Raw genomic sequence first — 72,089 nt, 5'->3', positions numbered from 1 at the left:
TCAAAAAAAATTGAAATAATATCAAGCGCTTCTCTGACCACAATGGAATACAACTAAAGATTAATAACAAGAGGACTTTTGGAAACTACACAAATGCATGGAAATTAAACATCATCCTGAATGGCCAGTGAGTGAGTCAATGAAGAAATTAAGAAGGAAATTGAAAAATTTCTTGAAACAAATGATAATGGAACCATAACATACCAAAACCTATGGAATACAGCAAAAGCAGCACTAAGAGAGGAGTTTATACTGTAACTGGCTCCATCAAAAAAGAGGAAAAACTTCTAATAAGCAGTCTGATGATGCATCTTAAAGAACTAAAAAACCAAGATCTAACCACACCCAAGATTAGTAGAAGAAAAGAAATAACAAAGATCAGAGCAGAAATCAACGAAACTGAAACGAAAAAACATTACAAATTAATAAAACAAAAAGTTGATTTTTTTGAAAAGTTAAACAAAATTGACAAACCTTTAGCCAGACTAAGAAAAAAATAAGACAAGATCCAAGTAAATAAAATTGGAAATTAAAAAGGAGACATTACAACCAATACTGCAGAAATTCAAAGGATCATTAGTGGCCACTGTGAGCAACTATATACCAATAAATTGGAAAATCTAGAAGAAATGGACAAATTCCTGTATACATACAACTTACCAAGATTAAACCAGGAAGAAATCCAAAACCTGAACAGACCAATAATAAGTAATGAGATCAAAGCCATAATTAAAAGTCTCCCAGTAAAGAAAAGCCCAGGACCTGATGGCTTCACTGCTGAATTCTACCAAACATTTAAAGAAGAACTAATATCAATCCTACTCAAACTATTTCAAAAAAATAGAGGAGGGAATACTTCCAAACTTATTTTATGAGACCAGTAATACCTTAATATCAAAACCAGACAAAGACACATCAAAAAAAAAAAAACTACATGTCCATATCTCTGATGAATATTATTGATGCAAAAATTATCAGCAAAATACAAGCAAATCTAATTCACCAATACATTAGAAAGATCCTTTATCATGACCAAGTGGGATTATCTCTGGGATGCAAGGATGGTTCAATATATACAAATTAATCAACATGATACATCATATCAGTAGAATGAAGGATAAAAACTATTTGATCATTCAATTGATGCTGAAAAGCATCTGATGAAATTCAACACCCCTTTATGATTAAAAAAAAACTCAAAATATGAGGATAAGCGGAACATACCTCAACATAATAAAAGCCATATGTGACAGATCCACAGCTAGTATCATACTGAATAGGGGAAAATGGAAAGTCTTTCCTCTAAGATCTAGAATGCAACAAGGATGCCCACTGTCACCACTGTTATTCAACCCAGTACTAGAAGTCCTAGCTAGACCAGTCAGACAAGAGAAAGATATAAAGGGCAACCAAACTGGAAATGAGGAAGTCAAATTATCCTTGCTTACAGATGATATGGTCTTACATTTGGAAAAACCTGAAGACTCCACAAGAAAACTACCAGAACTAATAAACAAATTCACTAAAGTTGCAGGATACAAAATCAACATACAAAAAATAGTAGCATTTCTATATGCCAATAGTGAACAATGTGAAAAGGAAATTTTAAAAAATAATTCCATTTATTGGGCCAGGCGCGGTGGGTCACGCCTGTAATCCCAGCACTTTGGGAGGCCGAGGCGGGTGGATCACGAGGTCAAGAGATCGAGACCATCCTGGTCAACATGGTGAAACCCTGTCTCTACTAAAAATACAAAAAATTAGCTGGGCATGGTGGCACATGCCTGTAATCCCAGCTACTCAGGAGGCTGAGGCAGGAGAATTGCCTGAACCCAGGAGGCGGAGGTTGCGGTGAGCCGAGATAGCGCCATTGCACTCCAGCCTGGGTAACAAGAGTGAAACTCCGTCTCAAAAAAAAAAAAAAAAAAAAAAAAAATTCCATTTATTATAGCCACACATAAAATTATATACCTAGGAATTAACTTAAAGAAGTGAAGCATCTCTATTATGAAAACTCTAGGACACTGATGAAAGAAATTGAAGAGGACACCAAAAAATGGAAAAATATTCCATGCTTATGAATTGGAAGAATCAATATTGTTAAAATGTCCATACTATCCAAAGCAACCTGCAGATTTAATGCAGTCCTTATCAAAATACCAATGACCTTCACAGAAATAGAAAAAATATCAGAAAAAAATTTCTGTCTATTCTTCACAAAAATAGAAAAAAATTACATAGAACCGCAAAAGATTCATGATAGCCAAAGCTAGCCTAAGCAAAAAAACAAAACTGAAGGAATCAGTTTTGACTTCAAATTATATTACAGAGCTATAGTCACCCCAACAACATGGTACTGGCATAAAAACTGACACGTAGATCAAGGGAACAGAATAGAAAACCCAGAAACAAATCCACACAGCTACAGTGAACTCATTTTTAACAAAGGTGACAAGAACATACACTGGGGAAAAGACAGTCTCTTCAATAAATGGTGCTGGGAAAACTGGATATCCATATGCAAAAAATGAAACTAGACCCCTGTCTCTTGCCATGTACAAAAATCAAATAGAAATTGACTAAAGACAAATCTAAGACCTTAAACTATGAAACTACTACAAGAAAATGTTGGGGAAAACCTCCAGGACCTCGGTCTGGGCAAAAAGTTCTTGAGCAATAACCTGAAAGCACAGGCAATGAGAGCAAAAATGGACAGATGGGATCACATCAAATTAACAAGCTTCTGGGCAGCAAGGAAGCAACTGACGAAGTGAAGAGACAACCCACGGAACGGGAGAAAGTATTTGCAAACGACGCATCTGACAAGGGCGTAAAAAGCAGAATATATAAAGAGCTCGAACAACTCTATAGGAAAAAATCTAATCTAATCAAAAATGGGCAAAAGATCTAAATAGACATTTCCCAAAAGAAGACATACAAATGGCAAACAGGCATATGAAAAGCTGCTGAACATCACTGATCATCAGAGAAATGCAAATCAAAACTATAATGATGCTGGACATGGTGGCTCACACCTGTAATCCCAGCACTTTGGGAGACCGAGGTGGACAGATCACCTGAGGTCAGGAGTTTGAGACCAGCCTGGCCAATATGGTGAAACTCTGTCTCTACTAAAAATACAAAAATTATCCGGGCATGGTGGTGGGTGCCTGTAATCCCAGCTACTCGGGAGGCTGAGGCAGGAGAATTGCTTGAGCCTGGGAGGCGGATGTTGCAGTGAGCAGAGATGGTGCCACTGCACTCCAGCCTGGTGACAGAGCCAGACTCCATCTCAAAAAAAAAAAAAAAAAAAAAGCTACAATGATATATCATCTCACCCCAGTTAAAATGGCTTTTATCCAAAAGACAGGCAATAACAGATACTGGCAAGGATGTGGAGGAAAGGAAACCCTTGTACATTGTTAGTGAGAATGTAAATTAGTACAACCACTATGCAGAACAGTTTAAAGATGCCTCATAAAACTAAAAATAGAGCTACCGTAAAATCCAGGAAATCCACTGCTAGGTATGTACCCAAAAGAAAGGAAATCAGTGTATTGAAATGATGTCTGCACTCCCATGTTTAATGCAGCACTATTCACAATAGCCAAGATTTGGAAGCAACTTAAGTGCCCATCAACAGACAAGTGGATAAACAAAATGTGGCACCTATACACAATGGAGTACTATTCAGCCATAAAAAGAACAAGATCGTCATTTGCAACAATATGGATGGAACTGGAGGTCATTATGTTAAGTGAAATAAGCCACAAAAAGACAAACCTCACATGTTCTCACTTATTTGTGGGAGCTAAAAATTAAAACAATTGAATTCACGGAGATAGAGTAGAAGGATGATTACCAGAAGTGAGGAAGGGTAGTTGGGGGTTGGAGGCAAGTGGTGAATGTTAATGGGTACAAAAAATAAAAAGAATGAATGAGACCTAGATGGAGTGTCTGTGCTTGGGCCAGAGGAGACACATCCCTCAGGGACAGCATGGAGGAGGTGGCTGATTAGTAAGAGAGCAGTAAGGGAATCCTCCAAGGTAGAGTTTGAGGCTGTAAACGCTGGCCAGCCAGTCCTCCTTGCCTTGAAGGGCAGGGCTCACTTTCTAGAGGACTGGTAAGCCTCTTATAGATGGCAATTATTCTCTCCATTGTGCTGAAGAAAAACCTGAGGCTCAGCGTGCACCAAGGTCATCGCGCCCACACGGAGTGGAACTGGGATCTGAGTCCTGGGTTTCCCCAGCTGCAAGCCTAAGCAGCTTCGCCAACACCATGGATGGTCAGGGAAGAGCCCAGCCATGCTGTGCAGACTGCAGCAGGGTGAGAGGAAAAAGGGAGGGGCCCTGCATGGGGCAGGCTGAGGCCAACTCTCATCAGGAGCCATGCTTGGCAAGGTCCCCACCCTGCACAGAGAACTGGACCAGTCCTGTTCAGTCACCTCGACTCCCTCCACAAGCAGGCGTGACTACATTCATCCAGAGACATGCTCCTCTGCACAAACCCCTGCTGCCAGCCTGCCTCACCCCTGCAGCCCTCCACACACCTTCTGCAGAAGAACACCCTCTCCAGATGGGGAACAGGTGCACTGGGAAAGATGCCCTGTGCCGGGCAGGTTATTGTGAGGGTGTGAACCCCAAAGCTTGGATTCTGCAGGCTTCAGGCAGTGTTTGGAGGCATAGCTGTCATTAAGGGCTGCCACAGTGGAAGGTCAGATTCACCCAAAGTTAGAAAGCTCCATGCCCGGAACATGCATGGGGTGGGCAGCAATAGTGGATGGGACAGTGAAGAATCTGCCAGTGGTGGCAACAGCCAATTCCCCACAGCCCCAGGTCTGCTTCAGGAACACCTTCCCAGCACAAAAGCCTCCTAAGAAGTGGATGTTAGAAGATGGTTCTGGGAGGGACAGGAAGGGAACTCAGAGGGCGTTACGATTCTAAGTTCCTCTAAATGGAGATGCGGGGAGTAAAGTGTGAAACTGTGCAGGCGTCCCCTGCCCACTGAGGGGTCCTGATGAGAAGGCAGAACCAAGCCTGCAGGGGCATCTGGGCCCAGCCAGGAGAGGAGGGTGGATGCCCAAAGGTGCTGTAGGCACTGGGAACATGGAGCTGCTGGATGAGGGAGACCAGCGGGGCACCAGGCTCTGACAAACCACCACCCTCCAAAGTCACCCCACCGAGTAAACAGAGATGAATCTTCCCCATAAAGAGGGACTCCAACTGATGCCATTACTAATCACTGGCAATAAAACTGCTAAATAAAGAACAGAGACGGAATGATAAATCTACAGGAGGGAGGCCCGACAGAACAATTACGCTTGAGAGGCAAACATGCGTTCACAGACATCACCGCCAGCCATGTATTATTAATAAAATAGTCATTGAGCTCAGTCAATAATAAAAGAAGAGGGGACCCCAGCCTCCCACACCCCAGTGGAGTCTTCCATCAACTCTCAATCCTAGCACTGAGCACTGATGAGAGCTCCTAGGTATGGGGAGGCGCTTCCCTGCCCTACTCCTGGGGTCACAGGCCGGACCCTGATGGTTCCCACTGCCAATCACACCAGGTCCAGGTCCTCCTTTCTTAGTTCTAATAGCATCCCCCACTACTGTCACATAACCAATTATCCTGAAACTTAGCAGCTTAAAACAACAAGCACTATTACCCTGCAGTTTCTCTGGGTGAGAATTGGGCATGGCCTGGCTGGGTGTCTCTGGCCCTCGGTGACTCATGAGGCTGCAGTCAAGCTGCTGACCTGGGCTGTGGTCTCCTCCGAAGACTGCTGGAGAGGTGCGCTCTTTCAAATTCCTGAAGATAGGCCTTTTCAGGATAGGAGAAACCTACCCAATGTGGACTGTATTTGGGGTTCCCACCTGCGCTCGAGCTCCATCTCCCTCGCCTCACTCAGGGCTCGTCCTAGAGCAGCCATCACTGTGTCTGCTTTCTTGGAGGGAGGAGCCCACCAGGAACTCTGGTCTTTGGCCCAGGCCCAGCATTGGGAAGCCAGCTCTGTACAAACATCTGGAGAAAGAGATCTGGACCATTAAGGAAAGTGAAAGTGGACATGCCAGTCATGTCCATGAGTCACTGATGGCCTTTTGAGTTGGAGCTCCAGAAAGCTCACGGAGCCAGGGGTATAGACAGCTGCAGGGGGCCTAAAGGTGGGCAGAGGTGTTCTGATAGCCTCCTAACTCTGCCCACAACTTCCCGAACTCTCACGCTTTCTCCCACATCTCATTCCTCCACTTACCCGCCCACCTCTGAGTTGGCCAGGGGAGGGCGGGCCTAAGGTCAAGTTTCCCTCCCCATGTTGGGACAGCTGGGGAACCCCCCAACAGACAGGCCAGAAGGCAGAACCCAGCTCCATTCTCGAGACACCAACAGGATGACCTGCCCAGTCTCCAGTTGGCCTCCAGCCTCCGTCCCCACACCCTCCCGCCCACTCCGCTGCAGTGACAGGCAGTGCAGAATTGGCCGGGAAGCAAAGCAGGAGGAAACTGCGGCAGGCATATGTGTTCCCTGTCCCTCTCTGAGACTCAGGACTGAGTGTGGTGGGATGCCTCTCCCCAGGCCAAGACTCCTGTTCAGCAGCCCCCTCACAGAGACAGGGCGCACCAGCTCAGGGACCCTCTCAGCCCTTGTCCACTTGGGCCCAGGGGTGCAGTGGCTCCCCACTGTTGCCAGCTTCACCTACACACCTGAAAACCCACCCTTCATGAAGCTCTTTGCAATCACCTGTGAGAGGGCACCTGCAGGACCCTGACTGGTGGAGACGAGGTGGACTCAGCCCAGAGCCGGGAGCTGGTGGAGACAGGGTAGGAATGAGAATGGGTCAAAGACAAGGAGAAAGGCTCCAGCGGCCATGAGACAAGCTGCCAGGCCCATCTGACGGCTGTGTGGACGTGTCCGGCTGCCTCAACGAGCTGAGGTGAGCATGGCGTCTCCTCCTGGGACCCCTCCTGGCTGCTTAGGTCTGGCTTTTTACGCACAGCTGCCAAGAGGTACAAACATGAGTGGCAGCAGTGTGCTACCAGCTCCCTGGGTGACCGCCCTGTCTCTAGATCAGTCTGGCCACTCACCTGCCTCAGCCAAGTACTCTCGGGACCACAGTTGATGTAATACTTTTTCTTTAAATCAACTTCCTTTTTTATTTCACCAGAATATTCTAAAAGGAACCTTTATCTTAATGTTTTGCTGTGCCAGTTGCCTGTTTCTTAATGCATGTTAACATGGATACACATCTACATAAAAACAGTGTTGATGCAGGAACTGTCCAAGTGTTTTTCATACCAGGAATGCAGTGCTCCCCACACTCTGCTCCCGCTCTGTGCCTAGGATAACCAGTCTTCTCACAGCCAGGGTGTGATTCCTCTAGCCACCTTGGGGCACGGGAAACGGGGTGCCTGTCTCCTTGTGTTGGCAGTCAGAATTCAAGCTGTCTGCCTTGGAGTAGGCAGGGCTTAGCGGTCCCTCAGCTTGGCAGTCCTGGGGAAGGAGCTTCTGATCCACTGGCAGCACTGCAGACAGCATGCCCACCTCCCCCCAGCAGGGCAGGGGTCCTCAGGACAGGTTGCCAATCCCTGAAGATCATGCCTTTGCTTTGGGACAAATGCCCAGGAAAGGAGGGAGCCTAGGCATCCACATCAGATGACTGAAACGAACATTCTGGCTCTGCCGATCACTAGCCATTTTGTCTCCAGTGAAGTGCCTTAAACTCTCTGAGCCTCCACTTCTTCCAGATGTAAAGTAAAAAAAACATAAAATAATGCCTTATAAATGTATGTGTGTATTAGTAATAATAGGTGAGAAGACTCTGGCAGAATGCTTGGCACATAGATAGTATCCATAAATAATCTTTATTTTCATAATCAAAGACAAAGTCAGCCCAGCAACCGTTGATATCCCAAAACTTCCTTGGTATTCCAAAACTTCTTTGCAGCCCCTATAGTAGAAAGCTCAGACCCCTATCCTGCTTCTCAAAGCCTCTAGCCTCTGGTCTTGGCCTGTGTTGCTGACCTCCCCCACCACCTCCTGGCCACCTTTGCTCTTCTCACATGGGAATACATTGACTCAACATAAATACATCAATTTTCCCACAAGACGGGTCTCCAAACAGTATACCTGAACCCCTAAGTCAAATTTCTGGTACCAAAGCTCAACTTCAGAGCATCAGCCTGTGTCAACATATTTTTATCAATACTGCAATGTTGGTGATCTATCGGACTATTGGCCCTTATTGTCTTTTAAAAAAGTGGGAAAGAAGACATTAAGTTGCTAACTAAAATTAAAGCAGAAAAAATCTAAATCATGAGGCAGACTGCTGCCATCAAGCCACTGCTTTCACTCTGATGTTCTCTGAACTAGTCCAGGCACTGGGTGTCCATCTATGCAAGGAACAAATCAGGAGAAGAGCAGTGGCCAGATGTCGAAAGGAAGCAGAGAGGAAGTTTCTAGAGGTTAAGTGCATGGATGGAGGGAATAGAGACACAGGGATTGAGAAAGAATTGCAAAAGAACATTCCAGAAGCAGAAGCATATGCCTCCAAAATATGTATTAAGAAGGAAAAAGCAAAGACCCAACAGTGTATTTGACATGCCACTACTCGTTTGAAAGGGAGATATGCATATACACTGTTTCTGGGTGGATACACGGAACCTGGTAGCAGAGGACATCTTTAGGGAGAGAGGCCAGAGGAGAGAAGGTCAGCAATGGGGAGAAAACATCCAACATAATGCACCAGTCTTCCTTGTTTTTTTTCTTACCATGTGAGTAGGTTGTAGCATATGGATCCAAAAGCAGAGACCATTCATGAGTCCATATGTTACATTGTGGCTTCCCACAGACTCCTCTGCCAAGACAAGCAGGCTGGCATTGCATCTCCTCTTGACAAATTGTTCCCAAAAGTTGATAAGACATCGCCAAAGTCAATTTTGCATTATCCTACCCAATCCTTTACGCCTTGAAAGAATCCCCATCAGCAAGGCTTTTTCCACAACAAAAGTAATTCCCTCCAATAAGCACATGAAAAGATGCTTAACACCACTAATCTTGAGGAAAATGTAAATCGACACCACGATGAGATGTCATCTCACTCCCATTAGAAGGGTCACTGTAAATAATAATAATAGTAAGTGGAATCCTTGTACACTGTTGGTAGGAATATAAAGTGATGGTGCCACTATGGAAAACAGTATGGTAGTCCCTCAGAAAATTAAAAACAGAACTACCACGTAATCCAGTAATTTCTCTTTGGAAAGTAGGAAATACACCAAGAGAATTGAAAGCAGGCTCTCAAAAACAACAACAGCCCAAAGGCAGAAGCAATCCTCCTTTGGTTGCTTATTTATTCATCCAAGTGTCCATGGGAGAACAAATGGTTAAGCTAAATGTAAAGAATGCATACAATGGAATACTACCCAGCCTTAGAAAGGAGGGAAATTCTGACACATGCTAAAACATGAATATCTTGAGGCCATGATGCTAAGTGAAATATGCCAATTAGAAAAAGGCAAATACCAAATGATTCCACTTAGATGAGGTACTTAGAGCAGTGGAACTCATGGAAACAGAAAGTAGTATAGTGGTTGCCAAGGGCTAAGGAGAGGAGGGATTGGGGAGTTATCATTTAATGGGTACAGAGTTTCAGTTTTGCAAGATGCAAGGTTCTGGGGATGAATGTTGGTCATGGTGGCATATCAATGTGAATGTACTTAATGCCACTGAACTGTATACTTAGAAATGGTCAAGATGGTAAATCTTATGTCATGCATATTTTGCCACAATACAATATATTTTTTTAATTTTTTTCTGTTTCATAAATATGACTATATGCTATCTGACAGAGCTATGTTCAGGTGTTTAAAAAGTATTTTAGAAGTTATGTTGTGTTGACTGAGTGTTTGTGTCCCCACCCCCAACCCACTGACTTCATATGTTGAAGCCCTAATCCCCCCATGTTGCTATATTAAGAGATGTGGCCTGAAGGAAGTAATTAAGATTAAATTACATTATAAGAGTGAGGCCCTGATCTAACAGGATTTGTGTCGTCCTTATAAGAAAAGATACCAGAGAGTTCTCTCTCTCCCCTCCCCGACCCCATGAGGAAAGGTTACTCAAGGACACCACAAGAAGGCTGCTGTCTGCAACCCTGGAAGAGAGCCCTCACCAGGAACCGACACTGCTGCCACCGTGATCTCAAACTTCTAGCCTCCAGAAGTGGGAGAAAATTAATTTCTGTTGCATAAGCACCATCTTGTCTGTGGTATTTTCTTATAGCAGCCCAAACTGGCTAATACATGTTGTGTGTAGTTAATGTTTACTCTCTGTACTTAATGTTTTAAACCACCATGAATAGCAATTATGTTTGACACTCTTCTTTAAAAAACATATATCCATGGTGTGATCTCATGTATATAACTGTCTCAATTGTTAAAAGTATAAGGATGGAAGACAGATGAGTACTGCCAGGGATTATAGTTGGGGAGGGTTTGATTACAAAAAAGTAGCCTGAGAGAGTCTCTTAAAGGTGATGAAACAGCTCTGCATCCTGATGGAAAATGTATATGTGATGACATTTCATGCAATCATTACCACTCCCCCAAAATTAGCATATGTAAAAATTTATGAAATCTAAATAAGGTCTGTAGAATAGTTAACAGTATTGTAGCAATGTCCATTTTCAGTTTTGATCATTGTACTATTGTTATGTCAGTGTTCTCTTTGGGAGTTGGGTGAAAAGGACATGAGAACTCTGTACTACTTTTGCAACTTGTAAGTGATTCTAAAATTATTTCGAATTAAAAAGACTTCTAAAATGTATCCACAGTTAAAGTAGTTTTTATCAAAAAAAACAAAACAAAACAAAAAAGCTGATGCTGGCATATGCGTGGAGAAAGGAGAACACCAAACACTGCTGGTGGGAACATAAACTAGTACTTCCACCAAGGAAAAGAGCATGGAGATTACTCAAAAAACTAAAAATAAAACGATTATATGATCCAGTCGTCTCACTACTAGGTATATATCCAAAAGAAAGGACATCAGTGTATTGAAAAAAGATGTCTGCACTCCCATGTTTATTGCAACACTATTCACAATAACCAAGATATGAAATCAACCTGCATATCAATCAACTGATGAATGAAGAAAACATTTTATATATATATACACACACATACACACACACACACAAAAGAAAATGCCATTCAGTCATAAAAAAGAATGAAATTTTATCGTTTCCAACAACATGGATGGAACTGGGAGACATTATGTTAGGTGAAACAAGTCAGACACAGAAAGACAAATACTGCATATTATCTCATACGTGGGATCTAAAAAAAATTGATTTGATGGAATGAGAGAGTACAATGAAGATTACCAGAGGCTTAGAAGGGTGGTGGGGATGGGGGGATTAAGAGGGATTGGTTAATGGGGAAAACAACACAGTGAGAAGGTAGGGGTAAGATCTAGTGTTCAGTAGCACAATAGGGCAACTATCATTAACAATAATTTTTGTATATTTCAAAATAACTTGAGGAATGGATCTGGAATGTTCTCAAACATGAATAAAGAATAGTTGATTTGAGGTAATAGATATTCCTGATTTGATCATTACACATTGTATTTTTGTGTCAAAATGTCACATTTACCCTATAAATATGTATCACTATTTCCTGACCTTTAAAAATTAAAACATGTATCCATTAGTTGGAGAATTTGTGATATTTTGTGGCTCCTTGGAGACAGAAGCCACTTTATAATGTATAAAACTATAATGTGTAAAAAAATTGCACCAGGTGCACTCCTGGTGAAAACAGGGGCATAAGATGCTCAGTGTCCCAGGGTCACTGGAACCATTGTCCAGGACAGCTCACAACCTCCTCTGCAGCAGTAAACCCTACTGAGTGCCCGCCACAGTGTCCCTCACTGTCTCATCCCACCTAATCCTCATTGCCCCCATTTTACAGATGAGGAAACTGAGGCTTGGAGAGGGCAGGGGACTTGCTAAGGTGGGTGGTGTGGGATCCTGCACTCAAGGCTGGGTCTGGTGACACCCCCGCTGGACTGCCTTTGCCCCACCACCACCTCTCAGGCTGCCACCTGCAGGCTGGGTTCTGGCAGCAGGTGTGAGGGGAGCCAATAGGGAGAGGGCACTAATTCAAGTCTGCAACAGAGCAGCTGTTCTCTGGGTCCCTGCGGCCTGAGGCCACACTGCTCTTATGTTCCCGAGTAGATAAAGTGCTCCACTTAGTTGAAACCCTCTCCCGGCTGCAGGGCCATTAGCTCCCTGACTCCTGAAAAAACCATTTGGCCAGCACTGACAGATGTGGCCATTACACAATCACTTAGCCCCCTCTCGCTGCCCCATCCAGACCTTGGGAGGGGGAGGGGCCTCAAGGCAGGCAAAGCCCTGGGGAGGGTCTATGCGATTCACTTCCTGGCGCTGCCTCCTCTCTGCTCTTAGGTTGCATTTTGCCAGGCCACATTGATGCAGCAGGAGGCGGCCTCAGACAGCCCGTGTGCTGCCAATGACCTTGTTCTCCTGAGAGTGGTTCAAAAACTGCCTTCACATGCATTGTTTCCTTGACTCCTCACAATAACCCTTGGTACTCAAAATTAGGATGATTCTTTCCATGATACAGATAAAGAAACAAGGCACAGAGAGGTTAAGTGGCTTGCCCACGGTCACGTAGCTAGGAGTTTCAGGCCTCTGATTCCCAGACCTGTGATGCTTCCTCCGCCCCAGGCAGCAGTAACCCTGATGGAGTGTTACCACGCCTGGGGAACTCCACCTCAGAGGAGGGTCTCCAGGGCCAAGGCTAGGGAAAGGGCTGCTCCTTTCTGCTGAGTGGAGGAATCAGGCCACCGGAGGCTGCAAGGAACGCCTGCCAGGCAGCCCTTGACCTGGCGGGCCCCCAGCTTGGGTAATTTTCTCCTGCTAGCCCCCTTTTCTCTCTAGACCCTGGTTCAAGATGGATGAGTGCCCTCTCCCATTCAACCCCCCCACTGCCAATGGCCCTGGAAGGGCTGGCAAACCTCCTCTCTCAACCACAGCAGAGGTCTCAAGATAGGGGTTGCTGCGGCATCTGGGGCACCCAGCTGAGCCAGGCCAGGGCCAGGCAGCCGCAGCTCCATCGTTGTCTGACAATGCACCCAGCAAGAGGGAGGGCATAGTGCCCAGGTCCTAAGGAGGTGTGCTAAAGGGCAATGGCCCATCCTGCACACAACCAAGCTCTGACAAGAAGCAGCTTCACCCAGCAGGGGCCCTGCCATCAGCTACGAGGCCTGAGAGCAGATGGCAGGCAGCGGCAGTAAGCACAGGCTGGGCTCCCAGGCCAGTCTCCTCGTTCCGTCCAGCAGGGTGCAGGAGAGGCCCTAGTTGTTCCCAGGGCACAGTCAATGCTGCTTTCCACCAAGATGCCTCGCTTTGTCCTGAGGTGGCTCAGAAAGAGGCAACTAAAAAGTCCATATCTGGACAGGGGCAGCAGCCTTCTCTAAAATGCTCTTCCTGGGGGTGGGGGATGGATTCTGGTTTATCCAAACCCATTACCCTTCCTCCTGCTATGGGACTGAGAGCCAGTGGGCCTGCCTCTGCCAGAACAGCTCAGGCTGGGAGGGTAGTCGGGGCTGCTGCTCTTGGCCATGAGAACTGCAGGCCCCAAGCACCTGCCGCCCCAAGCACCTGCCACCTCAGCACTGAGTGTGTCGTCCCGCTCAGACAGCTGGTGGTGGTGCTGGAGCCAAAGGGTTCCAAACTCAGAAGCCAGGGCTTTGTTGTCATTGGGAGGGTGATCTGGACACAGGTGGACAGCGGAGAAGTGCTCAAAGGGACACCTGGGTGTTCCACAACCCTAGGACCTTTGAGCTTCCTGGGTGCCACAGACACACCATCCGTTTCTATATGAGTTCGCAGGAGCTGCTGTAGAAGGTATTTGGCCAAGTCTTGATGAGAAAAACAGCCAGATGCAGAATTCTCTGAAGTAGGCTGACAGTATTCATGAGTGGAGTCCAGAATGAAGCCGTATTATCATTTTAAAAAAACAATAATATAAGCCCTTATAGTCTCTTAGGGGAACCTATCATCCTTGAGTTTAACTTGCCTCAGCAGGGACTGGGTTTTCCATATCTGTGCCCTTCTCTGCCTCTGGTACTGTCCTCCCAGGGGTATTGGGGGCATATTCTGCACGTCAGCCCAGATCCTCAGCCCAGAGACTCTGAGAGCCATGTCCCCTCCCCAGGGCAGGGCAGGGCAGGGCCAGGGTAGCCATGACTGACTACTCCTGATGAGAGCAGAGGTATCCACTGGCTCAAGTCCCCAAGGGGTGTGGCTGAGACTGGAAAGCCACGGTGAGCCCTCCCTGGCTGATGGCTGTGAGAGAGCAGAGGGGGCCGATCTGCAGGGAAAAAGGAGTAAGGTTCCTGACCAACTCCCACTTCTTGGTGTCTGTCTCACTGGGGTCCCAGGACTACAGTGTCAGCCATCCTGAGCTCCATGAGATCACTTGGTATCCTCCTCATAAAGGCACTTTTTGACATAAACTGGCTTCAGTGCTTCCCTGTACTTGCCATTAGAAGAACTCTAAGACATTCTCCCCCACCCCAGCCTCATGCCCACCCCTGCCTCTGGGTGCCGCAAATTCCCTTCCAAGCTCAAGTGCCAGGGCACACGCCTCCTCCTGGAAGTCAGCCCTCCTACAGCCTACACAATTTGCTCAGGAAAGAGCGTGGCAATCCCAACTCCCTCTGCAGGCTTAGGCGCAGCTGAGAGCTATTCCATCGTTTCCTTTTGAGAAAGTGAGGTTTTCACTCTTCAAGCCTTTGACGTGTGAGGCTTGGCGGAACAAGAGCTGGCCTTTATACTGCACTTCATCCATGCCAGGCACCATGTAGCTAGCCATTCATTTAATCTCCAAACAGCCAGCGCCAAGGTGACTCACCAGGAGTCACACAGCCCCTAGAGCCAGGATTCTGAACAAGCGAAACACACTCTTAACCAACTTCAACCAAGCTCTGAATTTGTAAAGGTTTCACTTGTTCTGGTGAAGCCAGAAAATTAAGAAGAAAGTTTCCTTTATGTGGACTGGCTGAGTCTCACAACAGGTAGTCCTGAGACTCAACCAGTTCACATAAGGGAAACTTTCTTGGTGTCCACATAAGGGAAACGTCTTCCCATCTTGCTAGAATATCCATCGGAGAGGCCTAGAAGCTCTGGGCACCATTGAGTTCAGGGACTGCTGCTGGGCCTGCTTTTAGACAGGCACACACCTGAAGGCCAGGTGCACTGGCCCAGAGGCAGATAAAATTGGGGCAGGCTGGACCCAGGGGAGGGAGATACTGAGGATTGACAGGGTCCTGGGGTGGTTTATCCTCCCCTCCCACAGACCCATTCAGGACAGAACTCGAAAGACAGTGAGCAAAGGTAAACAATGACTCACCATCTGTGAAACCTGCTGGGACCAACCGGTCCTCATATGCCTCCGTGGCCCTCCTGGCCTTGAAGACTGAGCCCAGTTGATCTCATCAAGTCATTTATTAACCACTCGCTGTGTGACAGCCAATGAGGCCGAGCTCTCCCTCTTCCTGTCGGAGGCTATCAACTATGTAGCTTTACAGAAGCTGGCCAACCTTACCATGCCTCGGTTTCCTTACCTGTGAGATGGGAATCGCAGGACCTGCCTTGTGGGTTGGCCATTAGGATTAAATGTGCTAACCTCTGTAAAGTTCCCAGGCAATGAGACAGTGGCAGAGTCAAAGGGAGGTCTTTCTAACAGCCGGAGAGGTCAGACACTGGGCATTCACTGAGGAATGGAGGAGGAGCCCCCAAGTCCTCCAGGTCCTATGCCAGGGCTGCCCACCCTGACTCCCTGCCACACCACAGTTGCTCCTTCTCCGGGCAGGCTGTCATCCCCAACAAGGCGGGGCTGCTGCCTCAGTCCAACTTCAGTGATTTCTAGACTCCTTTCCCATAACCTGGAGTGCATTAAGGAATACACTTCAGTGTGACTCAACTTATAAATGAATAATAATAATAATTAATTAATCAATCAATCTCTGGGGGCTCGAGCCTCTTTCCCACACTGAAGCCCTTTTACAGTCTTGTACAGTCACGTGATGAACTTCTGCAGACAGGGCAACCTACAGGGGCTCCAGCAAGAATGACCCTGCGAGGCAGTGTTCGTCAATGCCTTGGGGAGGCCTCTGACCTGCACAGGGGCCCCTGTCTTGTCCCAGAATCCACTAAAAGCTTCCTGAGCCAAGTCCTCGATGCCCTCCTCCTGGAAGTTTCCAGAAGGTTTCCATTTGCACATCGGCCAAAGTAGAAGGTTGGAGAGCGCAGACTCCACCCAGCCCTGCAGCCTCAGGACTGGGAGGAACAAAGAGAGGACCTGAGCTTTTAGGTCTTTCTTTTAACTCCTCTAAATTTATTTGGGTATTTAAACAAACAGAAACTACATCATGCATCATTACTTTTTGCCTTTGTACAACAAAACTAAGTACTCAATATCTCTGCAGAGGTTTGGTGCTCATTTTTCTTTCCTTTCTTTCAGTAACATCAGGCAGACTTTTCGATATGATCCAGTTTTGCACAGTCACTAGAGTGTCGCATCATGAATTATTAAATCAGTGCTTCGTGGTAATACATAATTTCTTATCAATTATTCATGCTAATGTGTGTGTAGTTTACTTAATTGTGTTATTGACGATCAAAAGTAATTTCCTGAAAGTCCTCAAGGACACAAAATTTAATCAGCGTAACTACTTTTCAGATGCAATGCTGTTAAGTATTCTTAATTTGCTCAACAGTTCACTTATTTATGTACCTTTCTGGAGGAAATACGAGTTTAATCAAACAATTAGATTGAAGAGTTAGTGTACATAAGGGCTTGAGCTTACATCCTTCAACCAAACATTCGTAATTACAGGGAAACGGAAGCAACTTTGCCACTTTTTGGCAAATCGTTTCATCTTTATACTCAACAAGCAAAATACAGCAGGAGGAAGGATTTGATTTTTTCTTTAAAGGAGACAGTGTGTTTTATCAAATGCTTCATGGTGATCATAGGCGAGGCACGATACACTCAGGAGTATTATTTGGGGGTCATGGGGTGAGGGAAGGTAAGAAGGGGACAGGAAATCTAAAGGTAGAACTTTTGATGATAATAACTGAAAACAAAATAACCATCATGAAGGCAATAACTGTCTACATGGAAACACTGTCAGCAAAAGCCACCAAAGACTGCAAGCTTTCAGGTGCTGGGCACCCCTGCCAGAAAGTGGCAGAGCTTATGCTATTGCACGTTCCCCTTGGATCTCCTCCAGGTCACCATCCACACCAGAGAAAACAGCCACACTAGACCAAAACAGAAATCGCAGTGAAATTTGGCCCTTTGGAACTAATGCTTTCCATACCGTGAGGATGCTGTCTTCCCCGTGCTCCATCTCTGCACATAGGCCGTTCATGTCTCCTTTCCTACATTCCCCCGCCACGTAAAAAAACACCACTGAAGAGCCTCCTCTACAAGCCAAGCATCTGGAGAAAGGTAGTTCATCTGTATGCATAATTATTTCAGAGGCGTTCCTGAAGGGCTTCTTCCCTCTCCAAGGGCCCTCAGGCCCTCCTGAACCAGAGACCAACCCACAGGTCTATTTGGGAGAGAGGACAGGCCTGCAGGTGAGTGCTTCAGGCACAGGGGCCACACCCACAGTGTCAAGACAGCAGCCTCCAATTCATGGAGTAGGTGGCCTGGGTGATGAGCCCGGCCCCCCTGGCCAGATGTGCCAGTGAGATCTCCTGGGTCAGAGCCACCTTGGGCCTCTAGGGCAGGCTATGTCCTGTTGGCCCCTCCCTACCCTACATCGTCTCACTTTCTAACCAAGCCCACAACCAATATTCTCCAACAAGAGAAAGGGCATTGCTGCTTGTCTTGGTCCAGGGGAGCAAGAGTCAGTTGGGGCCCCACCAGTTCCCCAGTTCTTAAACAATGTAAGGGGACAGGCCCTTTTCTTATCATGAAATTCAGCCCATGCCACAGTTTCTGGGGTTGACAGGACCTTCAAAGGCGGCCCAGGGAGGAAACAGGAAGGAAGATAGATAAGGAATCTACCTCCCTCCAAGACTCTGGGCCTGGATGGAAACCCCAGGGAGGCTCCTCATAGAGGGGGCTCTGCTGCCACCAAGTGCCATTGGGATCTGTTGCCAAAGAAGCCAGGGCAACACAGCCCCACTGGTGGGACTCTAGAGGGACCCTCCAGGTGCCAAGAGAGCTATGAGGCTCATTGCCCGTCCTGGGTCCATGCAGAGGCCCTGAGGCCAGAGGCTTCTCCTTGCTATTTGGAGAGTTTTCTGTAGGGGCTGAGGCTGGGAGAAGCAGGAAGCAGGGAGGGCACGCTGGGTGGGGCACTGTGGACCCTCATACACTCTTCTCTGCCTCGATCTGTTCCTTCGTGGGAGAGGTCTTGTCCTGGCTGCCATCTGGGGGCACCGGCTTGGCAGCAGGGCCAGGGCTGCTGCTGGTGGAAGGCAGGAGGTTGGCCGACTGCAGAACGGCTTCTGAGTGCTCGCGGGCCTTCATGCGCAGGGCGGCCACGCTGGCCGTGCGGTTACTCTGGCAGCCATAGGTGGGAAGGAAGGAGAGTCCCATGGGGTCTGGGACGCAGCAAGAGCACAGTGGGCCCCCTAGAAAAAGGAAAAACAACAGGCTGCCATCACTGTCCACTTTCCGCCTCTCAGGGCTGGGTGATATGGGGAACAGTCTGAGTTCTGAAGGACAGAAAGATTGATTCTCTCCAGTGCCAGATACTAAAGAGAGAAGGACAAGTGCTCAGAACCTCAAAGACACACAACTAAGGGGCCTAGTTAATAGTTCAAAGGATTGTCAGAGCATCAGAGACACCTGGCCAGTCCTGGCTCCCTTGCCAAGCAGCTGTGTGGCCTTAGGCCAATATCTTGACTTCTCTAAGCCTCAGTCTCTACATCTGTAAAATGAGGTAATACCTACATCATAGGATCATAAGGAGGGCCCCATGAAGTCATCCCACACTCCTAAACTGTGTCAAGACACCCCTAAGAACTCACTGGGGCACTGCAGGGATGCCTTAAATGGAGGGAAACCCAGCCAGCCACACGTGTCAGGTGCTGGGCCAGCTGCTGACTGCAGGCAGTTCCCAGCTTCACCACGATATCCTGCTGCATTCCTGTCAAGAATGTAATCGCTTTGTGAAGCTGGATTTTGCAAGCACCACACAAAATTCCACACTGGAATATAAAATATGTGGCAAAGTCTAATAAGATTCCAAGATTAGAGATGCTATACAAAGCTTATAAGGCACATAAGACCCTTAGAAAGGAATTTTAAAATGAAAGCAGTCAGATACAGTGGCTTACACCTATAATCGCTACAGTTTGGGAGACTGAGGTAGGAGGATCTCTTGAGCACAGGAGTTCAAGAACAGCGTGGGCAACATAGCAAGATCCTATCGCTACAAAATGAAAATAAAAAAATTAACCAGGCACAGTAGTATGTGCCAATAGTCCTAGCTACTCAGGATGCTGAGGCAGGAGGATCACTTGAGCCCAGGAGTTCAAGGGTGCAGTGAGCTGTGATTGCACCACTGCACTCCAGCATGGGCAACAGAGTAAGACCCTGACTCTAAAAAGTAATAATTTAAAAAAACATTATTTTGTAAGTATTACTTTTCAAATGGCTACTAAGTTGTCAGGGCATACTTAGTGAGCTGCTTGGACCTAACCACTGAATGAACAGAACTTTAACTGTTAAATATTGCCAATGGTCCAGGGGTGTCATGAACTGAGGTTTGAGAACCTCAGAGGGAATCAATTTGGAAATTGCTTAATATAGGTCCAAGACCAGGTCAGTCCTTCTCACCCAAGTATTGCCTCTTGACTGGTAATAATGGAAAACATGGAGATGGAATTTCTGAAGTGGTCCCAGCCAGGGCTGAGGTCCGTCCGCAGCAAGGTCAGCACCAAGGTCAGCACCCTTGAGTCCCAGCTCCCCTGCAGTCCTGGACAACTCCACGGGCTGCAAGTGAGATTTGAGCTGTTGTCCTGCCTTTCTGAGCATGCTCTGGAGTCTTTCCTCAAGTCATCAAGGGGCAGTAATTGTGAAACAAATGCCTGTGCTCACTGGGGTCTGGAAGGCCACCAAAGCCCAGTGCCACTTCTAGAGATCAGCCTCAGGGGCAGCTGCAGCTGCACCAGCTTTTCCAGCAGCTGGGATGTCCCCACCCTCCTTTCCTCAGACAGGCTTCCTAGTGCCAAAGCCAGGCACCTTCTGCTCCCCTCAGCCACATTCGAAAATCCTCCTCTTCCTTGCCAAGCCTGCTGAGAGGCAAAGGGAAGCTCACCTTTATCACTTGCTGCTCCTCTCCTCACATTATGGCCACCCTGAAGGTAGGCGTGGCTCATCTCCCTCTCCAGGTAAGGAAACTGAGGTTCCAAACTTGCACAGTTTATTGTAGAGATGGGGTCAGAACCTCCTGGTGGCCTTTCCCACTCCTGTGTTGTAATGGGAGGTTTAAATGCAGCTTCACCTTTTACCTAGAGTTTGACTGAGGGGCTGATCCAGTAGGCAGCAGATACCAAGACAAGTTTGAGGCAGCACACATGCAGAGTGTGCAAGGGAGCTCTGAGACTGGCCCCACTGCCCTGCAGGCCCACTGGCCTCTGGCCTGTCATGCATTTGGTCAAACCCCGGGACCTGGCTGCTCCACTTCTTCTAGGGGCTCTTATATAGGCATAGCCACACCCTGACACCAGTCACCGGGAGACTCTCATGAGGAATGGCAGTTTTTGCTGGGAACAATGCCTGCTATGAGCCTCAGGCCTTCCTGACAGTTAGGACCCACCCCCATGGGGCCTTGTCTCGCTTCCAAGTCTCCCTGCCCCAGGGTGCTTGCTGGTGAGGAGCACCTAAGGTATGAAGACACCAAGTTCTTAAGAATGGTGGTCCCCCTTGGAGCAGGTATGCTATAGATTTGTATTTTCCTTTCTGTGTCTATATAGAATTTTCCTTGTTTTTCTACAATGAAAACCAATTTCTTTTAAACTTAGAAACATAATGTTAATTTTAAATGAATTTTAAAAAGAAGGAAGGCCGAAGACAGACCCAGCAGGCACATCTGAGAGCAAAGATTGGCTGGGGCTACAGGCTCTTGGGGACCTGGAAGGGGCCACCGTCCTCAGGCTTAGCCCTGGGTAGCCAGCCCTGGATCAGGCCAGATGAGAAAGGTGGGCTCAATCCCTATCAGGCTGGTATTAACCCCAGTGAGGGACTTGGCTCCAATGTAAGTGTCAATGGTGAGTTAAATGCTCTGTGACTCAGTGGCAAATCCAGTCATGTGGCAGACGTAGAAGTGACAGAGCCTCCTTCCCCTGGAGCCACAGCTACAGATCATACCTGCAGTGGCCCCAAGAAAGTCACCCATAACTATACTCCTGGCCCTCAAAACGCAAACTTGGAAGTTAAGAGAAATAAGTTAACTCACAGAATCAAGGCTGCAGCAAAGTAAAGATTCTATGTGTGCGTAGCTCATCCCCACATACACACACACACACACACACACACACACAGCATTGGATTAATGGGAAACTGAGGACCAGGTGAAGCCAAGGACCCTGTGGTTAAAAACCATAAGGACTGTACATACCATAGAATATGACTCAGCCTCAAAAGGAAGGGAATTCTGACACTCGCTCCAACAGGGGTGAACCTTGAAGACATTACGTTAGTGAAATAAGCCAGTCACAAAAAGAACAAATCCTGCTGGAGTCCTCTTCTGTGAGGTTCCCAGGTACTCACATTCCCAGAGACAGAAGTAGAATGACACAGACCTGGGGTGGGGGAGGAGAAGTGGGATTTGTTGACAGGTCAGAGCTTCAGTTTTGCACCATGAAGAGTTCAGAAGATGGGTTGCACAACAGCAGGAATGTGCTTAACATGACTGAACCATACACTTGAAAATGGTAAAGATGGCAAATTTTATGTTATGTGTATTTTACCACAATTAAAAAGAAAATAAGATCATTCTTTTAAAAAAGTATACTGGCCAGAGGGGAGTTGAGGGCAAAGTGGCCCAGGAAGATGAAGTGCACACAGGGCAGAGGGGAATGTTTTTATGGTCCCTGCAGTGATCAAGAATCTCCAAAGCCCCTCAGGCCACCAAACACTCACCCAGCCACACCCAGCCTCACATCCATGGGGCTGGCACCTTCAACCCACTGTACCTGCTGGGTCTTTTCCTAAGGAAGGTTCGCAGGGTTTTCACAAGTCCCTCCAGCTCCTGCCCAGTGGTGGGGGTGTGAGGGAGTTCCTCAGCAGGCAGCTGACCCTGATAGGTGCACACTGACGAACAAGAGCCTTGGGGCTGGGTGCAATGGCTCACGCTCATAATACCAGCACTTTGGGAGACCGAGGTGGGTGGATCACCTGAGGTCAGGAGTTCGAGACCAGTCTGACCAATATGGTGAAACCCTGTCTCTACTAAAAATACAAAAATTAGCTGGGTGTGGTGGTATGTGCCTGTAGTCCCAGCTACTTGGGAGACTGAGACAGGAGAATTGCTTGAACCTGGGAGGAGGAGGTTGCAGTAAGCCAAGATGGCACCACTGCACTCCAGTCTGGGTGAAAGAGTAAGACTCTGTCTCAAAAAAAAATCCTTGGGCACACAATGCCATGGCTCCCTTTCCTTGTCTGCACCCCAAGCCTGGACTGCAGCGAAAGCATCCATCAAAGAGGGTGGATGCCTACAAGTGGACTCACAAACATGGGAACAGTCACACCCAGGAATGTGGCAAATGAGACCTGGCCGTCTGAAGGGAAGTCCTCAGAGACTGCCAAAGGGACTTTCCCAGGCCCTGCTGAGATGTGAGTGAGAACTGGGAAGATGTGTGGATCCAGGACAGAGGTCTGGGCAAGACTGAGAGAGGCCATCTGTGTAAGAGACAAGATTAAAAGCAAACGGGACAAATCTAGCAAGATGGTTGAGAAGGAAAAGTATAAAGTCTGTGATCTGCATCCAAAGATCCAACTGCACAAAGAAGACATGGCTCAGCAATCGAGCATGTGGTCAATACGACCACACAGTAACTTCACTGCCACCCCACAGGGTTGTAGGTATCCTTAACAGAGGCAGAACTTGCATAAAAAGGAAGGGTAAAGTCCTTCTCTCTTGTGTGACGGTCACACTCTGCTTTATGTCTCCCATCAACAGACACCTCTGTCATCACTCTAAAGAGAAAAGCAGTGGTGGGGACAGACACTACAGTGATCTGGGCACATACACATGTTAAATTGTCCAACAACCAGCATCTTCCTTGAATTCTATAGCCATTTTTTGCAAAGGAAAAAAAATGATTTTCACAAGTAGGATTCTTCAAAAACTGCCCCTTGATTTCTCAGTGATCTGACAGTACCAATATGCTGCCTGCACAAACAATTTCATGGACCCTGAATACTGCTGAGAACTTGAAATAACATGATGGATCTTCTGGGGTTCCCATGGTAACTCATTAGTAAATAGCTACTGAGTGAAAATCCAGACCCAAAGCTCATGCATTTTGGACGTGAAAAGTGTGCTCAAGTAGAGGCAGAGCACAGTGGTTCACACCTGTAATCCCAGCACTTTGGGAGGCTGAGGTGGGAGGATCGCTTGAGCCCAGGAGTTTGAGACCACCCTGGGCAACACAGCAAAACCCTGTCTCTACAAAATATACAAAAAAAAATTAGCCAAGCATGGTGGCAGGCGCCTATAATCCCAGTACTTTGGGAGGCTGAGGCAGGAGGATCACCTGAGGTCAGGAGTTCAAGATCAGCCTGGCCAATATGGTATAACCCCATCTCTACTAAAAATGCAAAAATTAGCCAGGTGTGGTGGTGTGCACCTGTAATCCCAGCTGCTCTGGAGGCTGAGGCAGGAGAATTGTTTGAACCCAGGAGGCTGAGGTTGCAGTGAGCCAAGATTGTGCCACTGCACTCCAGCCTGGGCAGCAGGGGAAGACTTCATCTCAAAAAATAAATAAATAAAAAGCCAGGTGCAGTGGCACTCAGCTGTAGTCCCAGCTACTAGGGAGGCTGAGGTGGGAGGATCGTTTGAGCCCAAGAGGCGGACTTATAGTGAGCTGAGGTCTTGCCACAGTGCTCCAGCCTGGATGATAGACTAAGACCCTGTTTCGAAAAAAAAAAAGAAAAGGAAAAGAAGAAGAAAAGAAGTGTGCTCATGACCCTCGCCAAATGCTTAAATATTCTCCTATGCGCAAAGTGCATTTCTAATGTAAGTTATCTGATTTCTAAGACTGCCACAAACTAGAAAGAAATGTGGCCACTAGTGGTAGATACATTGGTTGTTAATACTGAGAAAAGAGACAAAATTTTGTAAAACAGCCCAAAACATTCAAAATTTGTATACAGGGATTTGCATAGAGGCAAGCAGAGCAGTGTCCCAGGATGACCCGAAGCCATCATAGCTGCGACTGTGATCACATGACATGATGTTTGACAGGGCTTTGGAAACTGCACCAAGCCTGTGACTGTTAGTCATGGAGCCACTGAATTGGCCACAAGAGGAGCTAGTCACCCCCTCTTTATTACATCATAAGGTGACAAACACACTTAGAAAAGGTCTACCTCAAAACCAAGCCATCATTGTGGAAATCCTATCAACGAGTGACAATAGGAAGTCTCTGGGGCCAGAAAGGCCGGTGCAATTGGGCGGAGCAGAAGAAGGCGACCAGAAGAAGAAGGTGGTCAGAAGAAATCTGACCCATGGCCCCACTGCTAACCAGACATGGGACCCACTTTCATCTTCCCAAGCTTCAGCTTTTGCACCTTAACACACCAACTTTGGGGATAAATTCTATAAAGCACCTGGTACTTAATCCTCAAACCATTATTTCCACAACCCCATACAAATTAACAGACAATTCTAAGTCATAATTCACAGCTCATTCCAATTTCCAGTTCACTTCTATGACCAGCTGAAGAACCCAAGTTGTCCTGAGTATCTTTCAGAGGATACCACGATGGGCACAAGACCTGCAACAGTACACACACACACACACACACGTAACACTACACATATGCACATAGCGTGTACACGGTGACAGCGCTCACCGGTGCTGTGTACCCACCCTGCCTTCGGCACAAGCCCTACACTTTTTCACAGCTGTATTTGTTCCTTGGTGACATCTTCTCATCTGGCCAAAAAGTAGGGTAATTTATTCTGCCAAGAGAATTTTGAAGAGTAAGCCAAACAAACTTTCAAAGCCTCCTCTTAATTATTTGATTGCTAGACATGGGGCTCTAGAAGGGAGTAGCAGAGTATTTTTTCATTTTTGTTTTTTTTTTGTAATTTATCAAAAAGCTATCAAGTGCTTGCTTCAGCAGCACATACACTAAAATTTGAACAATAAAGAGAAGATTAGCAAATAATGTTTTTTAAAGATAAAAATTTAAAAAATTTTTAAGCTGTTATAAATGGGCTAAACATTAAGTTAGCTACTAAGGAAGTCACTTTCTTCAACAAAAAAACCATGAGTCAACCAATGGCCCAACAATAGGGAACTGGCTGAATAAGTTATATTCATATAGAACACACTGCAACTATGACAAATTATATTAAAGGCAGATATTTAGTACCATGAAAAAAGATACTAATGAAATAGGACAGTTAAAAAACAGGTAAAGGAACAGTAAAAAAACAGTAAGTCATCAGTTAGTTAACATATATTCCTTCTGGAATATGTACTCAAATGTAATACATACACATGCAATAGACTAAACGCTGATGTCCCCCCACCCCAAAATTCATATGTTGAAATTCAAGGTGACAGCATTGGGAGGTGGGGCCTTTGGAAGATGATTAAGTCATGAGCACTGAGATCTCAGGGACTAATGTCCTTTCATAAGAGACTCCAGAGGGTTGCCCTGACTCTTCGCCTTCCGCCATATGAGGACACAGCCAGAAGACACCCTCTATGAATCCAGTGCCCTCACAGGACACTGAGTCTGCCAGCACCTTGATCTTGGGCTTCCCAGCCTCCAGAACTGTGGGAAATAAATTTCCATTGTTTATAAGCCCCCAGGTTTATGGCATTTAGTTATAGCAGCCCAAACGGACTAAGATGTTCCATATCCACGTACAGTAACACATGTATATGCACATAGTGTACATATGTATATGTGTAGCCATAGACCACATCAATCTAGCATCATAGGTGTATTATTTAGAAATACAAAAATTTTAAATTTAAATTCTTAATTTAAACTTGTTAATTTATAATTTATTAAATATATGTTTATTGGAGATATATATATTCATAAATGACATTTTAAAATGTTCCAATAACAAAATATTCACAGTGGCTGGTGCTGGGTGTTGAGGCTATGAATTTTTTTATTTTTGTTTTATTGTATGTTTTGCTGTTTCTAAACTGACCAGGTATTGCTCTCATAGAAACGGTGTCCTCCTTGGGGTTTGTGATTTCCTGTCTCCTCTCACTCGGATGATGGCGATAGATGTTCTCCTTTAGCACAGAGTCCCACACAGGTTGCTAAGGAATAAAGACTGTGTCTTCACCACCCAGAGGAGACTCCAAGATGGCTAATGGCCTCCGTCTGCACTCAGGGTATTGACAGCAAACATGGGGCTGAGGGCCCGCCATGAGATTCACCAGCAACTTTCTGTTTATCTATCTTCCCTCCCCTTTGTATGGACCAAAGTCGGTGAGTCCCTTCCTGCCCGCCCCCACCCCGTGAACCCTCTAAAAGGCCATGACTCCCTCCCTCCCCCTGGCAGACTTGTGCCATCACAGAAGTCTATACAAGAGTCCTCTGGTCCTTAAATGCAGACTGCGAACACACTACTGCCTCCTGGACACTAAATTAAAACACACAATTTGATTTCCATTAAGTTACAGCAAATTCTGCTGAATTGATCTAATCAGCCTCCATTCCTATATGACATCATGCTTTAAAGGTTTGGCCTGAATATAAATACTTAATGTAATAAATACAGTCTGAAGTATTTGATCTCCTTGACAGTTTAATTGATCTACTACCAAGACTGACAGGAAAAATTAAGTTAGCTCTGTCTCTTTTTTGCCAGCAGCATCATAAAGGTACATGGACTCCAATGCTGGTGACAAGGAGAGTGCTCATACACGGATTTCCTGTTGAATGTTCAGGTTAGTGTAACAGAGCTGAACGGGAAATGAATGCATGGATTTATGAGACATCTAACGCAAACACCATATTTATTTCTTTTCACCATATGGTAAAATAAATGAACTAATAAACGTTTTGTGAGTCACAACATCAGTTCCTTATAGTTCACATGGAAAGTTTAAATGGTAATGCCTACAATATTTAACATATTTTTAGCTCCTGTGTTTAAGTACAGTCACCAATAATCAAACAAACAACAAGGCCAAATTCATGGCTTGGACACACGGTCTTCTACTAATGGAACTCCCGAAGTACTTTCTCCTCCTCTTGCTTTATGTTTCTTTCTTGTCTTTTCACCATGAGCTGTGTTTGCTTTCGCACATAGCTCACCTAACAAACTTGATGTATGTGCCACCCTGATCCACTCTCACAGCCCTGATTGCAGAACAAAACTGTCCCATTTTGGTACAAAGTAAACACTCGGTGAATATTTGGTAAAGGGAGAAAAGGAGAGAGAATCTTTCTTAAACAAATTGGCGTATTTTAGTTCCGCAAAGTTGCCATCTCCCAGGTTCTAAGCTTCCTCAATACCCCTCAGAAAGAAAAACTGTATTCTTAACAAAGTTACCCAGTCTGATTAATGCCAAAATCCTTGGGCTAATTTGGAAGGGTTTTTGGTGGAATCAACTCTAAATCCCACCCTTCCCCTGATTTCACCTATTATGTGTAAGGCCTCTGTCTCAACAATTACTTATTCACTCAGCAAACACTCATTGATGGGGATCAACTCAGCCAACCATCCCAAGCAGAGCCTTGTGCTGTGACACAGTCTCAGGGACAGTGCACGTGTTCTATTTCTGCTTGGATATCTTTGCAGGGTCAAACAAATAACGACAGCAGCTCCAGGATCCAAGGACCCCCAGCACAGCCAGAGCAGCCACAGGGACGCATGTTCCTGGCAGTCAGATGCCAATTCACACAACCCTCCCTCCTTCCAGTGGCAGCCAGAGCTCCACACGAGCAGGCTGCTTCTCCTGCTGCCTCTGGCATCAGCCAGAGCCTTCTGCTCAGCTCTGTGCACTCCAGGCCCCATTGATTAGCAGGAAGGGCAAACCCATCAGCACCCATAGGAAATGGCTTCTGGAAAGTGAGTTGCAATTTTTCTAGCCAGAAAATGACAGAAAGTGCCTGCCAAAGGAGCAGCATCAATATAGGGTGTAGGGGGCTGGAAGGTGGCACACCCGGGTCCCTGAATTGTTGTGCCTCTGACGTTCATGCTATGTGACCTTAAACAGCTCTATCTCTTCTCCAGGCCTCAGTTTCCCCCACTACATTCTATGGAAGAAGTGGTAACATGTTCATCAAGGAGATTCCTTACAAACCTTAAGTGCTGGATTCTCCACCTGTCTTCCTGACATCATCTAAGCATGGAGAGCCAGGGTTGACCCAGCCACTTTCCCCATGAGGAACGGCCACTTCTGTCCATTGAGTCCTCTGCTCCTCAAATACCCATATCCTCAGAAACAAGCCAGGGGCCCTGGGGGACTGTGTTGCTTTCCTGGAGCCCTATGTGCTGCCCACACACCATGAACCCCAGTCACTATGCCCTGGGTACTGGGAGACTCTCCCATGAGAGAGTAAATACTTGTAGGAAGTGGAAACCTCTGCCTCAGTGATCCAAACTTAAGCCCTATTCAAATCCCAAGTGACTTCTTGGCCTCAACATCATGACTCTAACAACAATTACCAGCACTTAGGAGGATTTGGATGTGCCAGATACATGGACATCATTAGTTATGGCCATTACAGTCCTTGCTTCACAAGTGAGGAGCCCAGCATCCACCCCAAGGTGGCCCAGTGTCAAGAGGGAGGCAGCACTGCCGGACTCCTTCCCCGCGTTCATGTTTCTCTCTGCCTGGGGGACCCTCACCCACTGCACAGTTCAAGCATCTCCTCTGGAAAAACTTCTTCCTGTGTAGAAAGTTCCTCCCTCCTCTGGGCTTCCCCACAATTTGTACACCTTTGCTTGCTTCTGTGAGAGTCCATGTCTGTCACCTGAGCTAGGATTCTTGGTGGATCTGTCTGTCTCTTCAAGCCCACCCCCTAGCCCACCCGACCCTTCAGGTAGGGATCAGTCTAATTAATTGCTAGATGCTCAGCCTATGATTCAAAGTCTGGCAGAATGTAGTTGCTCAGTGGATGCTGAATGAAAAACAGGAGAGCCTTAAGATCTCTGGAGTCCAGCAGTGGCCAGCAGTGCAGAGCCAGGGCCAATATCTTTGGAGTCTCCTAAAAGAGGACCTTCTCCAAGGCCCAGAGCAGCACATTCTTTCCTTCTTTTTCCAAACTGCATTACATTTTACTCTGCACCAGACTCTGTGCTAGGGCAAAAGTAGGTAGAAGGATCTAGAGGTGTGTTGGATGTGACTAGTGCTCTTAAAGTGTAAATAGTCACAACTGGAAGTATGGGTGGTCAAAAACAAACACTCCAACTCATGGCAGGGGCCAGCATAACCTTGATACCTGTGGCAGTTAGTGTCTGCAGTCAGTCTTCAATGGACCACACCTCCCAGTACTCACGCCCATGTGCAGTCCCCTCTGCCTGAGTCTGGGCTGGCCCAGCAATTGGTTTTAATCAGTAGGTGCAGCAGCAGTGACACTGTACCCATTCTGGGTGCGAGCCTTAAGAAGGCCTGACATTCTCTGCTTTTACACTCTTGGTACCCAACCACCATTCAACCCTACCCCAAGCTAACCATAGGAGAGACCATGTGGAGAAAGAGAGAGAGGTTCCAGCCTCCCAGCATCTCTGTCAAAGTTCCAGACACCTAAGTAATGCCATCTTGTATACACCAGGCCAGCTGTCAGCTGACTGCAACCTCACAGGAGATCTTAAGGAAAAGCAGCAGCAGAACTGCCCAGCTGAGCCCAGCCAGCCCTCGGAATAATGAGAGATAACATGACACTTGCTATTTTATACTAACTTTTGGGGCAAACACAGTTAAATAAGACCATGCCAAAACCCGGAATGGAGATTATAAGAAAAAAAAATCACAGGCCAATCTCCTCATGATCATAGCTGCAAACACCCTAAAGAAAATATTAGCAAACCAAATTCAGTAATATGCAAAAAGGATAGCACGTCACATCTAATTTGGGTCTGTTTCAGGAATGTGCAGTTGTTTTAACATTCAAAAAATGAATCAGTATAATTAATCCTACTAATATATTGAGAAAGAAAAATCATGCATTGAGCTCAACAGCTGCAGAAGTGGTGAAATCCAACATTCATTAATATCAGTGATTTTTAAAAATAATAAGATAAAAGTCTTAGAAAACTAGGACAGAAGAAAATATCTTTACTTGATAAAGGGTAACTAAAAAAATAAAGGCAGCAAACACAACTGTGAAACCCTGAGAGCTTCCTCATGAGATCAATAAAGCAACAGCCGGTCACACACACTATGTATTGCATGATTCCATTCATATGAGATGTCCACAGTCTACAGAGACAGAGGGCAGAGTCGGGGTTGCCCTGGGCTGTGCAAAATGGAGAAAGTGGAGAGTGACTGATGATGGCTACAGAGCGGTGAAAATGTCCTAAAATTGATTGTAGTGATGGTGAACACTCAAATGGTCAATATACTAAAAGTTATTGAATTGTACACTTTAATGGATGAATTGTATGGAACGCAATTTATATCTCAATAAAGCTTTAAAAAATTAGAATAAGACCAGATGCCTGTTTTCACCACTTCTATTCAATACTGTACTAAAGGTTCTAGTCAGCACAGTCAGACAAGTAAAAGAAATTGAAAAGAATAAGTTCGTAAAAGAATAGACAAACTGTCTTTATAGACATGCTTGTGTGTATACAATATCATAAAGAATCTCTGACTAAACCTAATTGCAACAAATCTTGCAAACATAAGTTGAGCCAAAGAAATCCAAAATTTGAAATGCTACAAATCTAAAACTTTTGTCTGCCAACATGACACCCAGATAAAATGTTCATTGGAGTGTTTCAGATTTAGGATTTTCAGATTTGGGATGCTCAGCCACTAAGTAAAATGCAAACATTCTAAAATCAAAAAAAAAACATGCAAAATCAGAAACTTCTGGTCCAAGCACTGTAGATAAGGGATACTAACCTGTACAGTGTTTCAGAATGCCTACTTCAGTGGTAAAGCTATGTCATCATAAAAGTCAACAGAGTGGTGTATTTAGTGGGGAGGACACCACTCCCCACTAAACAAGGCGCATGTAGCTGGGCGTGTGGGGTACAGGCAAGGTGACTTGGGGCCTTGAAACCATTAATGAAGTCATAGGTGCATGCTTCATGCATTTTTCTAATAAATATTCAATTTTACAATAAAAACATTATAAAAATTATTTTTAAATTTTTTTAAGCATCACGATTTTTTTTTAAATCACAACACAAAGGAAAGCATCATTAAAGAAGAAGAGGGGAAAGATGCTTTTGGGGGTCCTCAGAGGAGGAAGAGGTCACTTCTGACTCTGAGGTCAGCCTTTGTGGACAAATGCTACGGCCAATGCAGCTCTCAGAAGCTGGACACTTTGGCCTGGCCTGGAAGCCCAAGGGCAAAGGCCAAAGCAAAGCAAAATATTATTGGCTGACGCAGGGGCCTTGCCCTTAGGAAGACCATGGCCAGACCTCTGCTTGCACTTTCTCTCCCTGCACATCCCTCTCTTCATCCTCAAACACTCAGTGCAGGACGGGGACTGCTGCTCAATTGCTCATGTCTAGTGAGTGCCGCTGTATGCCTGCACCACGCGGGTCACGTGACCTACAGCAGCTCCTTCAGTTCTCACTGCATCCAAGGCCTCTGCAAGGAAGATGGGGCCAGACTCCAGCCTGCCTGTCCCCAGACTCCTCCCAGCCCGGATGTTACCTGCAACTGGCTAGAACCGTATCACCTCTCCAGAGGGTATGAGGAGGAAGGCAAGAAGCAGTCAGATCTTACTCCATTGTCCTGCCGCCATTCTCTGGCCTTGGGCCCCGACTCTAGGGAACTACACTGGGGACAAGGGTCCCCATCATGTCCACCTTGTCCAGCAGGCTGCGACCTCCCATCTGGGAAGGTCAGCTGTGATGCCACTGCTCGGCAGGCAGCCCTACCTCGTGCTGGGGGGTGGCTGTGACTCCCGTGGCGTGAGCACGCAGTGAGTTATGAAAGCTCTCCCCTGGCAGCTGTAATTATGTTCCACCTCACACCCAGCTCTGTGAATCACAGGTTAGAGGCAGCCCAGCTAAATGCACCAGGGAGAGCACCTCCTCCGCTGACTGTGGCTCTCCAGCCCCAGCGGCTTCCACCCGGCCTGTGGCCAGCACGTCCCAAGAACAAACCCAAGCGCCTCCCTGGCCATTAATAACCTCCTCTGCATTAATGAATTGTAAGTGCAATCCTGGCCATTAAGACAGCCTAAGAAAATTGTTTGTATCGGGACAGATTTTTCTCTGGATGCCCATTATTGTCATGTTAATCCTCCCTGCACAGGAGTAGGATCCTGCTTTCTTCTTCTTTGAGAGTTTCCATAAAATAAAACACACCCACAGTGAGCCCAGCAAGCCTGCCTGGCCATCCCAGAGGACAAAGCACATCACTTCATGAAGCCCCAGGGAGCCCCGACCAGGAAATCCTACTAAGGACATCTCAACATGGTCAAAAGTTGGAGCAAAAAGGGTTATGAGGAAAGGGCAAATTTCAGTAGCAATAAAGTTCAGAAAAATGGGAGAAGTTTTGGAGAAGAAGATACTTTATTGGGTCCTTTAAAAGTGAATGGGGTAGAGGGACTGCAGCTGGGCATGAGAATGGTGGACTCCGGTCAACAATAGTAGTTAGTGTTCAATGATGGTTAGTGACAGTATCACCTCCCACATGCTACACACTGTCCTGAGGGCCTCAAATGCTCTGGCTCAGGTTCTCCTCATTCAGTCTTACGAACTGAGTGCTATTATGATCAAGATCCCCGTTCTGTTGATAAGCAAGCATTTCAGTGATTTACTTAAGATGTGCGTGGCTAGAAAACAGAATAACCACGGTTCACACCAGGCAGGCTCTTGCTGGAAACTAGCTGTGCTAGTCAGCTGCCTCAGAATTAAAGGAGAAAATCTCTGCAAGAGCCTGGTTTCCGATTACCAGGCTCTGTCCCTGGTGGGCAGCTTTCTGACTTGAGGTGGCCAGTTGCCTCACTGCCTGATGGGGCAGCCCAATGGCCATCCAGGCGCCCACACAGTAACCCATGTGGTAACAGGCCTGCCACACCTGTACCCGTGGATGCTCCACCTGGCCACCTCACTGGAAAGGCCAGGACCTCTTGCCCAAAAAGGGCTGCCGTCTCCTACACCCCACCTCCAACCCTTGCCTGGCTCCCCCAGGCCCAAGCAGCCCTGTTGACCTTGGCAGCCACATCTTTCTCAAGCACGCTGAGAAAGATGCTGCCCCACATGCCCCAGCACCGACCCTGATGCCCTAGCATCCCTAGCACACCAGCCCCAGAGCTGTGGCTCAGCTGCCCCGACCCAACCCAACCGGCAGAACCTCAGAATCCCCAGCACAGCACGATGATGTGGTGCAGGTGTGGCGCACAGGCAGATTTCTGCCCCAGCCCTCCTGCTGTGGCAGTTCTGAAGTATGCGGATTTACAAGGACAGTGGTCATCTCCAGCCTGACCATGACTTCCCCTGACCTCTAGCTGCCCTGGGTCCCAGACCCCTGCCCTCAGCAGGGATTTCCGAAGCATGAAGATGAGTCTGTCTCATTTCCTAAGAAAATTATAATCCAGGGTTTTGTGCCTCTGGCTCCTCTTTGTGTCACAGCTCAGAAAAGTGGCAAGAGATTTTCTCCCCTTCCCATTTTCTAGGCCATTCTCCCCACTCAATGATCTAAAAAGTAAAAAGTGTGATCTAGATGCCCCGTGGAGTATTTCACAGGCATTCCCCTTGGAGGAGGAAGGAGTCCCCGGGATGTTCTGGGCATGTCACTGAGCTGCCAGGCCCAGGCTGTCCACCCAACTCATGTGGGAGGCAGGTGTGGCAGTGGCCCTGCAGTGCTGTGCTCTGGGAGACCAGTGTTGGGGGGGCCCCTGAGCACAAGCCTCTGCACTTAGAGCCCTTGACCTACCCCTGCCTGCCTTCCTACCTCTGGTGGTGCTTGCTGGGGAGCTGTTAGCCCAGATTCCAAGTGTGCTCCCATTTTTACAGCACTTTCTAAGACAAAGAATGTTCGGGCAAATGAATACCCATAAAACTACATTAAAGGACCTAAGAATTTCAAGGACCACTACTTAAAGGAACTCAGCAAACTCCACAACCCCTAAGCCAGTCCAGAAACACTCCTGAAGGCTCTCTCAATATGTGCAAGACTAGGACTTCACACCCATGACAACGATACCCAGAACCAAAAGACTAGGGCCCCCAGTTCAGAGTCCTCCGATTTGTAACTACACATAATGCTCTCGGCGGTGCTCCAATTGCTCACTGGGAGGACAGGTCTTGCCCTGGGGCATTGGGAGCCCTACATTGGCCTCATGTTCTAGCTGGGGGCTGGTGCAGCACAGAACATCCTTGGCTTGGATCCTTAATCACAGGGGAGCAGCACTTAGCGGGTATTTAGGGATGGGCCCAAACCTCTGTGGCCTACCCAGAGACATTTGCTGTCTTCCATCCAGGGCTATACGATCCCAGTAAGACCACAAAGCCTGGGGAAGGAGACTAGCACTGATTTGGGTCTGGGAGCTGAAAACAACTTTGATTCATTTCTTCTGGGTGAGTTGCAGGCTGCCACGGGCTTGGAGAAGTGATTGCGATGTCTGAGCTGAAAGGGGCCTCAGGGCTTATCCCACATTGATCCTCGTCTCTGGTTGTCCTAGGCAAGTCCAGTCCCTCCCTCAGTAGACTTTCAACTGTCCTCACTTGCCGGGGAGCAGCAAGGGGGGTGCCCAAGGCCTCTCATTGTCCCCAACCAGCCATGCTCATCCAGAGAAATGAATGAAAAAGTGGTGTCTGGGTGTGCCAGGCAGGGAGGGGAGGACACATCAGGAACTCGAGGATAGCAGCCTCCATCCCAAGGGGGACACCTACCCAAATCAGTGATGTGTGACCAAGCAACTTCCCCTCCACAAGCCTCGGTTTCTCATTTATAAAAGAGCTCAGTCAGGTGCCGTCTAGCACCAGCGTGCATGCTGCTCCAGTCCCCTAGTTGGCTAGCAGTCCCTAGGATGCAGTGTTTAGGCCCGAGAAAAAGAAAACTGGTTCAGCCAACAGCTCTGCCCAACCACCTTTGGGGATGCAGGAAGATGAGGGAGGCTATGTCATAGGCCAGAGCACCTCAAACTGAGCTAGGACCTAAAAAATTGGGGTCATTCCTTGCCCAGGCCTAGAATGGGCTGTGTGCTTAATTTCTGCAGCCTGAGGAAACCTAAGAAAAGGAGAAGACTGGGCTGCAAGGGTCAGAAAGCTGTGCTGGCCCCAAGCCACGTAACACATGTTCCACCCTTACTCCATCTCTGGGCATTCTCCCATAGGCACCCAACACATCAGTCATTCTCCAAAGGGGTCTGCTTCTCCTCCTCATCCCTGGAACTCTTTGAATATGCTATTCCCTAGCCCCGGAATCCTGTCCCTCCTTCTTCCTGGACGCTGTCTAGGCAGACTCTATCAAATCCTCCTTCTGTCTCCAGAAACCACCTTTGCAACACAGATTGTCATTGTGTGTGTGTGTGTGTGTCCCACCTGCTGGAGAGGGATCCCAGGGAGAATTGAACCCTGGGGATGTTAGAAGCTGATTGTGCTAGAGGCACACACCTCCCACCCAGGGTCCTGGGGCAGATACCTCCAAGGGCGAGGCAGTGCTGACCTGCTGATTCCAAGGCAGCCCCAGGGACTGGCAACTCAGAAGACCTCACTTCCAGAGGTGTCCCACAATGGAGTCAGGTAACTTCTAGAATGCAAAGTTGCCGCGACCCACATAAGTGATCCCAGTTTTACCCACTGGTTGTACAACTACGGACCCCCTCCCCTTGTAATCCTGACCACACTACCGTGAGAATTAGAAAGGAGGTTGCCTGGTAGAGCACAGGAGAAGTTTCCATAATTGCTCAGTTGCCTCCCTTTCCGACCTGACTTAGCTTGTTGGAGATTAAAAATGCACTGCTCGGAGAGGCCAGGCAGGAGTGGGCCATGGACGGGGAAGGTGTCAGGATGAGCCCAGGGAAGGGAGCTTTGCTAGGGGCAGGAGGCAGGTATGCAGAGATAACTCAGAAAGCACAGATGGGAGGGGTGGATTGAGAGCCCCTTGCAACCCAGGGCGTGTCACAAAATGGCAGAGCTGCAGCAGGACTTACCAATTCGGCCCAAAGACTTGGAGGCAAGATTTAACAGATGGAAGTTATTATCGACTGAATGCTTGTGTCCCTACCAAAATTCATAGGCTGAAATCTTGTGATGGCTTTCAGAGGCACAGCCTTGGGAGGACATTGGCTGTGAGGGTGGAGCCCTCGTGAATGGGACTCGTGCCCCCTTAAGAAGAGGCCTGAGAGGAGCTTGCTTTCTTTCCACAAGAAGTCGGCAGCCTGCAGCCCCAGAAGAGGGCCCTCACCAGAACCTGACCCTGCTGGCATCCTGATTGCAGACTTCCAGCCTCCAGCACTGTGAGACATAAACTTCTGCGTCTAAGCCACTCAGCATAGGGCACTGTGTTATAGCAGCCTAAACCAACTAAGACAGGAATACTTCAAATACAAAGACAAATCTCCAGTTTCTCTGGAAAATGCAGCAATTCTGGCAATGCAGCCTCCACATTCCTATGCAGCCATGATCAGCTAGCTGAGCAACGGCCGCCCCTTGCGTGAGCAAAGGCCCCTCAGCCTGCTTCTGCCCAACCCGACTCTGAGGGTGCCCCCAGCATGGCTCCTTGCATAGCTGCTTCTGGTGGTAGGGACATGTGCCTTCTACCCAGGCCTCTCTCAGAAGTGGGAAAATGACAAACAGACCCAGAGGGCCTCCTGTTTCAAGAAAAGGGAAAAAGAGTTCATTTGTAACTGGGGAAAAAGACAACACCTGCACACGCCCACTTCACACCTCACCTGCCTGACCCTGGAAACACTGTGTGTCGCCCAGCCCCAAGCGCCCACCATCAGCCTGACTAGTCAGGAAGGGGAACTCACAGGGGTGCGCTGGCTGCCCCTACAGTGCACAAAGACACATCCAAGTTTGGTGAGCACGCTGTGATTCCTGCCACCTCCACAGGGCCCTGCACCTGCCAAGATCCAGCAACAAAGGCAGCAACAGGGGAAAGCCCATCTCCAGTGAGGCAGGCATGGGGCAGGCTCTGGGGGTCACAGCAGAAGGGCTTAGGAAAGGAGCGAAGGGGAGAGGAAGAGGGAGGACAGATGTGTGTGGCCACGTTCACTCAGGCCAGTTGATCCAGTTCAGTGCTACCCCCTGCTGTCCACACCAGCCTCTGTCCTGGGTTGGTGCTGAGCTGCGAGCACCCCCAGGGCGTGGGAGCCATAAGCCCAGCTCTGTCTCCCTCTCGCACACTGCCCTCAGCCTCCCCGTCCTCCTGGCTGCAGTCTAGCCCTCAAGCCCCCTTCAGCCACTGCAGGCCTCATCAGCTCAGCCTATCAGAGACGCCATGGGAATCACTGCCTACTAATGAAGCCAGAGTGGGGTGAGAGGTCGTCATCTGTAAAAGAGAAGGTGACTCTCAGGAGCAGAGCCGGCCCTCACCAAAGCTGACAGAGCTGCATAGACATAGGATTGATTGCTCCTTTGCCAAGTCCAGCCCCTTAGATGATGCCAGCATCCCACTGGTAGTCTCCTTCTGGGTTCCCCTTCTAATTGGCTGCCCCCACCCCGTAGCCCCTGAGCAGCCCACTGTGTCTTGTAACTATGTCCCAAGGTTGCTCTATGAGGTTGGGGAGTGGGGGGTTCTATGTGGTCCCCCGACCACCTGGACCCTGCAGCTGAAGGAAGTACCAGAGCAGGTACTGAGCTAAGCCTTGTCCACTCACAGCAGCCAACTGAGCCAAAGGATGCCCCCAGCTGCCTGGACCACTCAGAAGTAGCCCCAGGCCAAAAGGGCTCCACTTCCTGCCGTGGAATCCAACTCAGGATCCCGGCATCCAGGGCCATCAAGCTCTGGTCCCCGCTGGGCACCCTCACCCTATCTTTGGGCACTCTCCCATGGGCACCCTCCTCATACCTGGAACTCTTTGCATATACTGTTCCCTACACCCAGAATCCCTTCCCTCCTTCCTGGAAACTGTCTAGGGAGACTCCATCATATTCTCCTTCTGTCTCCAGATACCACCTTTGCAACACAGATTGCCATTCTGTGTGTGTGTGTATGTGTGTGTGTATGTGTGTGTGTGTGTGTGTCCCACCTGTTGCAGAGGCACCCTCCTTGGGGGCAGGGAAACCCCAGGCCTTAGCATAGCAAGCAGGGGACACCCTAAGGGTATGTTTCCTACTTCCTATTAGCAGAAAAAAGCCTACAGCCTGCATCTGTGCCCCCACCTCCCAGACCCCCTGTGACAGACGAGTCCCCTGACACTCACTCCCTCAGACCCACTCTGGGGCCCAGCTTTGTTTCTGGCCAACGTAGCTGCGCAGCCCAGTCACTGAAAGAATAAATTTGGGGCCAGGATCTGAGAGACACTGGATGAGCCCATTCGGGTGAGGCTGTTCCAGAAATCCCAAGGGCCAAGCCCACAGGGGCTCCTGTCTCTGAGTCTAACAAAATGACCCTAAAGATTTCCATCCTTCAGATGAGACAACAGCCACCAAGAAGAGAGCACATCCTGGAAAACCACAAATCCTAACTGCTCAGACCTCGGGCCTCAGGGAACCAGGGGAAGGCAAGTGGACTGGCTGCACGCATAGAGAGGGAGCTGGGAGCAGGGATGATTGCCCTGTCCCGGCCCCACCCATGAGCTGCAGGTTGGAACCTAACCTTGTTGGCAGGGAGCGAGAGGAAGCTGCAAATGTGGAAGGTCACGGTGGGGCAGCCTCCTCTAGGACCAGTCCTTTGTGGGTGGAATGATGCTTAGGACATTCTCTCCACGCACAGGCTGCTTAGGAAGTAACTGAGATAGCATTGGACAGCACCAATGGCCCCAGCTGTGACTGACAGGAGGAGAGGAAGCTGCACAGGCCCAGATGCAAGGACAGCTGAGCAGAGACCCAGCCGGTCACACAACCTCCACCACCCCACAAGTTCGCGCCCGCCAGCCCAGCCAAGCCCAAACTCACCTTTGAGGGAGGCCACATGGGACAAGGCCTGGGCATAGGTGGCCGTGTTCAGGAGAGTCCCTGGCAAGCAGGAGGGGAAGAAAGGCCCTGCAGGACCCACTGTTCGCCCCAGGCTGGCAAAGGAAGGAAATCACATTGAGGTCTCGCCCTGTGTCTGCAGTGCTGCCTGAGGCCCATCAGCCCGGAGTCCCACAGCCTCACCTCTGCTGGGCCTCCAGCGCCTCCTTCTTGCTCCGGGCCTGGTCCCCAGGGGGCGGGGAGTTGATGTTTCTCACTGGAGGGGGTGTCACCTCCGCCATGGGCTCCTTGGCTCCTGGCTCCTGGTCCGAGGCCCCTCTCTCCGTCTTCCTCCATTTGGCCCTTCGGTTCTGGAACCAAACCTGAGTCCCCAAGGGAAACACACCCAGTGAAAATCAGACAGCAGGAGGGACCCAGAACCCTGGACCTGGTGCAGGACTCACGACTCACCCTGCAGCCTCCTCTCCACACTAAGCCCTCTGAACTACAGCGTCAGGCCCACAGAGGTCAGAAGATCCCTTAGGAGGTTAGAATAGGCACTTTTTATTGAACATTAAATAATAGAAAGTATCTGAATGCCCACAGTAATGGTAAAAGCACTGTCTTGTGGAAATCGTTAATATTGAGTCACACGCAAGTTCATTTATTTGATATGAAATGTATTTCCTACTGGAGTTGGAGGGTCACCAGCAAAGCAGCTTGTGAAACCTGACCCGAGGCTTCCTCATCACGAAGATTCACTCGCTCTTCCAGCAGCCGTGGCCTGGGTATCTGGGTGTGTCTGGTCTGGCCTCGTATCTATGACATCATCTTGATACACATCACGACATATTCATAATCAGCAGCCCAGTGCACCCATTAGAAACACTGACTCTGAGCCAGGTGTGGTGGCTCACGCCTGCAGTCCCAGCACTTTGGGAGGCCAAGGTGGGTGGCTCACTTGAGGTCAGGAGTTTGAGACCCACTTGACCAACATGGTGAAACCTCATCTCTTTTTGTAAAAACACCAAGGGTGTAGTTGTGCATGCCCGTAATCCCAGCTACTCAGGAGGCTGAGGCAGAAGAATCACTTGAACCCAGAAGGTGGAGGTTGCAGTGAGCCGAGATCATATCATACCAGTGCACTGCAACCTGGGCAACACAGTGAGACTCCATCACACACCCAAAAAAAGAAGAAGGAAAGAAGGAAGGAAGGAAATGGGGAGGGAGGGAGGGAAGGAAGGAACAAAGGAAAGAAGAAAGGAAAGAAGGAAGGAAGGAAGAAAAGGAAGGAAGGAAGGAAATGGGGAGGGAGGGAGGGAAGGAAGGAACAAAGGAAAGAAGACAGGAAAGAAAGAAGGAAGGAGGGAAGGAAAGAAAGAAAAGAAACACTGACTCTGGAGTCAGCTGTGGCTTAGAATTTGGGACCTCAGTAAATCTGGTTTAGAATCCACTGCATCCATATGAGGTAAGTAGTCCTGCTATCCCCATTTTACAGATGAGAAAATTAAGTACAGAGAGGTTAATTAACTTGCCTAAGGCCATCCAGGTGGTAAACGGCAGATCCACAGTTTGAAGCCCACTGGCTTGGCTGGGGACTGTGATTCAAACTGTTTGGGGTAATAACTGTGGCCACCCCACAAGCCTTGCTAGGAAGATTGGCATGCCTGCAAAACACTGAGCACAGGGCCTGATGCATAGCCATCCATCACGCAGTAGACATGTGCTCATGTCTTCTCTGTCATCCTCAGGTTACACAAAGACTGGTGATCCACCTTGACCTTAGCACCTTCTTAGAGGCAGGTGCAGGGCTCTCTAAGCCTTAGAAACCAAAACTGTATTCTGCAGGACAGCTTCATGGAGGCCAGGCAGCCCAGGTTCAAGGAGGTTCCAGAGGTCAGTGAAATCCTGCTGCAGTTTACTCCTTCCAGCAAAACCTCTTCCCTCCTCTCCTGGGAGATAATTCCTGGCTACAAAAAAAATGCTTGAGGAGACCTCCCATCAATTCCCCAGGGCATCCTCTCCTCCTCCCCGGGCTGCCAGCACACTGGCCCCAAAGGGAGCCTGGGTCCTTGAGACTGAGCCCTCTTCTGGGCTGGCCCACCTTCTCTCTTAATTTTCATTCTCCTTTAACTGGGCTTCTTTCTTTCTTTTCTAATTTAGTTGGCTTTTAATTGCACATATCAGCAACCATTGAATAATGATTTTATCTATATTCTAAATTTAGGGCAGTTAAATGCAAAGCAAAATGCAGACACTTTCTTGCGTCTTAATTGAATGAAGGTCACAGCTATAACAACATTTAATTGAGCTATTTTTCATTATCATATTTTAATGACTTTGCACTGACAGTTCGCCTGCTTCTGAGGAAAGAGCATGATGGAGTCGTTTATTTCCCTATTTAGTTATTGTTTGACAACATCAGCTTCGATTAAGACCCTGCTTTATAGAACATTAATCATATTTGAATGAGCAAGGGGTATAAATGTAAACACATCTCCCTTCCCGCCACCAAAGCCCACGTCCCCACATGGAGGCTCACTAAACAAACGCTTCACTACCATTGTCTGTCTGCATAATAGCCAACAACAGCCTAAACAACAATTCCCGGCTTTAATTGTCACCACCCCTATCTTACCCTTGCACCTTTCAGGGAGAAGTTATGATCTTCCACTTCTGAATGCTCAATAATTGTGTCATTTATCTCAATTTGCAGTTCAGTCTTTAGGCAGCTATTGGCAAGCTGGCATTAAAAAAAGAAAGGATAGACGGTATCCTGGCCAAAGGAGATTTTCATTTCCAAATAATAATCAGTTTAATTTGCCCGCATATGACCAATGATTCATGTTCAGATTTAATAATCAGGATCACATAATCTGATTATAGGGGAAATAATTTGTTTACAACCCCCAATTTACTGCTCAGAATTCCATTATCTCTCTTCAGCCATTGGTTTTTAAGAGATACTAACATGACCCAGGGGAACCCAAAGCAAACTATTATATTTCCTACAATTAGATCTTTGCATAGTCTTAACCCCAAGCTCCTACATAAAAAAGAACAGAAACAGCATGGAGGAAACCCCATAAATAAAATGAATATATAATTGTGCTCAAAGAATAGCTCGCCTGGAGAGGCGGCACTGTGAATCCCCTCCTCTCGCACTTGGGCACATCTGCTGGGCTCGGCCGGCGGGTTTGTGCGCCTAAACGTAATCACCGTGCAGCTTCTAAAGAGAAATCCTGTTTAGAGACGGTCACCGCAGGCCATACTCATCTCTGGAGCAGCTCTATCACAACTGCTCTTTAAAGATTTTTAAATTGCACGTGTTCTTCGGATCCACTTTGCTGAAAGAGTACGAGGGCAGGGGAAAAGTTGGACATGATGCAATTTCTGGAAAGCAGATCCTACTCTGCTTCCCATCTGAAAACGCGGTTCTCTGCAATTGACCGGCCTTACCCCAGAGTGGTCAGAGCTGCTTTGAGAATAGCATCTCAGCTCTTTTCTTCCTTTTTTTTTTTTTTCCAAAGCAAGGAAATGGATGTGCATTGATGTAATTTAGTACCTTAGAGACGCGGACAAATTAGTGTAGAACATTATCACTAGTTAATTATGAATGACCGATTAATCAACCTAATCTAATATTCCACATTATGTTGATGTTATTAAAGTGCATCATGAAAATGACAGATAGTCTTCATTTGCTTTCTTTGGCCAAATGTGCACTCTGCAGTCATGATGTCAAAAAAAAAAAGTTTGCCAGTTTTAATATTAGACAGTTAAATAATTAAAAAGAAGGTTTACCTGCACTCTGGCTTCTGTGAGGTTTATTTTCATGGCAAGCTCTTCTCTGGTGAAGACATCTGGATAGTGTGTTTGGGCAAAGACGGCCTCGAGAGCTTCCAGCTGGTAAAAGGAAAAAATATGCGCTGGTGAGAGGCTGTGGCTAGGTGAGAGGAAGCAGATGCATATTTCAAATCTCCTATGAGTGATAGGAAGCAGTTTCACAGATCAAATCGAGGAAGGACAGGGAGAAAAGAGCTCCTTGGAAAGATCCCACAGAATGAGAATTTCAACCAAGGATGACTTAAGAGCTAAGGCTTACTAACAACCTCAGTGCTCCCGCAAGAAGTAGAAATAAGAGAAGTGTGAATATTTATATGCATTTACATTTAAGTATCGTCATAGGAATCAAAAAAATGTAACGGTCACCTTATGAACAGTTAGTGTAACTGGTATCACTTTCACCATAGGAAGCAGGAGAACAGAAGCAACTTGCAGACGCCCTCAAGGTGTCACCCCACAAAACACCATAGGGATATTTGGGTCACCTTCCCAACCACTCCAGTTCGCTCCAAGAGTAGGACAGAGGCTGAGAGAGGGGAAAGAGCCCAGCTCTGGGAAACACAGCATCAAGGTCCCAGCTGTAGCCCTTCCACTTGTGGGAGACCATTACCATATACAAGTCAGCCAACTTCCAGGCATCCAGTTTTTCATCTCTGTACTGAGGATGAGAATGTCTGACCTGCCTTCCTCAGAGGGTCACTGTGAGGTTCAAATGATATTGCTGACATGGAAGTGTTCCCCAAACTATCAACTGCAGGCAAGTGGGAGAGAAGGTTGTTGCCTCTTCACTTATCTGGGATTACAAAGTTAAAGTCATCTACGCTGCCCTTACCACCCCGAGACAGATTCCTTGGCACATAAGTTGTTCAAGAAAACAGAAAGCTACAGTTAAAATAATCAATTGGTTTTTTTTTTTTTGAGACAGAGGCTCACTCTGTCGCCCAGGCTGGAGTGCAGTGGTGCAATCTTGGCTCACTGCAACCTCCGCCTCCCAGGTTCAAGCTATCCTGCCTCAGCCTCAAAAGTAGCTGGGATTACAGGCACATGCTACCAAGCCTGGTTAATTTTTGTATTTTTAGTAGAGACACAGTTTCACCATGTTAGTCAGGCTGGTCTCGATCTCTTGACCTTATGATCCACCCACCTCAGTTTCCCAAAGTGCTGGGATTACAGGCGTGAGCCACCACACCCAGCCCAATTTGTCTTATTTTTAAAGATAAAGAAGAGTTGCTCAACTCCGATTTGGGGGGAGGTAAGAAGTAGCTGATGTTTCAAAGGAGAATCAACATTTGTACCTGCTGAAGAGTGAATGTCGTTCGGTTCCGGCGCTGTTTTCTGCGCAGAAACCCGTCGTCAAAATCCCCCGAAGAGTGGTTGCCAAAGGGTGCAGTGCCTACCAGGAGCAAACTGATCAGCCTGGGCAGAAAGGGGTCCCAGTCCTCAGACCGCCCCCGGACACAGTGCAGAGGGCACGCACCTGACCCACCAGGCAGGCGGCCCTGTTTGTCCCAAAGGATATTTCTCTGCTCCTCCTATTAAATCCCCCTGTTTTCCACTGTCCCCAAAACCTCTGACTTTAAACCCAGTTATCCCTATTACATAGGGTGGGTGGTGACCTTAATTCCCAAGATGGCCAAGTCCAATTCTTGTGAAATTCTGGACTCTGAACCAGGAAGGGTCACGGGCTTGAAGCAGAGCCTTCACCTGCTCTCCAGCTCCCAGCTGCACCCCTGTTCAATGTGCCTTTATCTCACCCCTACTCCAGATCGTTTAACAGAAGCCTATGTGTCTCCCTTTGGATCACCTAGTAGTTTATTTTCCCTTGTTTCTATAAACAACAAGGATTAAAAGCTGGGAGTTGGAGGAGGCTGGGGAAGGAAAGAAAACACCAAGAGCTTTTCGTGACACTTTTCTCCTAGAAGTGCAGAACACGAGGAGGTAAGAAGTTTATAAATGAATATTAATTACCATTGGTCACAGCTCATCAGCACCATAGTGGATCTGTTATATAGATGTCAATTAACAAGAGATCTGCACCAATAGCAACTGTCCCAAATGGCAAGCAGACTTGAACAAGGCCGCTCTCAAAGGGCACCCCACCCCCTGGCTAGGCCTTATAAAGCACCTACTGCTTCTACTTCCCCGCAAAAAAGAAAGACATTGTCCTCCCCAGCAGCCTGCAAAGCTCACTATAAGCCAGAACAGAGTTTGGCCCCAAACGTGCATTCAGATCATTTTCCAAATGTGCACTATTTACTTGATAGTCCACAATGGCTTCTTAGGAAAACAAATGAGCAAGTTGCCGTTAACCAGTGAATACTTGGCCTGCCACGGGCTCTGTTCTTGGAATCACGGCATTAGGAGCTCTGGCGCTACACTGCCCCAGACAAGGACCCTCAGAAGGGCCTCAGTCTCAAAGAAGCAAAGTCCTTTGGGCTTCTTAAAATTCTGTCTACTAGAGGAAGTTCCTTCTAGTTATTCTTTCACCCTCCAGGACCATATCCTTTGCCAAACACCCCAACTCTCTGCTAAAGCCTTCTCCTTCCATCTTCCTGTCCAAATCACACTGTTCCTCAAAACCCTGGTTACAAATATTTCTCTGCAGCTCGTTGGAAACTTAAAAGGAGTGGCCTCAAAGCAGTCTTATTTTCATTACTTTTGCAGGAAACCAAATTGTCTCCTTTTGAAACAAAGCACTTAACTGGTGAGGATGGAATACAATCTCTGAGGATCTCCAGTCACAGTCTCCCTCAGTCTCCTAATTTATACCTCATGGTCCCAAATTGGCTCACAACATGTACATGCAGTATCTTTAAGTGAAACACTGCATGTCAAACTGAATCCTAAAAAAAGCCTGACAGTTCACCAAATTAACAAAAGATTAACAACCTAATAGAAAAGAGGAAAAATGAGAATAGCTCTTCTACTTAAAAATAAGTAGAATGGTGGATAATATTATGAAAATGTTAAACCTTGAAGATAATTCAACAAAATACAACAAAACAATGAAATATAATTTCCAACATTTGGGCAAAAAATGAGGTGCATAACGACACCCAGTACAGATAAACGTGTCATTAAATATGCAGGTTAATTCACCATTTGTAGTAGTACAAATTGGGTGCAGCATTTTTAGAAGGTAATTTGACAACATCCATGAAAAATCTAAGTGTACATACAGTTATTTAATTTATGAAAATATTTGTGAAGTGTGCCAAAATAGAAAGAAAAGGCATTTCTGGAAACACTGTAGTTGAAAAAAAAAAAACAAAAACAACCAAAATGCCCATCAGCAGACACTTTCTCCACAACATACAATGGAATACTACACAGCAGTTTAAAAGAAATCAGTAGATCTATACCCATTGGCATGAACAAATCTCCAAGATATATTACAAAGTTAAAAAAAAAAAAAAACAAGGTACAGAATGATATATCAATATAATTCTAGTGCAAATCAGGCAAAACAATAAGAATTAAGTCATGTTTTTCTTGAAGAAATCACAAAAAAATAGATACTTTTAGAAGAAGACATGGAAAAGGAGGATTTCACTTTTCAATGTATAAGTTTCTGTTGTATTCAAACTTCTCAGGCAGGTACTTTTTAATGTAACATCAGCAAAAATTATCTGAGAAGAAAGATTATGAGCCATGCTTTCTTTTCTCCTTTAATGCCTCTCTAGATCAACAAAAAATTAAAATTTAAAAAAAAATGACAGGCTATAATTATGTCATATTCCAAATGTCTGTTCTCAACTTTTCCATTTGCAGGAGATCCCTTTCACCCAGCAACACTAAACTAAACTAAATCACTCCTTTCTGCAAAACTGACAGAGAAACACATCTACAAAGGGATGAAAGGCTCTTAACGACCCATCTCCTTTTCTTCTATCACAGAGTCAGCACTGAGGTGGGATGTGCCTGGGGTGTGGGGAGGATAGTAAGCCCCCTGAGCTGGGCTGAGAGCGGAGGCCATGGCAGACCAGGCCAGGACTGTCCCTAAATCACTTCTGCAGCCCACCCTACAGACAATTTTCCCCTTAAGTCAACCATGGTGTCCCCTGACTGCCAAATGCCCGAACTTCTGCCTTTCCCACTTTGACCAGAAGGGTAGACACCGGGTGGCAATTAGTCCAGACCCCAGGTTCAGAAGCACAGAGAAGGTGCCCTCAACATTCAGAGAGTCTCCCTCTACCCCTAGGGTACAGTGTCAGGGATGCGCCTCTCCTACCCTTCCATAAAACCCACCCTGCATGGGACCTTGGGGATAAAAGGAGGTGAAATGCAGGCAAATGTATGGCCTTCCCTTCCTAGGAGTGCTGACAGAGTTAGCAGGGCTTAAACACTGGTCCTCATTAGCCTCCTTTAGAAAATCCTACCGGACTCTTAAGAGCTTTTATGGGAAAAACAAAAGCAAACTTTCTGTGGCTCAGCTACTGCTCAGGGCAGCCTGTGGGAAGATGGGCAAGAAATGCCTGAAGCCTCAGGTCCCCCAGGGTCTCGCCACATTTACCCTGCCTCTTGTCTCTCACAACTACTTGGACCCCCAAATTCTCTCACCACAATAATAAATCAGAGGAGTAGGTTGCCAAACGCCAGTCCCACAGTAATAAAAGTCCCAATACCCCAGGGCTGAGACTGCTGCTCTGCAGAAGGCCCCATTAAAGCCCAGAGTGTGGAGTTGGCTCACCTGATGGCTACTAATTTGCCCCCAATGTGAAGAGCCCATCCTTGGATCCCCCAGGTCCTGAGCAGGGGTATGCAGAGGTCCCAACTGTCCCCTTCTCACCAACCCAAACCCCTTAACAATTGGGTGCAGAAGCCAGACTAGGGATCCTGAGGGAAAATTTATTCTCAGGCCCGGAGACCCTCAAAAATGGAAACTCTGGCCTGGGGGAGTGGGGAGTGGTCGGCATTTAGGGTTAGTGAGTCACAGAGAAGGAGCTAGGCTAGGTCAGTCCCGGCAGGTGGTGGGCAGGGCCACCTGGTTCCAGGGACAGCCAGGCGGCGGGGAAGGAAATTAAGCTGCCCAGAATCCAGGGCAGACAGGCCCCAGCAAGCAGCACTCTCATCAGCAGCCCCAGCGAGAGCAGCCCAGTGGTGGGCCCTTCTAGGCTCGTGCAGCTCCTGACGGGGCCAGGACATGGCAGCCCACTCGCCTTCGCTTTCTGGGATGTTTGCAAAAGCACCGTGAAAGATTGATGCGGCCCCCTGGGCTGGGAAGCCCGATTAGAGGCGTGACACCAGCATCTGTGCTGGGAGGACTCTGCTGGTCCCCACGGCAAGCATAGCCCCGGGCGTCTCGGCCCAGGCGGGGAAGGAGGTGGAAGGCAGGTGGCGACTGGGCGGGAAGCTGGAGAGGGGCTGGAGCGGGGTGTGGGGAGGGGGCCAGGGGCGCCCCTACTCACCAGCAAGCGACTGTGCGCCCCACGGGAGGGGACCCCACCAACCTCCAGCCCTGCTGCTGTTCCGGCCTTTTCTGACCCCCTCTGGCGCGCGGCACTTACCCTCTAGCTGTGGCGGGCAGTGGAAATAAAACATCGCCGACGGTCAGATCCGCTCGACGGCCGGGACCTGGAAAGGTGACGGCGGAACGGACAGGCGCGCGTTGCTCCTGCCTGGCTGCAAAGCAAACAGCGATTGAGCTTCAAGTCTCCCACTGCCAGCGCTCCCGCCTGGCCCTAGGGCGCACCCGGAGCTCCCCTCCTGGAAAGCCCCTTCCAACGCCCTCAGCCCACTGCGGGGGACAGGAGGGAAGGTGGCACCCCGTCGCAAGCGGAAACCCCACGGGGCAGTCTTTCGGGTGTCCTGGACCTGCTAGACTGCCGTGCCCTCACTCTGGCCCCAGCACCAAACCCGCGCGGTGTAGTTTCCGACTCTCCGAGGTCACCACCAGAAACCCTGCACCCGGCCACCGCAGCCAGGTCCGGCGAGCGCGCAAGGCCATCTGCGCGCCTCAGCTCAGGCCAGGAAGGCAGCCGAGCCCCAAGGCCCGGTGCGCGGGGCCGGGTGAGTGGGTCCGGAGCAGAGCATACCTCGGCTGGCGGCGGGCAAGGAGGCCGGAGCGTGACCGCCTCCGGTCCGCACGCCCTGCTCGACTGGCAGCAGGCGGGGCTCAGCGCTGCTGGCGCCCGCAGGACCAGAGAAGTGACTCGGGAAGTGGCCAGATGTCTTGCTGTCTGTCTACAGCGCGCGCCGCCGCTCAGCACTCGCCTTTATAATCTCACGCATAATTGGCCTTAATCTGATTATTTCCAGCGCTGTCTACAGCGAGTAACTTGGATAGGTCTATTGGGCCTTACAAACGGCCCACGTGGTGTTAAAAAAAAATCCGTCATTTCTCAGCAAACATCAGGAATGTATTTTCCTCTTTTCTTTTAAAAGAGAATAGATACAGCCACCACCATCACCCCCAGAAAACACATTTTCTGAAAATACTCTGATCCCCCAACCCCCCCCACACCCTACCCCATGTCCTCTCAGAGGCAAACCTTTCTCCGAGAGAGCCTGGGTTGGGCTGCCCTTGTCAAAGGCCTGGCGACTCCCAGGCTGCAAATTGACAAAGCGCTGCTAATTGTCGCCGCCGAATGGGTTTTGGGGGGACTCTTTGCACACGGCTTCCCTTTCCAAGCGATCGTACAACAGGAAAGTTTGATTTTGTTCTCAGCAAGGGGTCCCTGAATTTATGTTCGCTTCTCGATGCAAATGATATGCGGTGGGACCCTTTGCAATTACTTTTAAAATGCATCCGAGGCAGACACTCAGCGGAGAGAGACCGCCCTTCTCTCCGCCTGGGTGAAAATTAAACTCTAAAGTACCGGGCTAAAATTTTCAAGTCAGGGGCGCGGGATTGGATCAAATCACATAAACTGCAAAAAAAGCAAGTCTAATGGCGCATAATTGGTTCTGTAATAGCATTACACCAGGATAATAGCCCGTTACGGCCCCCTGCACTATTAAGTGCTTCCCTGGCGGAAAGCCTTTATGATATTAAAGGGGGAATATAATGATATTTTGGTTATTAAATGCGTGTAATTAATTTATGCACCACTGAAAATAAAGTTGGTATTATGACCCACTCAAGATGCATCAGAAGATGCAAGTCAGACAACTGTTGATAAGTTCTGGTGTCTGTGCTCAGTCTAGACTGCTGATTTTATTTTGGGACGATGGCTTCTTGGACAGACTACATAAATTGAATATTTTATAAACATTCTAATGCTTCGTTAGGGAGACTTGGCGAGGTGGTGGGTCGGGTCCCTGCATGGCCGGGGATTCAGCCTTGATCTTAAAGACACAGCGCTTTGGAAACAAAAGGCCTGGCAGGCCGGCCGCTGGACACCAGCGCTGGGTGAGGAGCGTACAGCTTCAGGACAGAGCGCTGGGTCCCAGCCGCCGTCGACGTCCCTCCAAAAACAGCCGAGAGAAAGACCAGCCCCGCTCCGGCTGAGGCAAGTCTGGACCTGTTTCAGTGAAGCGGGCCTTCCTGGGCTCAGTCGCTCCAGAGCAGAGTCGGCTCCGCCTCGGGGAAAGAATCACAGGAAACTCCTGCTCGGTTCAGAGGCGAGAGAGCTCGCTGCGCCAGCTCCGCCAGGGCCACCGACTCCGAGAGTCCAGGAGGCAGGCCTGGGAGGAGCAGCTGGCAGGTCCCGGAGGCGGGTGCGGTGGCAGGCGGGGGCCATCAGGGCAGTAGAGGGCCGTTCCCACTTCACGCCGAGAGGGCTGGGAGCCCCTGGAGCCGATCCTCTCTTTGCCCAGGTCAAGAGACTGGCTCGCGCTCGCTGCCTCTGTCCCTGTCTCCTTCAGAGGGCCCCTGCTCTCTGGAGCTATTGACAAGAGCCGGAGGCTCTCCTTGCCGCCTAGGTCTGGCGAGAGTCCCCTGGGGTTCCCTTCTGCCCCAGTAGCAGCTCCCTGCCTATGCGCTCTGGGAGCCGGGTGGCCATGAAGCGAAGTACGGACGGCGTCTGGGCAGCCTCAGCCAAGATGCTCCGACGCACCTGAGGGTGTGTGCGGGAACCCTCGGCGGCAGCAGCCCAGCACGGGGTGCTGCGTTGGCCCCAGAAACCAATGAGATCTAAACGCCCGTCTCAGCTCCCCATCCCCGACATCGACAGAGGCAGGTTCCTATTAAGGCCCAGAGATGTCCCGGGGACGAGACAGGCGCGTCCCAGGTCTGAGGACCGCTCTCGCCGAGCATCCCGGCAGGTCAGAACCCTGGACAGAGGCGCCGGTTTCCCCTCCCCACCCACACCCTGCTGCTGCGGAGAAAGAAACCGGTCCTGGGGCCCACCGGGGCCCCTCGCTGCTCAGGAGTGGGATCTGCCGGGCTGGACCCCAGGCGTTCGGGAACCAACCCACTCCTCTCCCAGTCTAAATCTACCAAAGTTACTCCGGACGCCCGCTCAGCGCTGGCAACAGGGGCAGAACTCCCTCCTCCTCAGTCCCACGCGCCGCTCCCACCGGGCGGCTGCAGCTGGGAACCATCCCGCGGCCCCGGAGGCGAGTCCGGCGGCCTCCCTGGCTGGACAATCAGCCGAGCTCCGGGAACACACCCACCTCGCGGGGCTCTAAGCCGGCTCCGGACCCTCGGCTTCGCCTTGCCCGGCGCTCCGGTGCCGCTAGGCTGGGCTCCTTCCCGTTGGCAAAACGGCGAGTAAACAAACAACCAAACAACCTTAGAAACGAAAGGCTACGGCAAACTTTGATGACGCCAGCCCCTTTTTTTTCCGAAGGTCTCCGACACCTGGCAGAAGGTGACTAATAGGTGTTCGCTACGGTCCCCCTCCCCCTAAAAAAAGGGCGTTAGTAACGAAAAGGTTATTTTTCCTTAATTCTTGTGCGGTAAAATGTATTTCCAATTAACCAAATTCGCCGATCTGTCCCGCTTGGACACTCTGATAATTTACAACCTAAAAGTGTACTTTCTTTATCTAAAGACCAAGGTGACTGCTTTTAATTTTCTCTAACCTCTTTACACTTGATGTTCACCAGACTCATAATGTTAATTGGCTTCATATACGGATCATCAGTTTAATGAAGAAATAAATCCTGTGTTGCTTTATGTTTTAACAGTGATTGCTTTAATGAGGAATGTGACGTGTTCCAAAATCAAAGCTGCTGGAGACATTAGAGGGGCTTCCACTAGGACGGAAATGCTTATTTAAAGTTAAAACCTCGGGGTCGTATTTCAGCAGATTCACAGTCCCCCGCTCCCCACCCCCATCTGGGCCGCCTCCAGCCTCTGTGCTGAGACAATCCTGGGTCCTCAGTGCCCCTTCTCTCCGCATTTCATACCCGCAGCCACAGCATCTGCATTCCCGAGAATCATTTCCTGGTTGCTAAATAGGGTGTGCTACTTTGCCTCCTGTCCCATAGGGCAGAGAAAAGCCAGCTCAGGGTGGGGTGTTCAACTTTCAAGGTTGTTCTTGTTTTTAAAAATAAAATGGGAAGACAGTAACACACACCCCTTAAGACTGGCGTGCAGATGTTGTTGCAGAGGCAGCTCCCAGTGCCGCAAGTCTTAGTGCCGAAAATTCAAGGCTTGGCTACCAAAGGCTGACAGCTCCGGCTCAGGCCCAGTGAGTGGGCTGCTGACGCCCCAGGTTCCAGCCCCTGCAACTATCTGCAGGGATGTGCTGGGCTCCTGCCCAGGTGATGGAAGCTTTACATCTCTGTATCAATTAATAGCAGAGTAAATCTGCTTTCTCTAATGGGTGTTTGATTTTTCTAATTTTAAGCTGGTTCTATGAAGGGAAAACTGTCATCTCAGAAACACTAAGAGCAGCAATAAAAAGCTGGAAATGTAAGCATCTAAGCCCTCAATTGTTTTCAGTTGAATTATAAATCATTTTAAATTGATTCTTGAAAAGAATTCCAAATCCTTAGAAAATGTAGGGGTTTGAAGGCTCCGAATTGAGGTCTTAAATACCATGCATAGTATTCATTTCTTACAGTTTGACTTGTTTTAGGAAAATTGGAAAAATACTTGGAGACACCCCTGTCCTCATGTTTTGAGCCCAAATACAAAAATATGTGTTGGATTTGATGTCTTAATTGTGCTCAGAAGGGTTTTTCACAACCTCCCTTTTAAAACTTTCCTTAGCAGAAATGATTTCAGTATACATGGCTAAAATCCATAACAATAAGGTAAAGCAGGTAAAATACTTTCAGTTGTCAGGGAGGATAAAAACCACACTGAACTCCTAATTACGTGTTTTGGAAGGGCCTAGGTTATTTGTGCTGTTGTTTTGATCTTTTTACAAATGTTTTAAAGGCTCTCTAGCATAATCCCCAGTGGATACATCTCAGTGTGAATATGGCATATTCTCTACTTGTCGGCGAATCTATTGTTATATTGCAGTTTTGGAAATTGCCAAGAAAAGTTAGCTTAGCTAAGCTAAACATGAGAGAATATGTGAAGAACATAGCAGTTAATTGAAATTCCAGATTTCCAGGGGACTTAGGAACAGAAAATATATATATACACAACAAGGGATAGATATGCATTTTATCATCTTGAAAATTGCCTATAATTCACAAGTTTTACTGTCAAATAAAACATAGTAGCTGCTCAAACGCAAGCCAACTTCCGATAACTTCACCTGTTCTTGTCCAGTGACCACAGGACAAAGCATATTTCCATATGGTTTCCAGGGATCTCAGAGCTCAGCTTCCGCCTTTGGCCCTGTGTTTGCTTCGGAGCTTGGAGGGTTGCCCATGGCCTCCTAACTCTCACAAGGAAAGAGAGCCCACCCCCCGGGGAGGCAGGCCCACCACCTACAGAGTCTGTGCCCCTGCCTCCATTCAAGCAGGCTTCGGTCCTCAGGAGACAGTGAGCTTGAGCAGGTCACTTACTCTCTCAGGACCTCCTTGACTCATTGTGTGACATGGGACAACAAGTGCTGGAGGGAGGATTAAAAGACAGTGCTAAAGGACTTTTAGGACAGTTAAAACTATTGTAATGGTTGATATATGTCATTTGACATTTGTCTAAACTCATAGAATGTACAACACCAAGATGAACCCTAATGTAAACAGTAACCTCTGGGTGATCATGACATGTCAATGCAGGTTCACCCACGGTAACAAATGGGCCACTCTGGTGCTAGTGTTGATAGTGGGGGTGCTGGGGGAGGATATATGGGAACTGGCTGCACTTTCTGCTAAAGACGGGTTGAGCACAATGCCCAGCACATAGCAACTGCCCTAGGAGCATTAGCTGCAGCGGTGGCGTTATCATTATCGTTATTATTGTCTGGCTGCTAAGGTTCCTGGAGAGATGCTCCTGTGAGCTGCTTTGGGTACTTATAGATGGCACCTGAACCTTCTGGTGGTCTCCTAAACGAGCCCTGCCCCCCACCAGGCCAGAGCCATGCAAGCCTTGGGAGAGCTCCTCGGTGGCTCCTCATCCTTCCTGCTTGCTTCCTTCTCATTTTTTGTTCTTCACACTTAATTGCCTGGTTTGTTGAACTGTACTTAGCACACCTATTTTGCTAGAAAACCTAAATCAACGTCCTTTGAGCTGGATCAAAGGCATCTTGTCCAGTTAACAGAAATGTTTTAGAAATTTAAATCCGCTGCCTTTAGACTGGGCATGTCAACTCTACTTGGCCACAGACCTCACTATTCCCTACTACTTTCCTGCAGGACACCTCTCCAGGTTGTGCAACCCCCCGGCTCCTGCAGTTATCTGTCTTTCCTAGCCCTGACATAAATTCTGTGTGGGTCTATCATTATTTTCAGATAGATAATGAATTTTTGTCAAGTGTTAGGATAAGAAAGGGGTGTGTTGAGGAAGCCCGAGTCCTCAGCTTCTAGCATTTCAGGGTCAAGTTCAGTCCATTTCAACCCTTCTCTCCCTCTGCCTTCCTTCTTTCTCTCTCTCCTTTCTCTCTCATTTTTTCTCTCTCTCCTTTCTGTCCTTCTTTCTCTCTTTCTCCTTTCTCTCTCTCTCTCTTTCTTTCTCTCCCCTTCTCTCAGGTATCTATTACCTACTCTGTGCTACGCCAGGGGACACAGATCTGAGCTCACAGCCCTGGGAATCCAGCCCCTAGGGATTCTGGCTAGGGAAAGAGATGGAGACACAGAGGGAAGGGACACTGGTACCATGTGGAAACTACACCCAAAGGTACTGGATCCTCCAGACCTTGTCTCCACCGCCCTAGAGGGACTTCTGGATGGGCAGCTCTAGAACGCAGCCCACCTCCAGCTGAGGAGGAGTTCCTATCCTTATGTACCCTCCTGCTTCCAATGGAGAAGAGCCCAAAGACACAGTATCTCCTCTGTCCCCAGGGTTCTCGCCAGAGTCAAGGGGCCTTGACAGGGCTCAGCATCAGCCGTCAGCCTCCCAACAGGACCATCTTGAGGGGCCGGACCTCGAGAGACTCTGGGAAGTCTCCTCTGGCTACACCCACAAGTTTGATTTCTAAGATCCTAGCATCCAGGACTGCTCTAATTGATTCACTGGAGTCACTGACTTGGAGCAAAGTATCTTTATAAGCATTCAGTTGGTAAATTTAGCTATTATTAAGATGTCATAATGAATTGCTAATAAGAAAACTGAATCAATCTAAGGAAATCTCAAATTGGGACCAGCCAGAAATAGAAGAAAGATGTCAGTCTCCAAGTCTAAATTATTTCACCAATAAACCTCTAGAAAATAAATAGCTTTCAAGGTCAGCTCTGGGTGCAAAGCTCTTTGGGTGCATTCATACGACTTGAATGGAGCTGTGGCGCTTGGAGAGGAGAATGGGACAGCAGAGGCGGGGCTGGCAGCCAGTCCTCCCGACCCCCAGCCCAACACTCCCAGCTGCTCCCTTGTAAATGGGACATGGCTCCCCTCAAACAAAATGCATGCTCCATTGCCCATATTAAGTGCTCAATAAATGTGTGGAATTTAATGGAAATGACTATGGAAGGAATGAAGTAAGTTTGCTACATGAATAACTAGTAAACACAATGAATCTTTTCCATTTCTAACAGACCTGGATTATGTACACAGCTGCAGTGGGAGGGGTATGGGTTTTCAACCAGGCGGACTTGGTGTCAACTCTGGCCTCTTAAACCTCCCTGTTGGCAAGACCTGCCTGTCAGCACTTGATTCAGCCATCAGTAGGTTATTCTCGCTGCCCCCACCACCCTCTCTTCTTTCTCTCTTTCCCTCTCCCTGTCTCTCTCTCTCTCTTTCTTTCACCAGGTTTATTCTTTCTCTTTTTTCTCTCCATCTCTCTCTCTCTTCCTCTCTCTGATTCTCTCCTTCTCTCCCTCTTTCTCCCTTCTTTCTCTCTCTCCCCTTTTTTCTCTTCCCTTCTCTCCCCTTCTTGCTCCTTTCTCTCCTTCTTTCTCTCTCCTTCTCTCTCCTTTCTCTCCTGCTTTCTCCTTCTCTTTTTTTCTCTCTCTCCATCTTTCTCTCTCTTTCTTTTCTCTCCCTCGCTCCTTTCTCTCTCTCCTTTCTTTCTCTCACATGCCCAAAGACACACACAGTGAGTACTTCGCAGCTGTGATTTCACTGTCATGCTCTTTCAATCCTGGATCTGCAGGGCCCTCTGTCTCCCCACCTGACCAGCCCACTCCCCTCTACATTGGCCCCGCCCCTCCAGGACTGCCCTCTGCCCCTCCCCAACACCTCACTGCTCTGCTCTTGGTGACTCGGTTGGCCATTACCTTGCCTGGCGTGGCCAGGCCATAACAGGACTTCTTAGCACATTTCCCAGAGCTGGGGCACTGCCTCGCTTCCTTCCCTGTGGCCTCAGCCTCACTCAACAGCAGACTCTCAGAGCACATTTAGATCCCAACAGAAATATGTATTGAATGAAATTGTCTGCTGTCTAAGCAAGGCTGGCCCAGGCAATTCCCATCTCTCAGCCCCATCCCCAGTTGGCCTGCAGCCCCCACAGGCCAGCCTGGAGAGAGGCAAGGTGACACACGGGGGGCATGACCCATCCATCCGTCTCCTCATCCATTCCCCAGACAGTGGTGCAGCTCCAGTTCTGTGGTCAGGTAACATTCAGCAGACGCACCTGGGGACCTGGGGAGGTTGGGGTCTTGGGAGGGCCTCCTGCAGCCACTGTAGCAAAGATCGCCAAATTGAGACCTCCAGCAACGGGCAGCGGGTACCCTGGATGCAGCCCTGGAGAGGACCTCAGCTGTCCAAGGCAGCCTATCAGCCCTGGCAGCTTGGGCTCAGGGAGTCCCAGCCAGCCAGGGTGGCTATAGCATCTTCAGTTTCCAGCTGTGCCAGCCCAGCCCAGGACCAGGCCTCGCCTTTGCTGGAGGATGGACGCCCCTCCTGTAGCCTGCACATTCTTCCTCACCCACTCGTTTTTAACAGATGCTCTCTGAGAACCCTGTTCGTGCCAGCCTTACATGAAGGCAAGAGACAAGAGATGTCGTTTCTTTCACGGTGCTTAAACCTTTTAATATAATATTTGTGTGTGTGTAAATGTGTGTTTACCAATATCATTTCCCCAACTAGACTGTAAATGCTGACTGTAAACAGCAGGATAGTGTGGGCTTAGCAGTGCCTGGCACCTAGTAGGCATAAAATAAAGATCTACTCACTGCATTCATTAATAAGACAAGATCTACAGCTTCAAGTCACAGAGGACATAGCCGTGAACAAAGCATTTGGAGGTAAGTGCCTGAGACAGCGAACAAAGCCAGTGCCTCCCTGCAGTGCTGGGCTGCTGTCCTTCAGTGCTCTCCGGGACAAGTCAGGCCTTGAATAATCACATGAATTAAAGAGAGACAATCAATCGTCTCTTCTTTGCTGTATCTGTTACTAAAGGTTGCTGAGGGCTTTGGAGAGTCACCTCCTACGTGGTCATGGGGACACACAGTGTGCGAACCAGGTGGACACCCTGTCCAGTCTTACAGGAAAGGCTGCAGCAGTGGGAAAGCACTTCTCCCTAGCCTGCTTCTCTTGATGGCACACACAAACCATCCCAACGGCTGCTCTCCCCGCACGCTCTGCAGCCAAACTCATAGAAAGGATACGGGGCTTCACGTCCCAAATCCTTGTTGCTGCTTTCCAGCTCTTGGGTCGTCTCAGTTTTCTGAGCATCATCTTTCCCATCCGCAAAGCCAGAAGGATTCCCATCATGGAAGAAGTACTGTGTGAAATGGTAACATGCTCCACAGCTAGTGGTGGTGGTTAGCAAGTGTGTCAGCCTTTCAGAAAACCGAGAGTGGGGGCGTGCAGGAGGCAGCCCCTCCACATCTGCACATCTGTCCACACTCCTGAAATGCCCCTTTTCCCTGTCTCTTTCTTCCCTCCCTCCTTTTCTTTCTCCCCTTCCTCTTCCCTTCTTCCCTCCCTTTCTCCCTACTCTCTCCTCCACTGCCTCCTTCCCTTTCTCTTTCCCTTCCCTCCCACTCCCTCTCCTTCTCTCCTCAACTCTTCCTCTCCTCACCCTTTCTCCCCTCCCTTCTGTCCCTCTTTCTCCTTTTCCTTCTCTTCCTCTGCCCCTCACCCAGGTCCAGCCACTGTCTAGCAACACCTATGCTAAACTCTGCTGTGTCCAAGTAATGCCTATTCCCCACTCTCTGTGATGGCTCTCCCAGGAGCACCTGCCTTGGCTGTTATGGCCTCACCTCTTTAACCAGAAAATTGTGTTTGGAGTTGGGGGGCAGGAATGGAGAAGGGGTGAAGGGGAGGGGACCCTCATGTCTTACTTTAGGCAAAGGTTACCTTCTGGCTATCCAGTCAGGGTGAGAGTTGTGTTGTTTGGCCAGTGTCAGTATTAGTGTTGTTTTATATTATCTAAAATGTGAAAACAATTGCACAGAATGCATCTGGCCGAGGTCCTGGTCCCTGGGAACATCTCACCCCTCACACAACAATACTTTCTGTCTCATGTCTGAAAGCGGCTGAACTTATAATCCCTGAATGGATTTTTTTAAGTGGTTTGTTTATGGCTGACTTTCCTTTTATTATGCTCTTCAGAAAAAGTTGTCTAAAGGAAAATCAATCAATCAATGAATTAAATGTTTAAAATTTTTTTAAGGAAGCACATAAGACAAAAAATTAAAAGTAGCCAGGCATGGTGGCTCATACCTATAGTCCCAGCACTTTGGGAGGCTGAGGCAGGCCCAGGAGTTCGAGACCAGCTTGGACAACATGGCAAAACCCCATCTGTACAAAAAATACAAAAATTCACTGGGCTCATTTTTGTTATTTTCTTTAAAAACTTTCGGTAGAGAAATAATTTGATCAAAGAATAAGCATATTTCAGATGCCTCAAATTACTCACACTCCTTTCCATTTCTGTGAAAGCCCATCAATAACCAATGGCATGTGAGAATTTTTCTCTTCGCCTTCTCTTCTACCTTGAGCACGCTTCAGCTCCCCCTCCTTCACCAAGAGGCCCATCCTCATGGGTGGAGAGACACCCACAAGCCACTCATGTGGAAAACCACATCCATCACGCAAACCCCACAGGCCTCTGAGTCAGCCACTCTAGTCAGGGGTGACAAAGTTAGAGCCAGACAGGGTCTCAGGGATGGCTGGGGTGTTGGACACTTATGTGAGGACCCAGGCTGGGGACAGAGGTCTGGAGGGAATCCCCGAACCTCCAGACAGATGCTTCAGTAAAGAGGCTGGTTGTAGGAAGAGGTCACAAGCAGGAAACCCAAGGCAAAATGTCTCTGAGGTGGAGCTGGAAGGCTGTAGAGTCAAGTCCTAGGACAATCAGGCATGAGGTCAGGGCTCTGTTTTCTAAGGCCTGGGAGAAAGACACTCACAAGTTCAGATAGTAAGGGAGTCAAGGCCAAGGCCGCTGGCTGTTTCTCCCAGGCAGGGTCATCTAGCACGTGGCATATGGTGGTCCTCAGAGTCTCCCCTGAACCCACTCAGCTCTGCCCATGGTCTCAGAGGGCTGTTAGCAGCAGATGGGGCTCTCTGCCTACAGTCCTACAGACGGCGGCCGTACTTTCTGGGTCAGAACTATAAACTGGACAGAACTGTAAACTCCATAAAAATGTAAATTCAGAGCAGTAACCACTGCCTCTGAGGGAGAACAGGGGAAACAGGAGTAAGGAAGGTAACCTGCCACCCCATTGTGGGTAGCGGGAAGTGGGGGAAGGGAAGGGTCTCTGCATCCCCAGCATTCTCTCAGCTCAACTTCCGCAGACTGAGCTGAGAAGAAGCATTAACCCACTTGGTACTTTCTGAAACAGCTGCTGCTGTCCTGAAGTGGCACAGAGCCACCCAGCCCAGAATCACCCCTATCCGTTTCAGTCAGAGCCAACAGCTGCCACCAGGTGGCACCAAACTGCAGATGGAGTAGCTCCTTTTCCGCTGGAGAGACAGCTTCCCGTGGATGGCAGGAACCAGGGCCGATCTATCTGGGTGTTCCTGCTCCCATCAAGGCCCTGGCACAGCCTGGGGTCTCAGAAATTGCAAATGCCTGCTGGTTGGAGAATGGATGGATAGGTGGGTGGATGGAAGGAGGAATGGATCCATGAACAAATGGATGGATGAAGGGACATGATGGAGTTCATTCTCCCTCCCTAGCCCCACAGGAGCCAGGCACCCCTTCTCCTTTAAGTGGACACCAGAGGTGAAACTGGAGATGTGCCCTGGACCTCACAAGCAACTCCAATTCAAGAACATGCCCTCCCAGGTGCCTCTGCCTCTAGCTTCACCTGAGGTACACAGCCTGGAGAGAGGGTCTTTATTGCACAAATTAAGGGGGACAAGGTCTGCCCTCTGCGTCAGGGGTAGAAAGTAAGAGGTCACTGGGGTGTCCTCACACTCTGCATCTCACTGGGGGCAATCGGGGAGAAAACCCCTTCCCGTACCCAGTTCCCGTCCCAGCCTGGCCAGACACCGTCACCCACCTTACCACCGGTCCTTGCTCTTCCTCTTGTCTGGAAAGCTGCCCCTGGGTGGCCTTTAAGACTGACCTTCACTTCATCTCAAACTCAGATCAAAGTCATCTCTTCAAGAGAAGACCTCCTAGATGACAGATGCCCTTGCTCCACCACTTTCCACCTCTTCTCCTGCTTTGGCTTCCTGCTTAGCTGTTAAGTCCTCGAATGCCTCATTGGAACATGCTTGGTGTCTCCCTCCCTGCTCTCATGCAAGCTCCGTGGTGCACCCTGGCTTCTAGAACAGCACCTGGCATGTGGCATGTTGTTACCTAAGTGAGCCCCAGCTCCTCCGCTGGCTGGACCAGCAATAGGCAGCCCCTGGTCCCCGTGGCTACCCCCAGCCAGACTCCCCTCCACCAGGAGAGTTTATTATCCCTGAGAAGTGTACCATTGCAGTACAAAGGCGACATCTCCTTAATTACCCTACTAATTACAAGTCCTGTAGTCCTCAACTGTGCACCAACACCGTTAAGTCTCATTTCCTTGCTAAGTCCAGGATAAACAAATCCAATATATTTTGTTTTAATTATTGCTGTTTAATGGGCCGTAATGAAACTATAGTGAGGGTGCACAAAAGGAGATCATTTGGAGGATACACCTGTGCAGGGCCAGCGGTGAGTGGGAGCCTCAGTGTTCAGGTTTCATTTACCATAATCCCAGCTGCCTCTCTGTGCGCAGAAATCCCATCACTTATTCATCTGCCTGCCTTTGGCTCTGAGCCCGCCATGGGGGCAGGGTGTCCGCCCTCTTGGAGAGCAATCCAGAACCCAGGGACCTCGGGGATGGTGGAAGTTCCCCACATGCCAGGTGCCTGCATTTGACAAGCCACACAAAAAGGCATTTTGTTTTATCTCAGGGTTTTTTTCTTTTTTCCATATTTACCGGCTAATGCAGTTTATCACACATATATATATTGACTATATTGTATTTCTTTTGAGTTTTTTGTGCCAGGGCAAGGGGCAAAGTGAGGAGACTTCCTCTTCTCTGCCTATTTTCTTATTGAAAGGTTCATGACTTGTAAGAGCATTTAATGTCATAAGGTTTTCATCTTCTGTCATCTGTGACACAGATGTTTCTCCCAGTTTCTTGCGTGGCAGTGGCTCTGTGTCCACTCACATGACAATCTCAACTGCCTTGGCCCTTTTAGTCTTGGTGAGGGCAGGAGTCAGCCCCCGGGGCCCCATTCCCCCACAAGTTCCCTTTGGCAGGATCATCGGGGCTCGACCAGTTGGGCAAGGGAGCACCAGGCACTGAATCTCTGGCTACCCAAGAAGGGAGACCCCCTCCTCGCCAGCCCCCAGGAGGACCTGTCTCACCCATCTGCCCCCAGGGCCTTCTTCCTTCCCGCCCTCCTGCATCCCTGGCTTTTCAGCCTTGCCTTATTCCGGCCTTGCATTCAGGCTCCTGGCTCTTTTGAGTCTTTGTTTCTATGTAGGAAGGGACAGGGGGAGGACAAAACAACCCTGGGACACCAAAGAGGGAATCAGGTGAAAGAAATCTGCAAGAAAGCCACACAGTCCAGGAGTGCATCCAGCAGGCCAGCTGACCCTCACCGGTGTGTTTTCTCGGAAAGATTTCTAAATCCTGTGGCCCTCCCCAGGTCTGCAGGTGGGGCTCCTTTTCAAATTCACCATCATCAAAGGAGCACTAGATGCTAGGATTGGGGGAGGTTGTGTCAGCTGCAGAGAAAGTGGGTGGACCTTGAGACTGCTGCAGTGAAGCTGGACTCTGCCAACCCACATAGGACCCCTCACTCACTGCCCTTGACCCTAGAGAGCCCAGAGAGCCCCAGAAAGAAGTGGCAGATGCACCTCTCTGGGATTCCCTGGCTTAGCCTGGGTCTGACCCTGGGCACACAAAAAACCAGAGGGGAGCTGAGGCAAGCAGCAGGCTTGTCTGACTCCTAATTATGGTCTGGGATTATTGGGAGAAAGTGGGCTTTGCATGTGCGGCCATCTATTCCATCAACAAACTTGCCAGGCCAGAGGGTCCCAGGCATTCCCAGGGGTATCCTGCTGTGGGGCACCTGCCTAGTGATGGGGCAGCGGGCTCTGCAGGTTCACTAAGGAGTTTATTCCCGTTTCACCGCTGCCAGCAGCCTGTGCTCTCAAAGATTCATTCCTGCTATCCTGTTACCTCCCCCACATTTTCATTAGGTAGGAGACATGTCCCAAACACCAGCTCTCTGCCAGGCCTGGGCACTGCAGAGGAGGGCTGGCAAAATCTGCTTTTGGGTGCTCCCAGCCCAGGCCCACACCATCTTCTTGACTGGCTTTGACATGAATTAGTGTTTGTCCCATCTCTTCACTAGAGATGAGTGTCTCTTGCTTTCTATTTGCTTGTCATGCCGTTTATTCCCCCATTAGCCCTTTAAGAGATGTGGTATTTCCCACTCTTTGCAGATAAGAAACCCCAGAGGTGAGGGAATTTTCTTAAGGTCACACAGCTAGGTGTCCAGAGACAGAGCCAGGTTCAAATGCAAGACTTTGAACATAGCCTCGGTTCACAGAGGGCTGGGACGGGATTGCCTTCACCTCCCCACCCCCTAGGTCTACAGGGCACCAAGAGACTGTCCTTGAATGGCACCTTAGGTTAGTCTAGGAACCCTGACTCTGGAGAAGCCTCAGAGGTCACCAGAACCTCATTCATGCCAGGCAGGAGTCCACCAGGACCTGGCAGGTGAAGCCTAATGATGCCCCTGCCTAGCTCTCCCCATCTTCCCCCGTCCAGACACACCTGTCTCCCAGTAAAATCAAAGAACACACAGAACACATCTGCTCTCTTTTTAAATAAGTTGTTTTTTTCTTTTAAATAAAATTAATGTATCTTCACTGAAGAAAATGTAGAAAACATAGCTAAATAAGAAGAAAATAAAAACCAAACATGATCTCACTAACCAGAGAAAAGCTTTCCAGTGTTGACTGTAATGTATTTCTGTCTGGTGTTTTTTTTTCCTATGAAAATAGTTGTAAACAAAAATAGGATCATATTGTGAAGACTTCAGTGACCAGCTTTTTAAATCAAACAATGTTGTTGAACATCTTGCTATAAACATCATCTTCAATGTCTTCTCCATAATTTGGATGGATGGATGGATGGATGGATGGATGGATGGATGGATTTGTTTCACTTTAATCTAAGCAATACCAACACATCCACAATGGACAACAGAGGAAGTTGTCCTCCTTCCACTACCTGATTGATAGTGGTAGCTTACTGGCATGGCAGGGATCTTGTTCTGATTTCATTAGATCTCAAACAGTCTCACTTGGGCTCCAGAAGGGTGGTCAAGAAGAATGAGGATCAAAGAGGTCTTTCCCTCCACCACTCTATTCCAGTGGTACAGAAACACAGGTGCCACTGGCCTCCAGCTGTGCAGGGTCTCAGCTCTGCCAGTGACATGCTTCCCTAAGCTTTATAAACTCTGTTGCTGATCACCCGCTAAGGCTGACCAATTCTACCATCTCCCAGTCAGTCAGCCAGGAGAGTTCAGATTCTGCCCCCCAAGCCAGGAATTCTGGACCTGACCTGGGAAGGAGGTGAGGGAAGGCAAGAGAGCTATAAAATTCTTCCTCCTACTTTAACAAACAGGACATAGCCTTGTGAGAATAGCTAGATACCATATAGCTGGTCTTTCCACTGGTCTTTAAGTGAGAAAAAATAAAGTTAAAAAGAAAAAGAATAATGAGAGAAGCCTCTGCTCCATTCATTATTCATTCAGTAAATACCAAGGGCTGTCTCTGTGCTGGCCAGTGTGGTCCCCAGGAACCCAGCTGTATGCTTTTATAGAAGAGGATAACACAGGCGGCAACGGTCCCCCCAAACTGGTCCCCATACCTCCCCTCAGCCAGCACCGTTCCCAGAATGGATAAACTAAGGCTTAGGGAGAATCTATGTCTCGCCCAAGATCACACAGGAACCTCAATGTCATCATTAAATGAGATCTGGTGTTCTGGGCTCCCAAGTGGATATCATTTCTTCCCACACCATTCTCACTGCTCACCCTACTCAGCAGTCATGTAAAGTCAAGAGAAGCTCATGACAGGGCGGGACCCTCCCCACAGCCACACTCCCCAGCACTATGTTTACACACTGCCTCAGCACGACCACCTTCTGCACATCCAAGTAAAAGTGTCTGTTGAAATTGAGCTTGTTGGGGACATAAGAGGGGCTGCAGATGTCAGGGTTCACCTTGAAGTGAGAGAAGAAGGACATGAAGGAGGTGTGATGGGAAGCACTGGTCTTGCGGCCCACTGGGAAGACACACCGACCCTTGCAGTAATTGATGTGGTGGCTGGGTGGATGGTGGGAAGATTCAGCTGCCCCAGCCAATGTCCTGGAAGTCCACTCTGCATCTCACACTCCGCCGCCACCTGGGCTGGCTGGCGGTGATGTCTAAAGGTGGCTCCCAGTGGGGCAAATGTTCCAGCCCCAAGGGCAGCCGTAGAGCAGTGGAGAGCATCAGGGGCAGCTCAGTGTGACCCTCCCCACTTGCCCCTGCCCTGCACCCCAGCTCCCTCCGCCTGTGCCCCAGCCCTTGCACACCACTCCTGGCCTCACAGGCAGGCTTTACTGGCCAACTAAGAAACATTCCTGCCTTCCAGGTAGTCCCACCTTTTCCTTGCCTCGTGGCCACGAGTAACACAGCCAGGAGCCAGGCACTGAGCTGTATGCTTTCCCGTGTTAACTCTGCACCAGGTGCCAAATGGGTGGGAGCTAAACAGGATGCCTGCAGCCACACTGTCTGGGTTCAAACTCTGGCTCAGGCTCTTAACAACTGAGTGGCCTTTTCTTGCCTTGGTTTTCCTAGCTAAATAATAGTAATAATAATGGTATAAATCTTCTAGGCCTGCTGAGAACTTTAAATTCATATGACTTTAAAATCAATTGATTCAACTCCACATGAGAGGAACCAAATTGACCCCAGCTTGGGACTCAAGTGATTCTCCCACCCAGCCTCCCAAGTAGCTAGCACTGCAGGTGTGCCCTACTATGCCTAGTTCATTTTTTTTTTTTTTGTAGAGATGGGGTTCTGCTATGTTGCCAAGCTAGTCTCAAACTCCCAGTTTCAAGCCATCCACCTGCCTCGGCCTCCCAAAGTGCTGGGCTTACAGGACGTAAGACACTGAGCTCAGCCTAATACCATGTTTTTACTGCACCTCTTCTATGTTTAGATATGGTTAGAGACACAGATACTTACACCTGCTGTATTCAGGAGAGTAAAAGGCTGTACAAGCGTGTAGCCTGGATGTGTAGTAGGCTATATCATCTAGGTGTGTGTAAGTATACTCTGTGATGTTCACAGAACAACAAAATCATCTAATGACACATTTCTCAGAATGTATCCCCATCATTAATCAATGCATGACTGTACCTACCAATTCCCCTTCAGACAAACTGAAAGAGCAAGTCATTGCTTCCAAGCCAGTGCACATTTGCAACGGAAAGACAACCCCAATAAACATTTTATCTTTGAATATTAGCAACGGAAAAAATCTTAAATTTTGTGCACTCTAACATCCCATACCCCAAAGTAGGAACCCAGAAAACAACGTCCCTGATTGCCATTATAGACTTGAGTTCCTACAGCACCAAGGAGCCCTGCCTCATTGATTGGCCTTTTGTGCCTCGGTTTCCCCATCTGTAACATAGCAGTAATACTGATAAACCTCATATGCTTGCTGTGAGTATTAAACTCATATGCCTTGGCATGGCTGAGCTGCTTCTCATAGCCCAAACCAACTTTCCCAAGGCTGGGTATTCAGTGGCTTGTGAGGATGCCAAAGCACCCGCTGGTATTCAAACCCAAGTCTAGCACAACGTGGTCCAGGTTTCCTTGACTTCATTCATTCACATTCTCTGATTTCAGTCACACTCCAACTTTGTATCTAAGGTCTACTATTGACTTTGCATTTTTCTAACAATTGCCTCACGTTGGTAACCAAAAGTGTAATTTAAATGGAAACTTGGTAGCACTATGATAAACTCAGTATTCTTATGTGCACAAGGGTAAATATAAAATAAATATATCATACAACTGATACTCCAATAACAATGGGCACAAAAATTGCTCATTGGCTTCTAAATAATATTCCCCATTACAACAGGGGCCAGGCTTGCAAATGTTACGTAAGTTTGAAATTATTTCAGAATGAAGAGTTTAAAATCAGGGGAGGGTAAGGGAGAGAAGGACAGGACTCCTGAGAGGAAGGTCTGATTCCAGCCAGGATGCGGAATGTACACAATGAGCTGTGCCAGGAGGTGAAGACGTGGCCAAAAGCAATGGGAGCCTGTCAAAAGGCCACCAGCACTATTTCACAGCAGCTCCTGGCCAAGATCAGGAATACTTGAGCATCAAAATAAATGATGATGCTAATGGATTATAATCTAGTGAATAAAACAAAATTCCAGGAGTCCATTCTGATGTAAATAAATAAGTAGGAGCAGCTCTTCCTTCCAGTAAATGTCAATAATAAATGTAGGAGTGACAGAGTCAGAAAATCCTTTGGCAGTGCTCACAGTAATAATGCATTCAGGAAAAACTCATCAATGAGGTTAAAACAGTGGGCAAAAGTCAGATGAGGAACAGGCTACTTGCATAATCTCAGAAGGATTTCCCCACAAATTACTTACTGAGCTCAAAGGGGTTAAAAGTAGCTTATATTAGTGGGGCCTGGAGTCATCCACCCTACCCCGGGATTTTGGAACAGATGTGCCCCTCATAATGTGATTGGCCACAAATGCTTTACCCAGAGCATGAGAAAACATCAGGCAGACCAAAACCGAGAGACATTATGTGAACTCCAAATTGTGAATGTCATGAAGGCTGAGGAAAGCAGAGGAATGTCCCAACTGCAGGAGACTAAAGGGGTGGATGACCAAATGTAGCATGGGAGCCTGGACAGGCAGACAGGAGAGCTGCTAAGGACCATGTGGGGAGAGCTGGCAGTGTGATGTGGATGAGTACTGTGTCAGCGTGAAGTTTCCTGGTTTTGATAACCATACTGTGATTCTCTAAGATCATCCTCATGCCTGGGAAAAACACTGAAATATTTACCAGCAAAAGGCATGATGCCAACAACTTATTCTCAAATGCTCGTGGGGAAAAAACCTGTACTTGTGGTAGAGATACAAGATGGCTGAATAGGAACAGCTCTGGAGTGCAAGAACACAGAGGGTGAGTGATCACCGCATTTCCAAACAAATTTTTACTGCCCACAGACCAGGAGATTCCTGGGCTGTAAAATGTCAAGAGTTTCCAGCACAACTGTGTTTCAGCTGGCGACCTGGGTCTCCACACAAAAACTCACACAAATCTGAGTGGCTATTTCAACTGGCACCTAGAACACCTGGGATGCAGAGTCACCCATTCAACTGTAGAAAAGGGGGCTAAAACAGGGAGCCAGGTGACCTGGCTCAGCAGATCCCACCCCCACAAAGCCCAGCAATCTGAAATGCTCCAGATTGAGAGTTTCACAGCAAGGGCAGCTGGACCCAGGATGGTCCAGCTCTGTGAGGGGAAGGGTGTGAGCCATTACCGAGGCAGTCCACCACTACCAAGGCAGTCCAACATTACCAAGGCAGTCTGCCATTACCAAGACAATCTGCCTTTACCGAGGCAGTCCGCCATTACCAAGGCAGTCCACCATTACTGAGGCAGACCGCCATTACCAAGACAATCCACCTTTACTGAGGCAGTCCACCTCTACTGAGGAAATCCACCATCACCAAGGCAGTCCACCATTACCGAGACAAGGGAAGCCAATCAGACTCACAACGGATCTCTCAGCAGAAACACTAAAAGCCAGAAGAGAGTGGGGGGCCAATATTCAACATCCTTAAAGAAGAGAACTTTCAACCTAGAGTTTCATATCCAGCCAAACTAAGCTTCATAATAAGCAAAGGAGAAAGAAAATCTTTCATAAACAAGCAATTGCTGAGAGATTTCATCACCACCAGGCCTACCTTACAAGAGCTCCTGAAAGAAACACTAAACAAGGAAAGGAACAACCAGTACCAGCCACTCCAAAAACATACCAAATGGTAAAGACCATCAACACAATGAAAAAAATGCATCAGCTAACGGGCAAAACATCCAACTATCATCAAAATGGCAGGATCAAATTCACACATGACAATATTAACCTCAAATGTAAATGGACTAAATGCCCCAATCAAAAGACACAGACTGGCAAATTGGATAAAAAGTCAACACCCATCAGTGTGCTGTATTCAGGAAACCCATCTCATGTGCAAGGACACACATAGGCTCAAAATAAAGGGATAGAGGAAGATTTATCAAGCAAATGGAGAGCAAAAAAAAAAAAAAAAGCAGGAGTTGCAATCCTAGTCTCTGATAAAATAGACTTTAAACCAACAAAGATCAAAAGAGAGAAAGAAGGGCATTACATAATGGTAAAAGGATCAATGCAACAGGAAGAGCTAATGATCCTAAATATATACACACCAAATACAGGAGTACCCGGACACATAGAGTAAATTCTTAACAACCTACAAAGAGACTTAGACTCCCACACCATAATATTGGGAGACTTTAACACTCCACTGTCAATATTAGACAGATCAATGAGACAGAAAATTAACAAGGATATCCAGGACTTGAACTCAGATCTGGACCAAGCAAACCTAATAGACGTCTACTGAACTCTCCACCCCAAATCCATAGAATATACACTCTTCTCAGCACCACATCACACCTACTCTAAAATTTACCACATAATTGAAAGTAAATTACTCCTCAGCAAATGCAAAAGAACTGAAATCATAACAAACAGTCTCTCAGACCACAGAGCAATCAAATTAGAACTCAGAATTCAGAAACTAACTCAGAACCACACAACTTCATGGAAAATAAACAACTGACTCTTGAATGTTGACTGGATAAACAATGAAATGAAGGCAGAAATAAAGATGTTCTTCTAAACCAAGAAGAACAAATACACAATGTACCAGAATCTCTGGGACACATTTAAAGCAGTGTCTAGAGGGAACTTTATAGCAATAAATGCCCACATGAGAAGCAAGGAAAGATCTAAAATCGACACCCTACCAACAAAATTGAAAGAACTAGAGGGGCAAGATCAAAAAAACTCAAAAGCTAGCAGAAGACAAAAAATAACTAAGATCAGAGCAGAACTGAAGGAGATAGAGATACAAAAAAACCCTTCCAAAAATCAATAAATCCAGGAGCTGGCTTTTTGAAATAGACACATTGCTAGCCAGACTAATAAAAAAGAAAAGAGAGAAGAATCAAATAGATGCAATAAAAAATGATAAAGGGGATATTGCCACTGATTCCACAGAAATACAAACTACAATCAGAGATTACTACAAACAACTCTATGCACAGAAATCATTAAACCTGGAATGGACAAATTCCTGGACACTTGCACCTTCCCAAGCCTAAACCAGGAAGAAGTTGAAACCCTGAATAGACCAATAATAAGGGCTGAAGTTGAGGCAGCAATTAACAGCCAACCAACCAAAAAAAGCCCAGGTCCAGAGGGGTTCACAGTCAAATTCTACCAGACGTACAAAGAGGAGTTGGTGCCACTCCTTCTGAAACTATTCCAAGCAATACAAAAAAAAGGAAATCCTCCCCAACTCATTTTATGAGACCAACATCATCCTGATACCAAAACCCAGCACAGACTTAACAAAAAAATAAAACTTCAGGCCAATATCCATGATGAACATAGATGCAAAAATCTTCAATAAAATACTGGCAAGCCGATTGCAACAGCACATCAAAAAGCTTTTCCATCATGGTCAAGTAGGCCTCATCCCAGGGATGCAAGGCTGGTTCAACATACTCAAGTCTATAAACATAATCCACCAGATAAACAGAACCAAAGACAAAAACCACATGATTATCTCAATAGATGCAGAGAAGGCCTTCAACAAAATTCAACAGCCCTTTATGCTAAAAACTATCAATAAACTAGGTATTGATGGAACATATCTCAAAATAATAAAAGCTATTTATGACAAACCCACAGCCAATATCATACTGAATGGGCAAAAACTGGAAGCATTCCCTTTGAAATCCGGCAATAGACAAGGATACCCTCTCTCACCACTCCTATTCAATATAGTCTTGGAAGTTCTAGCCAGAGGAATCAGGCAAGAAAAAGAAATAAAGGGTATTCAGTTAAAAAAGGAGGAAGTCAAATTGTCTCTATTTGCAGATGACAAGATTGTATATTTAGAAGACCCCATCGTCTCAACCCTAAATCTCCTTAAACTGATAAGCAATTTCAGCAAAGTCTCAGAATACAAAATCAATGTGTAGAAATCACAAGCATTCCTATACACCAATAACAGACTAAAAGTGAGCCAAATCAAGAGCGAACTCCTATTCACAATTGCTACAAAGAGAATAAAATACCTAGGAATACAACTAACAAAGGATGTAAAGGACTTCTTCAAGGAGAACTATGAGCCACTGCTCAAGGAAATAAGAGAGGACACAAACAGATGGAAAAACAATCCCTGCTCATGGTTAGGAAGAATCAATATTGTGAAAATGGTCATACTGCAAAAATAATTTATAGATTCAATGCTATCTCCATCAAGCCACCTATGACCCTTTTCACGGAACTGGAAAAAAACTATCTTAAACTTCATATGGAACCAAAAGAGAGACTGCATAGCCAAGACAATCCTAAGCAAAAAGAACAAAGCTGGAGGCACCATGCCACCTGACTTCAAACTATACTACAATGCTACAGTAATCAAAACAGCATGATACTGTTACCAAAACAGAGATATAGACCAATGGAACAGAACAGAGGCCTTGGAGGCAACACCACACATCTACAACCATCTGATCTTTGACAAACCTGACAAAAACAAGCAATGGGGAAAGGATTCCCTGTTTAATAAATGGTGTT

General features: G+C 47.7%; 1 protein-coding gene across 1 annotated transcript; it reads right to left on the bottom strand.

Moving 5' to 3' along the window:
- Positions 1-18,413: 18,413 nt before the first annotated feature.
- On the bottom strand, positions 18,414-48,846 carry DRGX (dorsal root ganglia homeobox). Its single transcript, XM_012477473.2, has 6 exons — positions 48,813-48,846; positions 44,601-44,698; positions 43,264-43,365; positions 39,664-39,842; positions 39,463-39,575; positions 18,414-18,679 (listed from the first exon to the last, which is right to left on the bottom strand). Exons 1-6 carry the CDS (start codon positions 48,844-48,846, stop codon positions 18,414-18,416), a joined length of 792 nt encoding a protein of 263 aa, XP_012332896.1.
- Positions 48,847-72,089: the final 23,243 nt, after the last annotated feature.

The sequence above is a fragment of the Aotus nancymaae genome, unplaced genomic scaffold (assembly GCF_030222135.1).
Source record: "Aotus nancymaae isolate 86718 unplaced genomic scaffold, 86718_ANA_hifiasm-v0.15.2.pri h1tg000099l, whole genome shotgun sequence".
Classification (NCBI taxonomy): Eukaryota; Metazoa; Chordata; class Mammalia; order Primates; family Aotidae; genus Aotus; species Aotus nancymaae.
The sequence above is the reverse complement of the archived record's forward strand: the minus strand, read 5'-3'. Positions and strand labels throughout refer to the sequence as shown.

Coding starts and splice junctions, on each gene's coding strand:
- DRGX (XM_012477473.2), bottom strand. CDS start 48,846: ATGTTTTATTTCCACTGCCCGCCACAGCTAGAGG. Junction 39,843..43,263: donor TCACAGAAGCCAGAGTGCAG/GTAAACCTTCTT, acceptor TTGGGGACTCAG/GTTTGGTTCCAGAACCGAAG. Junction 18,680..39,462: donor CCATGTGGCCTCCCTCAAAG/GTGAGTTTGGGC, acceptor TCCTTTTTCTAG/GGGGCCCACTGTGCTCTTGC.